The sequence below is a fragment of the Elgaria multicarinata genome, chromosome 2, assembly GCF_023053635.1.
Source record: "Elgaria multicarinata webbii isolate HBS135686 ecotype San Diego chromosome 2, rElgMul1.1.pri, whole genome shotgun sequence".
NCBI lineage: Eukaryota > Metazoa > Chordata > Lepidosauria > Squamata > Anguidae > Elgaria > Elgaria multicarinata.
In genome coordinates, this window is record NC_086172.1 from 92050841 (window position 1) to 92122929 (window position 72089).

Below are 72089 nucleotides of genomic sequence, written 5' to 3' on the forward strand. Positions count from 1 at the left end.
TTCAGTTTGAGTTTGGGGAAAACATGATACCGAAGTCTGCATCCTGTGTGTGGCAGCTGATGCACCTAGTTGGGAGGAAGCCATAAGGCCTTTGCTTCCCAATGGAAGCTGCTTGTGTTCCCAGCAACCCCTAATGATCTCCGTCCTCAGTGACCAGCGAAATTAGCTTTTAATCAGGTGCCAGGGAAACATATATCCCGACTGACAGTACAAGAAAGTTACTGTCAGTCGGGATATATGTTTCCCTGGCACCTGATTAAAAGCTAATTTCACACCCTTGCTCTTGGTCCATTCAGATTAAAGATAGAGCAAACTTTACACAGCAAAGTTTCACAGAGCTACTTGAAAAGACCAAAAGCCATCATATCACTGTGAGCTACTTTACAAATGAAATGAAAGCCTTGGAAGGTACCTTCAAGGTCATCTAGTCCACCCCTACTCAATTCAGGATATGAAATGTAGGATACAACTACAGCATCCCTGAGAGATGGTTGTCCAACCAATGCTTAAAGGAGAGCTCACCACCTCCTAATGCAGTCTGTTCCACTGTTTCTGCTGATGTTTAGGCAAAATCTGCTTCCCTTTGAAGCAACAGAGACAAGTCTGCTCCATCTCCTGCATGACAGCCCTTCAGCTGTTTGAAGATCACTACCATGTGTCCTCTTAATTTTCTCTTCTCCAGGCTAGACATACTCAGGCCTTTTACCCATTCCTCATAAGACATGGATGCTGAACTTCCCCTGCCTCTAGTTTTAGCAGTATTATAGCACAACCAATCAGCAGCAACAACAAAATCTACCAAACATGTTTGCCTTTTGATCAGTGATTTTTTTTATTATTTTGTATCTCTATATGCATATACAGTGTTTTACATTAAAAAGAACAAATACATACAACAGAACATTCTCTAAACTGGAAAAAGAAAGAAAACAAACTGAATGTGAAAGATTACAATGTTTGCATTGTATTTGCTTCTGAGTTCATACTAATTTAGGTTTCACTGCAGTTATTTGAGATCTATGGTCCACATATCCATCTTATTTTTTAGCGTATCCGGTTGAGGGCAGATACAAAGGCCTTGTTTCTTGTTTCTACAGTACTAAAACATTGTTGGTTAGTGAAAAAATAATAATTTGCAACTCACAGGATGAGATTTCATAGCCCAGCTTGATTGCTATCTGGAAGTATAAATTATCTGCAGCCAAAATTCTATTTGGAGAGAAGCTCTGGGTGAAATGATACAAATGAATTACCTGCAACCTCTATTACACCATCAAATGCAAAAGGAAAAGAATGGGATCCAAAATTTCTTTCTCTAAAATCTCTGATTATTCACAGTGTTCTCTCTCAATCACCTGCAATTTCATGTTCTAAGACTGCTTTTCATTCAGACCGCTGAATACTTTACATATTTCAAGGCCATTGAAACAGATCTAAAGCCATCACCAAAAATCCTGTAGGATGTCATAAGGTACTGTTTCTCAAGCATTTGAACTCAGGACTTCTTCAGAGCATAATCTGCTATCAGTCTGGCTACGCGTAGCTGCTGTGAGGTGCTCCACAATGATTCTAATTGGTTCAAGTGACCCAAGTGATTAGGTAAGGATGGGGTCATTTCCATTGGCTGGGAGGCAATAGGAGTCTGAAAACCGCCCTCTGAAAAGCCTTTCCCCATGCATCTGAATGGAGAAACCAAAATTAGCGAACCACTATGCATCTTAATTCAGGAAAGGTTCTGCACATGGATGATTTAGAAAATGCTGATGATGATAACAGGATCTCCTATTCCACAATTATGTGCCAAAACCAAAAGCAGATACAGCAGATTAACAGCCTTATACAGAAAAGCTCTAAAGTGCTGTATCCAATTTTAGTTTCATTACAGAACTAAGCTCTACACAAAGAGCTTTTCCTTTCCTGGTTTTCTGCTACATAAACACTAGGTGGTGCTGTGCTGTAGTGGAATATCACAATTACACAAGTAAGGAAGTACCATTCTTTCATTCTCAGAAATAATACTCCATTTCCCCCGCTCTAAAAAATACCTGGGGAAAAACACAAGCAAAACTAGGGAGTCACGACATTGTCTAAACCCGTAAACCGTGAGTAAGGAATGATAATAAATGTACAATAAATGCCTCGTTTAGGAAAGCTCCAATTCCAAGATGGCAGAAACAAGTTTATTTAACTTTTGTTTGCTCAAAAACAAAAATGTTAGCAATCAACTTGTTGCACTTGTATATCATTTCTCCATGAATCCCAGACCCAAGACTGTCCATTACTAGTCAGGGTGTGTGTGTGTGTGTAGGGCGGGGGGCAGGGTGCAATGCAAATTTAGCTAACAAAATTAAGCCAGGAAAATGTGCCTCTGGATGTTTACTTCACATTTATTTCAGTCCTGCAACAGGTGAACAAGGGAAAGTGGCAGGCTGTTCAGAAATAGATGCCCACCTGTTGTCAAACTGAAGCATGGGCTTAATAAATATATTTAAAATAGCGAAAACAAGCAAATTAACTTACGTCACGAAACTATGCAAAATAACATCTTTAGAGATGCAGGATATTAAATCAGCTTCAAAGGAGGGTGGGAAATATGGAGGAGATTATGAAAATTGAATCATGTGTAAAAACAAATCCTTTACTTAAGATTATTTTCTTCCAAAAGGGGGAAAATATTTAAATGGTTCTCTAAACATTGACCCAAAAGCAAATAGCAGGCATATTAATGAAGATTGCAAACATTTTGAGAGAGCCAGGATTCTGCGACCACTGTTGCCAAAACAAAATTAAGCTGCATCAATCTGAAAATACATTAGGGCCATTTCTTCCCCAGTCTGGTGCCCTCCAATGTTTTGATTTCAACTCCCAGCAGCCTCAGCCAGCATGGTCAATGGTCAGAAATGCTGGGAGTTGTAGTCCAAAAACATCTGGACTCACCAGGTCAGGAACGGCCTGCCTTAAGGCAATGCTTTCCATTGTATGGTTCCTTCCCTAATGGACAGGATGCAAATAAAGAGCTATCTTGTTCAGTTACTCAGTAGTAACCTCCCCCCATGGTGCAAACAAAACAACAAGACAAGCATGACATCATCAAGAAAATGTGCTTTAAAAAGTAAGTGCCATTTTACAATAAATTATTCTAGGATTGTATAGTCCACACGTTTGAATTTACCAGCTACTAGTAGCAAATTGCTTTTCTGAGCCTTATTTAGAGCAAAGGACTATCTTACAAATAATATTTAAATAAGACTTTTTAGTCATTTTCATATTTTGTTTCTTTAGGTCCTTGCTACCCCCCCCCCCCCACTCCACCCAGAAAAAAATACCAAATGTGAATATTTCTTCCAAACTAGTTTTTGCAGGGTTGGAAGCTGTTTGAAAAACCTGAAGACAGGGACTATAGGGGCCACCCTGCCATGGCAGAGGTCACCCAAATTATGCAACAGCATTAAAGCCAAGAGATTGTGCACTGCCCCCCCCCCGTGTTTTTTTTTTAAACAGGCCTTTCATTCCAGTCCATTGCCAGAGTTTCTGCTTTCATTAAGGATTGCACCTCCCCACCCCTATTTTCTCCCTTATCTGGGTTCCTGGTGCCTTTTAACAACAAATACAACAGTTAGAAATTCGAAAGGTAGTAAAGCCACAGAATCCATAACAGAAAATAAAAGGCAATAACCACTATTGCTTTTTTCCTCAAACCAATGTTGTCATTTCTCTAATTAAAGTTTTTTAAAAATGAAATACTTAAGATTTAGGGCTTTAATTTATTTTTAAAAAAGAATTACATAGAAATGCCTGATTAGATTTATCACAGATTATTTCTAGGGCAGCTGCTTTTTAAAATTAAGCACTTTACTTTTCTGCATGTATCATTTTACGTCCTGTGTTAAGGTAGGCTACTACATCCATGACAAAATACAAAAAAGGATTCCTACTTTTACTATTATTTTTCTCTACATCTCAGTTTTTGACCAATATTTGAAACAGTGGTAGCCCCTGTTGTTGTTAAAAAAAAATCCCATCGTGAATGCAATAAATAAATAAATTTTAGAAAATTTCGGGTGAGGGTGTTTAAAGCAGCAGAACAATTCTAGGAGATATTTAAGCCAGCATTTCCAATAATAATAATAATAATAATAATAATAATAATAGTGCAAGGTTGCTTTTCAAAAAACAAGTTATTGGGAGTAGTGCTGCCAGATTAAACTATGCAATACAGACAGGGTGGTACAACTATCCTACATACAGTTTCAGAGGCTCTGGAACTGTGGTGCCCTGAAATGGAAAAAAGAGGTCACTGGTTCTATTATCTGGAACTGGTATTCTCTAGAACAAAAGACCCATTAAAGTAAAATTCAGTTAAGAGAGGAAATGTCTCCTTGCCAAAGACTGCAAGGGAAGTGATGGGTATGAAATCCGCTTAGCATCTGGATAAAGCAGCTAGTGGTGCTAGCCAGCAGACAACCAAGGAACAGCTAACAAGTGGCATTGTGGCATTTATGGCTGAGGCAGGCAGGCTGGAAAGTTCTCAACTAAATAGACTGGAGTGAACTTAGAATGAGAACTTTTCAGCTGCCCCCTTGTATAAAAGAGCCCCATCATTGAACCCTTACCAAGCAGAACGTTCTTTCTTTACTCTGTGATATCAGTGCCATTGCAGAACGAAAGGTTGATTTGAGTAGTATCAACTGGATACTATCACTGACATATAAAGTGGAACATCACCAGAGGAGAGCAAAAAAGATGGCAAGAGACCTGGAGATCAAGTCCTATGAAGAAAGGTTGAAGGAGATGGGTAAATTTAGCCTGGAAAAAATACAATTAACAGTGCAATCCTATGCATGTTTGGACAGAAAAACCTCCTACAACTCTCAGCATTCCCTAGCCAGCTGGGGAATGCTGGGAGTTGTAGGACTTTTTTCTGTCTAAACATACACAGGATTGTACCCAAAGAGGCAATACAAGAGACATCTTCAAATACTGGAAGGGCTGGTACACAGATGACAGAGCAAATGTTATTTTCTGTTGCTCCAGAAGGTGGGACCATATTGATGGGTTCAAGTTATAAGAAAAGGGATTTCAACTAAAAATTAGAAAGAATTTCCTGATGGTGTGAGGTGTTCAACAATGGAAATTAAGAAAACATTCCCTAGCTAGACTTTGAATATTAACCGGAAAACAATGCAAACTACCTGGAATATGTTGAATACTTCTTTAGAGATGTCCCTGCTTAAGAATTGCCTTTCCAGAAAAACTCAGGCTCTTTTCGTCAGGTTCTCTTTTTCTAAGTTTTTATAAAAGGGCCGCAGAGCTAAGTTTCACAAGTAAGAACAAGGTTCTAAAGAAACAATGCAGGAGAGAGAATCTAACAGTGTGTTGTATTTTCTAACTGTTCAGGCCAAAAGGACATAAACATTCAAATGGCACAGGGTGCAATCCTACACATATTTAGACAGCATTCCCCAGTGAGCATAACTGGCTGAGGAATGCCGGGAGTTGTAGGACTTTTTTCCTGTCTAAACGTGCATAGGATTGATCCCTTAAACACTGTAATGATTGTGAAGAGAAGTAAACTACGAAAAAAAACACATTGTGGTTAATAAGTAAGATGTCTTTCCCCACAAAGTTTCACAAACAACCAGGAGGACATGGATCCAGCGTCTTCACCCTGACAACTGCAATGTGGGTCAACTGAGCCCTGTTTTGCAACCTGACACATCATCATCATCATCATCATCATCATAGGAAAACTGCTGACATGAAACTTTTCCAAACTGCACTTCCCTCCCAGTCTGATCCATAGTAATTCAGTGCTGCCCAATGAACATGAATGAATATCTTAGGAGGGTGGGATACTGATTGGTCTCTTAGCACTTAGGTAATAGGCATGACCCGCGTTGCAGCTGTAGGGATGAAGGCACCTGCAGACTCCACAGCTCTGGCTGGAGGTGGTGGGAAAATAACTCGATAGTCATGTGCACACGAGACAGGTACACACAGACACATGCGCAAATACATGGAAGCCGCTAGGCTTCAATGTAAATAAATACTGTTCCCTGATAATCCACCAAGTTCATAGCAGAAATGCTGACTTGCTAATGTTTGTTAGGGATCCATGGCGTGGCCCTTGTTCACAGTGAGCAGAGCACCTATAATGTAGTGTGCATCACTGCCAATGCTTCCTCTTTCAATACATTGATTTCATTTGGGATTTTGGAGAGGGTGGTGGGAAGATAAAAAGATGGCTCCAAGTTCTTCCCACATCATCCTGACACAGCAACGACAGCAGGGCTGACAAGCAGATCGTTTTCTTGGCCAGTGAATTCAGCCAACAAAGCAGCTGGTGACTTCAACTTCGAGAACATTTGGATGTTTTTCCGTTCCATGTTTTGGTGCTTTAGCCGGAGATTATGCAAGCTGGAAATGGTCTGCTAGAAAAGTGGATTAACCATAGATCATTATCTGCTTTTTGTTTTAAAATCAACATTTTCATTTCCAGATCCCCCCTCCTCCTCTGCAAGCCTGAGAAGATTGTTGCATTCTGTTGTTGCTTTTAAGTCTGCAGAACAACGGGCGCTCTGCAGGATTCACATTCAGAAGAAAGGCTTTGAATGGCCTCCAATACATGGTTGTGTGAATCTGGCATTCAGACGGGTTTCTCCCAGGGATAGCGCAAGCTTTACTAACCATTCAAACTCCCATAAGTGCTCCTGCATCCTGTTGTATTATTTGGGCCCTGGGGATTCCTTGTGGAGACACACAATTATTTCACAGTTGTACTGCAAAGCACACAAAGATGGGGTTTCGACAGACATCGCCAAGGGTTGTTTTCACATGACTTGACACATTCAGAGTTAAAGGCTCTTAAAACCCAATATACTTTCCAGCCAACAACTTACCCCAAAAAACAAAACAAAAATACACCATTGTTTTTAAATGAGACTTCTCCATCCGGAATGTTCAGCACCAGCTTCAGTATTATACCAATAAAGTATTAGAGATGCCTCCCAAAACTTCCAAGGTGGAAAATGTCAGACAGCAGGTTCTGTAAGAACACTCTAAACTTCCAGCGTGGCTTCCGCACTCCAACAAACTGAACTTGAGGAGAGCCAGCTAAATACTAACAAAAAATGCTTTGAAGAAGCAAGATCTGCAATTGTTAATTCGCCTTAATAGTCAGAGATGCCCTTGGGAATGAATGCTGGTACAGCACCCACTGCAAAGTTTGAGAGTCAGCTGGCATCATCGCCGTCTACTTCCCCTTTCTGAAGACCTCTTCATCTCTACTCTCCACAGCAGAAAGGGCAATGAGCATCTGAGCTGCATAGTAAGTGGCCATGATGATGACCCGTGAGTAGGGCACAGGAAAGCAGAATTTGTTGACAGCGATGGCCATGTCTGATACTATGAAGAGCACTGAGCCAATGCAAGCTGAGAGTTTGGTCCAAGTCCAAAGGTCGTTGCACAGCTGCATGCCGGCCATGGCCCGCCAGCCCATGAAGCCAATCAAGACAACATAGACAGCTACCAGGTAGGTAAATGGGCCCGAGAGGTAGGAATACAGGAAGCTGTAGCAGAAAATGCCCGTCAGGACCATCACAAGGCCAGCTTTCAGGTCTAAAGGCTTCATCCCAAATGCCAAGGAATATAGGATGTGTGTGATGGCAAACATCAGCAAACCTGGGAAAGGAGGAATCAACAAAATATGAACAAAGTGGCTAGCATTATATATTGCAAAAGTAATTTTACAACAACACAAAGCAAAAGGTCTAATTGAAAATCATATATTCTACCTCCAAGCCAATTATCTGGGTGCTGGTGCTAATAAAGACAATACGGTCCCACCCAAATACAAAAGGAAGGTATTGAATCGGGAGTATCCCCAAGGTTTGCAAAGTTACAAAAATGTTTTAGTAAACTGTGGCTCAATAGTAGAACATATGATTTTCATGCAGAAAGTCCCAGGATCAATCTGTGGCATCTCGAGGTAGGACTGGAAAAAATCCTGCCTGAAACCCTGGAAAGGGATTGCTGCCAGTCAGTGTTGTTGACAACCCTGGGCTAGATGGACTAGTGGTCTGTTTCAGTATAAGGCAGCCTCCTACGTTCCTATGTAAAGAAAACCTTAGGGGGACCCCAAAACAGCTGAATGAGGATTGAGCATTCTCACTGCCCAGGGAATTCAGACTGAGTGTTGAAAGAGAGGAAAATATAAACCAAGTAAGAGGGGGGAATGTAAATAATAATAATAATAATAATAATAATAATAATAATAATAATAATAATAATAATAATAATTTTATTTATTTCTTACCTGCCTCTCCCTTTGGATTGAGGCAGAGAACAACATTAGAACAGGAATCAATACATCTTAAAAATTCTCGATTTTACATTGATCTGGATAGACCTGCTGGAAAAGGCTAGTCTTTAAAGCTGCCTTAAAATCACACAGAGAGTTATTTTTACAAATCCCCTCCGGCAGGCCATTCCACAATCTGGGGGCGACAGAAGAAAAGGTCCTCTGGGAAACTGATGTCAGCCTAGTTTTAGCTGACTGAAGTAAGTTCACCTCAGAGGACCTGAATGTGCGGGGTGGACTGTATGAGAGAAGGCGATCCTGCAGGTAACCTGGACCCAAACCATTTAGGACTTTAAAGCAATGACCAACACTTTGTACTTTGCCTGGAAACTAATTGGCAGCCAGTGGAGTGATTTTAATGTTGGGGTAATATGTTCACCCCTAGATGTACTGGTGACCAACCTGGCTGCCATATTTTGAACTACTTGAAGTTTCCAAACTAGGTACAATGGTAGCCCTGTGTAGAGCGCATTGCAGAAGTCAAGTCTTGAGGTTACCAGCACATGCACTACTGTCTTTAGGTCTTCTGACTCTAAGAAGGGGCGCAGCTGGCGTATCAGCCAAAGCTGATAGTAGCACTCCTGGCCATTGCATCTATCTGGGCTGTCATTTGGAGTGACGGATCCAGGAGCACCCCCAAACTGCGAACACAGTCTTTCAGGGGGAGTGTAGCCCCATCCAGAACTGGTTGACACACCTCCAAACCTAGGTCAGAGCCCTTGACAGCAAGCACCTCTGTTTTGTCTGGATTCAGCTTCAGTTTGTTTTTCCTCATCCAGCCCATTACCGCCTCCAAGCATTCATTCAGAGGAGACACACTATCCTTAGCTGATGCTGTTATTGAAGGCATAGAGAAATATATTTGGAATGGAGTGACTGGAAAAGGAGGATGGTGCAAGAGACTCCTAGACTGAAAAAAGGGTAGAGAGAACCATTTGATTGTCTGGATTTCTTGGTTTATACTATTTTTAAATGTCCCCAGAAATGGACATGAGAGCTGTCTGTAAACATCAATATAGAAATTCAAGATTTTAATGCAGCTGCAATTGGGCACTACTGTGTCCTCCTCAAAGAACTCCAAATAGACCAATGAGGAGTGAGTATGCTCAGTGGTCATGGAATGTTGATTGATGCTTGGCGTGGGGGGACAGGAAACCGGGGGGGGGGGCAGAGATGGAATGGAGTAGCTGGATGAGAAACTGTCCAATCTGCAACACTTTATTGCAGGGCCCCACTTGCACTATTATATTAAAAGGTCTAAGTGGAGAAGCAATGTCTCCCTTTTAAATATTAGGGAGAAAATTCAGATGTACTGATGGCTACTCTTCCTTGGTTTATTGAATTCAATAACAGCTTTACATGTGGCACACACCTATGGTAAATTGTATGTAATAATAGCATCTTAACTGTACCAAACTGTTTGTGGTGAAATAAACCTATAGTAAGTAGCCTTATGATCTGGGTGTATTTCTGATCCAAGGCTACTAGAGCAGCACCATCACGAAGAAGCAAGTTTTTAAGTGCTCCTGGTAGAGCAGTTAGTGTATTTCTGGAGAGTACTTGAGTGTATTGAAGAAAAGAAAGGTTTAATTTCTAAATCAGAGCATCTGGATACTAAAGGTAAGGATGTCTAAGGCTTCAGCATTTGTTTCAAAATTCCAAGGGTACAATGTTTAGGTCAAATGAGAGGATACCAATTCACCTCAAGGCCCTTTTAAGATACAATTTACGTATGGGAAGAACAGCTAAAAAGTTGTTGTTGTTGTTATTGGTATCACAAGCACCCTTTAACTGACACCGGAGCATTTACATATGAGTTGTTTTCGCCTTCCTATTAAAACAAATTCAGGTGCATAAACTAGGGGCTTCTCCAAACATGGTTTTACCAGGGCTTCTGCTTCTGGATTCTTCATGAGATTAAGATTGGCCTTTTGTCTGTGAGTTCTATATGTTTCATTATACAGCCACTGGATGGCAATATTGTTATAGTGCCACTTCCTCTTTACATGGGCAAATTTAAATTGATTCAAAATTCTTTTTATTACCTCATTATTTCTATTTCAAATTAAGCTGAGGAAATGGTCGGAGAGCACATAAGAGGTGCTGGAGGTTGACAGTGTCATATAAAGCACCTGCAAGCTTCTGTGAGTGACCAATCTCAATCGCAGGATACAAGCCCCATGTGGAGAAGCCCTAGGAGTCTTGCCTGTGTCTTCCCCCCCACTCCATTTCATTGTGAACGCATTGTTGTACAAATGGTTGTTTTGCCCATGAGAGCAACGTCTCTTACCATCTTTCCAGCTTTGAGTGAAAATGAGTATGCCACAGGACCTGGCTACGTTGCATATTTTGGAAACTGCAATTCACATTAATTATGCTACATAAATAAATGCATCATTATTATTATCATCATCATCCTATCTGGAAAAGCAGCTTTGGGAACCTGATTTGGAATGGAGACATGGCAGCAAAAAGAGGCTGCTCCACCCTCCCCACCATAGGGTTCTAAACACATGCCACTTTTTTCAGTCATGGAAGCAGCCCGTTCATGGAAGAATTGTAATGCATGGGCCAAGAGTTCAGGATCTTAGCTATGCCGATTGCCACAATCTCACAAGCAGCTATATATGCAGCACATACACACTTCCAGACTGTAATGCTCTTTGCAATTAAAGCCTCAGCGAAAATAAAAGAGGACCTTTCTTGTTGATTTGGAACCAGGTTGACAGAAGCTGCTTCCTTGTAGAGGCCCAATTTAGGGAAGAAAGTGGGGCAGTCCCACCGCATTTGTCACTATATTTCATGCTGTATGCGATTGTGTCTAAAGACTGCTTTTATCTCCAGTCAGCAAAGTGGCTCACCACAATGACATTATTGTTATAAATAAGCGGATGGGTCTACATACTATCTAGGCATGCCAAAGGTATAAACCCCTTTGCTTAAAAAATAGCAGGGACTATCTGATCTGTGTTGTTAACAAGTTTTGGTAATTAATGATTTCTAAAAAGTAACGCCAACAAATGCTCTTGAAAATGAAATATGATGCATTTTTGGTGTTTATTTTGAGTACAGACAAGACTGGGCCTTTGAAGCTACTTGCAAATTGTGGCCCCCACTGAAATCTCTCAGCCCCCCTCTCCTACTGAGCTTTAAAAGGGTGCCTCTGATTCATGGCCTTATTTCATCTGACAAACACAAGGACAATGGGTTGATGGACTTTCTACAACAGGCATGAGGGACCTTTTTTTTTTCTGTTGAGGATCACATTCACCCAATGGGTTATCTGTTGGGGGACACATCCCAGAGGATGGGACTGAAGCCAGCGGTGAGTGGGGCCAGTGCCCAAAGTGGACATGGCCTCTCCCTCTCTCTCTCTTGCTGACACCTTGTCGTCTTTCTTCCTCTCTGCCCAATAGACTCCCGAGGGAGGGCCAGGTCGCTCTTGCCAGCAGTCTGACCTGATCACTTGCATGTGGCCCTGGGGCTGTAGGTGGCCTAGAGCTTTTCTATGAGCATGTGGGTGAGGAGAGGACTGTCCACACTGAGGGTGGAAGAGCTCTACATTTCAGCACTTCTGACATAAGAAGGCAACCTTATCTCACCACATATACTAATATGAGCTGCTGGTGCAGCTGGCTCAGAAAGCATTTTAAGCTGATCAAAGCAGCGGAAATTGGTTGCAGAAACATTATGGGGTGAGGGTGGAAATCAATGGCCAAGGTTTGGACACAATGCCCTGAAGCTGATGGGATCCATAAAGTGATTGTGGTGAGTTTTAAGAAGTCTAATTTCAAAGAAGACATCTTATATCCGCAAAAGAACAGCAGCAGCCTTCTTGGGATCTGGCCCTCAGTCTTGGCACAACTTGCCACACCGGATCCTGACTTCTCAAGGCAGTCAACGCATGCTGCTTCAGCAGTATCCCTACAACAGCCCCTGTGGTCCCGATCTCGCCATCAACTCACTCTTCTGCCCACATGGCGAAGCAATGCATATCTGTCAGAGAGCACAGAAAGGATTTCCTTCCTCTCTTCTCTGAGTCATGCTGTGCCTTGGGCTACATGTCACACTCCATCTCCTTTCAGAAGAGGGTTGCTTACTCAAGGGGGAAAGTGTCAGGCTCCAACCAGAGAGAAGGCAGCAAGATGGAAGGTAGTTCACTGATTCTCTACAGGCACACAGGCAATGAGGCATCCCTGACCCCATTCTTTGGCAAAGGACGCCCCCATCCAGTATATCCAAGCTGCCACCCTTGCAGGAACGCTGCCCTGTTAATGTTTGCATTTGTTTGTTTGTTGTTTTCCAAAATGTTGAAAGTGCTAATTTCAGAAGCATGCTGGTCGATACACTCAGGCTGGAGGCAAGGAATAGCCTTGAGAGAAGGTTGTATGATTGAACCATAATTGTGTGCGGGGTGCAACCTCATCCTGCTAACTGGCCAGAACCAGTTACTACAATAAAACAAAGGCCTGTTCCCAAAATGGCATATCTGTATGCCTCTCTTCCTATCTCCCACATAACCTCTGGCAAAACCCAGGGCATGATATCATCAGGCTGATATTTTCATTTCAGTCTATTTTCAGGGGCCATCCTGTATCTTCTGTAGTATCTAGTTTGGCTTTTCGTTCACAGGGTTTCCAGGTTTTTGTAATGGTCCAAAGCCCTGCAAAATCTTCCTACCAAAAGAAATGAATGTGTGAATGCCACATGTAATGCTAGCTTTATCGCACTACCTTCAACTCTTCATAAAAATGTGGTCTGTCTACAGCCTAAAATATAGGCTGAGTATTTCCAGAAGAGGCTTTTATTATGCAATTGCACTGTCTCCTTCATAGAATGTCACAGGGGGTCTAGATCTCATTGCATAATGTCTTTTGACTGGTAGCACTAGGAACAGGCCCACATGCTAGGTGAGAGAGAAGACGTGCCAGGGACACCCCTTCCTCCACCCCATGCCACCTTACCTTTACCTTTGCTGCCTGATGCGGGCACCTCACCCTGCTTCATGGGTGGGCTGGACCTGACTAGGAACCATCTGTCTGGAAGTACCCAAAGTCAGGGAGCCTGGGCAGATGGCAGAGTCCTCCTGGCAAACATTAGTGTCGCTTCCACACTTAATCATTTATAGTACATTTACAGTACATGACATGAACCCCAAAGGCTGGCCCCTTCCAGATTGATATAGCCACTGACCGTGAACAAAGTAGCCTTGCTCTTGCCAGATGAGGAACGCATCTCCTACAGCTGAGAATATCAAACCAGCAAAAATTCTAGATGGGCTGCGATGGGCCATCAGAAAATTGATCCCATGTGCCAGCAAGAAGACCCATAAGCAGAAGATAGGCAGACACTTGATGAGGGCGCTGAACCAGGAAGGGCTGGATGTCGGCAGCCAAAGGACGAAATAGACACAGGTGGCTTTGAAAAAGGGCACAAGCTTAGGACCTTCACTCTTCACCTGGAAGAAACAAGAAGGCGGGTTGTAAGTAGGGTATTCTTTTCCTCCCCTCAAATGAACCAGAAGAGGCCACAGAGAGGCTGTAAACAACATGGCTGGCTTCTTCCCCTCAGCTCTAAAAGCCTGCTTCCCTTTTTGTCCAGCAATCTCGCTGACCATCAGCAATTACAAGAACAAAGTTTTCTTGAACTTTAGCATACTTCTTTTCTCTCTCTCAGTGTCGTCAGCCGTACAGTCTCAGAATCTTCCTGCCAAAAAATAAGGGCTTAAGGGATTTGAGTTTATTCCCTGCAAAGTACAAAAGCCCTGGAAACCAATCTGATTCATTATGCTGACTTTAAAGAGTGATACCGTTTAGAGCTGGTTCACACATGTTCCTCCCCACACCCCCATTCCATAAGAGTGTGTGTTTGGGGGTGGGGGGGGGCACATCCTTCCTTTCTATATATTTTATTATTAATTATTAAAATGTATATGCTGCCCCATTTTCTAAGTAACTGCCCACCTCTGATGGTAGTTAAATGGGCAAGTACACAAGAGAGGGCCCTTTCCACAGTGGCCCCATACCTCTGGGATGGGTTGCTACTGGGAATCCATTAGGCCCCATCATTGCAGGCTTTTAGGAAGGCCCTGAAGACTTGAGTTTTCTCAGGCTTTCTCCTGAGTATTTTTCAGTATACTGTTCCAGGCTTTTAGCTGTAAATGTGTTTTAGATTCTATTACCAGCTGGGCTAGATGTCTTACTGCTGGTGTTAGTTGATTTTAATTATTTTTGGCTGTTTTATCATTGTTAAATAGGATTTTCCTGTAAGCTCTTTGGGAGGATTTTTGCCCATAAAAGCAGTCTGGGAATAGTTGATGGGAATACTTGACAACCTGCAAAACGCAGAACAAATCTAATAAAATCTGTACATCCCTATGTGCACACGTACTTTTATTGAGGATAAAAAAACCTAGGCTTATTTTATTTTCATATAAGGAAGCCTCCTGGATGCTTTAAAATAAATAAATCTTAGCAGGTTTTAGTTTTTAGCCTCAGACTCAATTTTAATCAATACTCAGGTTTAAACCTTAATCGACATCAAAGAATTCACACAAGCAAGAAGCCATAAAAGTGCTCATAGTTTGCTGGTTTTAAATTTTGTACATCTATTTTTTAAATTTTCATTGTTTTTAACTGTTGTAATCCGCCCAGAGAGTTTCGGCTATGGGGCGGTATATAAATGTAATAAATAAATAAATAAATAAGTCTGCATACAATGAAATGACCCAACACATTCAAATGAACTTTAGCCTTAGAGGCAGCACCCTTAGAAATGGTTTGCTAGACCAGTTCTGGGATGAGTCTGTGCAAGGCCAAACGTATTGCATGGAGCGCGCAGAGCATGGGTGCTTGGCAAACTGTGTTGTAAACTAACACTGAACATGCTGGTTTGTACCACATTCATATCATCCTGACGACAAGCCGTGGGTAATTAAGGAAACTGAGCGGCATATACCCAGCACACACCGGGTATCTTGCAAACTGGATCACTGTAACAGCTTATGTTTTATTTGTTAGCTATCATCCTCACTACAACAAACTTCAACAAACACTCAAAAGCTGCAACTCCATGCATATTGAGCAAGATTTATTTCTGAGCAGACCTGCCCAGGGTCACGCTTAATATGTTTACACTGTAGTAAACCCACGGAATGGTTTTACATCATCTGCACACTGTGAGCCAATTAAATGTTCAGAAAAAGCATGCAGGGCAGCTTCCTGGTTTGAAAACAATTGCTTTCCAGGAAAATCTGTAATAAATACAATCACATGAGGAAAGAGCTGGAATTGGTCATGGCTCTGAGCAAAGCAAGAGAATCCAAGGAATTTCCCCAACACCCCAAGCCATTGCTTAATGGAATCAAGTAGTACAGTGTATAAATTTGTGTTGACTTATCAAAAGCAACATGTTTCTACTTGGTACTGAAAATCCACTGAAAATTCCTTCCTGACCTCCCCAGCCGCTGTTGTTTAACAGTGGCATATTGGCAAAAGGCTTAATCAACCTCCTTTTTTAGTGTGGTGGGCTTCCTTAATTTTTAGAACCCATTCCTTGGTCTCCCAAAAGTAACGCAGCAATTGGAATGAGGTATAGGGTGCTTCCTGGTGAAGCATTCCTCATGCAATCACCCGGCCTCATTCACAGAATTTGGGGGGTGGGGGGCAGAGAATGACATTGTCTTCCACTTGTAAACTTCTCATGTTTTCCCACAATTCTTCGGCCTCTTTTCTCTCCACAAAAAATCTGCTATGGAGGAAAAGTCATAATAGCTGCACTTGTCTGGAAAAACACACACACACACACACACACACACACACACACACACGGAGTGCTCTGGCTCAAATATGTTCCAGTTCAGGGAATGTAAAGCCAAGTTTCTATTAACAGACTGGGGGAAATTCAATTCATTCAGTTCCAACCATGCACCAATAAACTAGACCAGTGGTCTTTAAGTGGTGGGTTGTAGCCAAAAGTGGGTCACAAGATCAGTCCAGATGGGTTGTGACAAAGCTATGGTCACCATGTCGGGCAATTGTGAAAGTGGACCCCAAGTTGGGAGTCTGAGGTGAGTCAAGGGTCTGGACGTGTTGAAGACCATTGAACTAGGCTGTTGGTTTAAAAGAGTAGCACTGACATGGGACCATATAAAACATATGTAAATAGCTCAACAGAGACTCCGGTGTACATACGCCTCCTATACCTCTCCTGGGAGGCTTGTATTTTCTGTGAAGTCACATCAAGATATCCCAGAGGTCTAAACGTTTCTTTCTAGATAACAAGAGGTGGGCCTGTGGTGGTGAAGGATTTGCTCTTGATAACATTCACATGGAGAAAGTATTCAGAAAATAGACATACACAGGTGGGACCTAATGTTTGCCTTCCTTCTAAAAACAGTGCTCCTATTCCTAGGCCTAATCTACACCAAGTAGGATATTGCACTATGAAAGCGGAATATAAAAGGCAGGAGCCACACTACTGCTTTATAGCGGTATTGAAGTGCACTGACAACTGTTGAGGCCCATCGACACATACCATATACTGCTTTCATACCGCTATATCCTGCTTGGTGTGGCTCCTGCCTTTTATATACCGCTTTCATACCGCTTTCATAGTGCAATATCCTGCTTGGTGTAGATGAGGCCCTAATCCTAGCCAGCCATTCCTTCCAAGCAAAGCATTCTGCTTCTCCTCTCCTCCCCCATTTCCTTTTTCTTTTCCAACTGTCACTCAACGTTCTGTGGCGAACTAAACCTGCTCAGTCTTCAGTGGTGAGGGGTTGCCCCCCCCCCTTAGTTGTCTTTTTTAAAGAGTGTTTGTAATTCTGCAAACCCATGCAAGCTGATACATCTCTCTTGTTTCTCAGTGGTTCTGTTTTGGCTGCAATCCTGGTGGCACTCGCCACCTCAGTGCGCTATTAACAGGAGCGATACTCCTCTTTAAAGACGAACCGGTCCTGTACTCCCTTCCTCCTCGCTTTAATTCGTCTGTCAGTAAGGAGTCTACAATCAGTAATGAGATAAAAGCCTATGAAGGCTGTGAGAGGATTTGATAAACTAAAGTATTTTTCCCCACATCAACATTGCCTGGGAGAGTTCATTCACCCCACCGGACTATGTGCAAATTTCTATAAAGTTTTCCAGCTGGTTAGGTCACAAGGCAAACCTCCCTATGTCTGAGATTTGTACGTGATCTCATCCCACAACTGGGTCTGTGGCATTATTGCTCCCTGGCTCAGCACAAATAAAAGCCTTTTGCAATCTTCCAAAGCCTCCCTCCTCAGCTGACTGAAGTAATAGAGTTGGCAGCCAGCAGCGTTTGACTTTTTAAAGAGCAAAATCTGAGTGTTTGCCAGAAGAATATAATTAAATCCTTGGCAGTGCATTGCTGCTTTACTTTATTTGGCATCCAAAACAAAACAAACAAACAAAAAAACACCACCTGGCACGACTGGAGAGGTGCAAAGCGAATGAAAGGGCCATAGAGAATTAATCAAACTGGCATTTTAAAAAGAGCCTGCCTATCAGAGGAGGCCTGAATTCCTTCGTAGCTGTGCACTGGGATAAATCCTTCTATTCGGGGAATTATGAAGTAAGATATTATTTAAATAGTTGTATAGAAAATATTAGAGGGTTCTGGGCTTTTTAAAAAAGGGTATTTGTTGCTATTACTAAAAGCTTGAAGGTTTTATTGTTCTTAAATCTCTTATTCCTAATCTTGCAGCAGGTTTCGGTCCCACGATGCAGCTGAGCAGCTCTGGGTCTACTCAGTGCCTATCCAGCCTGAATTCCATCATCGAAGAAAGGTGGGATATAAATGTAATAAATAAGCATGATTTGACAAAACAGCTTAAACCATCCTGCAGGCAGGCAAGAGGAGTTGGGCAAGACAGGAGAGGGGCATTCATTTCTACCCTATTTTAAGGGAAGTTTGCAATCAAATCTCCATTCCGAACTGTCCCAAAGCTAATACATCCATGCTAACCAGTGACCTCAGTAGCCAAGGGGTGGGAAGCATACATTAGAGAGGAGTCTTCCTCAACCTAAGAAGTCCCCTTGTTACCTTTGCCTATTTTCTCAGTCAACCACAGGGAACTGTTACAACTGATGTTACTGTATATTGTGGCCCTTGAAAAATGTGTGCTCTGGACACTATTCAACAGTGCAATCCTATACATGTCTATGCAGAACTGAGTTCAATGGGACTTACTTACAGGAATATTGATATGTATGGCAGGAGTAGACAATATTTGTGGTCCCAAGAATGCATGCAGCACCTGGTCAGGGATTACACACACACAGCAGTGGAGGCTGGTGGTTCCGAAGAAAGCGGGGCAGATTCACCACCTCACTGTCATTGGAGCCACCAGACTCCACTGAAAAGTGCACACACATTCACACACACACACACACACCTCTCCAGGACTCAGCAGCCACATGAGGAACAGCACTGTGGGTTGCCTGCTCACCCACCCCAATGTAGGGAATGGTAGCCTGAATCAATGTGAGCTGTGGAAGATAGTACAACAGTGGTTTTTCAAGAACACCAGCATTTTCCTACACAGTCATTCTCTAACAAAAGTAGGGGAAAAAACTATTAAAATGCTGCACCATGGCACCAGCTATAACTTATCCCTTAGCAAATTCTGCTATCATTGAATCAAAAAACAAAACAAAAAAGCAACAGAGTAAGAAATAAAGTGCTTGCTTCTTCTTCTTTTTTAAAAAAGGAACGTATTGTATAATGAAGGACTCAAAGCTATGCACGTTTAGACAGAAAAAGAAGTCCTACAACTCCCAGCATGGTCCAGGCTACTATACTGCCTGGGCATGTTGATAGCTGAAATACTTTTTCTGTTTAAACATGCATATGATTGCACCCAAGGTGATAATTGTGTAGGTGGGTGGGTGTGAGAGAGAGAATGATATGCTTCAGACAATTTTTTGTAAAGGTTTTGATTGTACGATGTAGTCATAAATGCCTATCTATGAGCTCCATCACACCTACTTTTTCCCCCTACTTTGAGTCCGCGGTTTCCCCCTCCGTTTCCTCAGCGAGTCTAGCGCTGGGTACTTTCACATCTGTGCGTTGTTGCACTATTTCAGCTCATGTATCTTTTCACCTGTATCATTACTGTGCCAGCAAAATCTCCTGCCCCACCCCCTATGTTTTCCTTCCCCCTGTAGTTATTTTTTTATATATATTTATATACAATGGTGCGGCAGCCTAAAACTGCACAGTTAGGGTAAAACAACACACTATGCTTTCCCCTAAGATCATATTAAACAATATAAGTGAAGAGAAAGTATTACAATTAGTTTTTGGACAAGTTTGTGGTCAATGTTGGCATGGCAACGGGAAGCCGACATTGTTCTTGTCAGGAAACCTAGACACGCCTACTCAGGAGTAAGAACCATAAAGTTGAATGAGACTGAGTCTCGGGCACAGGTGGCGGTGGTCTCGCTTGCCTTCTCCACTGGGTGTTTGGGCGCCCTCTCTCCCTTCCCCCTTCTCAGTTGGGCAGCTGAGCGGAGAACCAGCCTGCCCTCCACTTTTGTCATCGAGACCGCCCTTCGACACACACTCCCCCAACAAAAAAATGGGATGGTCTGATATAGCGCAAAGACAGCAATACACAGGATGGAGGAGCGGCTTTATTGCGCACAGAGGGGGGGAAACAGACTTTCCCCGCTCCAAAATAAGGTGGAAAAGGGGGAAGAAGCAAGATGAGCGCAGGACAGGGATGACGTCATGTGAGTACTGCGCTGCAAAAACACATACCAGGCATGGTGAGAGGGCGATAAATTGCTATTGTGATGGAGCTCTATATTGCAAAAATGCCGTAAATGTACCATACATTGTATGGTAACTGCTTACAAGCACATGGGGGAACCTTATGCAATGATATAGGCTGATTTCAGTCTAATCATGATGTTTAGATATAATATGAAAGGATTTAATAACCCTGCTAATTTTTTTTTCATGTCCTGTCAGTGGTTTAGGATGCAATCCTCTACAGATGTTTACTTGGGAGTCAGTCCTTATGAGTAGACATGCATAGGATTGCACTTACAGTCACATTGTTAGAGATGGAGCTAAGAATAACTTGAAATACTGCCTTGCATGAATCACCTTTAAACCTTAATTTTCTGGCTGCTGCTGATGATTTTAATGCTTCATTGTAAGAAACAAAAACTCACATTGCTCTGTTTCTAAGATCTCATTTCCCTGCAGCAGGTGTGACCATGTTCTAGTTATTAAGGGCTCGATCTTATGCACGTATAGAAAGAAAAAAAGTCCTAAACTCCCATCATGCTGCAGCAGCATGGCTGGCTGGGGCATGCTGGGAGTTATAGGACGTTTTTCTGTCTAAACATGCATAGGATCAAACTCTAAATTAATGTACTGTTGTGCCTTGTACAGGAAGTTTAATGCTCATTTGAAATATGAGTAGAATGAATGATAAAGGCCCTGGCTCTAGACCCTTAGCTTTCCTTTGAACATTTATTTATTTTATTACTCTTTTTTTTAACCATGTTTGGATTTTTTGCCTCAGACTCCAAAAAAAGTCATGGGCTGCCTCCGATAGTCTTAGCCTGGCAAACCAACCTGGCAGGGGAAAAAATTCTCCAGCTAAAGAAAGACTCTGGGCTGATCTTAATGAAGATTTTCAAGCTTCAAAGCACAAATTCTCCAGAGACACTTAATTATTTATATCACAATCGTCTGTGAAAGGAACACAGATTGTACATTACCAAAGGAAAAGGAAAAGGCACTGTTTTCTCAGGTTTCATGGCATTCTAATTTTTGCCTCACAGGGACTAGCAGGCTGAAGGAATGGGTAATGAGATACAGAGATTCTAGGTCACAGCTTCAATTAGTCTGATATTGAACTTTGCAGGTGTGTGTGTAATGAAATGAAGGAGAGAAGATGATCCATGCATCCTTGAAGAGTACAGGGTCATGTCCATTCTATCATATAACCAAGGCCATATATATTTGGACTTGCTTGCACCAAAGTTGAATATGATACACGATAAAAATGGAATGCTAAGAATCTCAAAGTTGCAAAATTCAAGGCAAAATTGGCGAGAGGGGGGGTGTTGTTCAGGCGACACAGCAGAGTGGGATGAGGGTTCTGCAAAAAGTTCTAACCTGGCCTAGGCCAACCTCCAAAGTATCTCACTCCTGAAATATATGTAAATAAAAAGTATATTTACTATGCATACTTTTTATTATAATCAATACCCATGTGGAGGGTTAATTTATATACTCCATTCTGAACTGAATAATGCATAGTAGGGATTTCCTTGGCATGGAAGTGCAACTATTTTTTTGGCACAGTGTATTATTTAGATACTTGGATAGCTGGATACAACTATGCTTCGAGTATATTCTCCCTCAGAACTGCAGCCAAATAACTCCGGAACATTTTGTATCGGATGACTGGAAAAATGAGTTGCAAAACTAGCTCTGATTCTTTTCCGAGAATATATTGTCTGCAAGGAGATGCCTAGGACTGTGTACCGGAGGTTATTGAACTGAAACGGGAGCAACTTCTATACCACAACTGCAGCCTTATTTGTAATCCAACACTGATAGTTTGATAATTTTAGAAACATAACAGGTGGGGATCCCTTAGTAGGAACGTATATTCGGGAGAGGGAGATAAATGCCAATCTGCACCTTTTCGTAATAATTGTAACTATTTCCTGATGTCCTATTCAATGAAATTATGAAATGAGATAAAACCACATTGCAGCTTCTCATCTAGTTAATTTCACTCCTAGGGAAAAGTCAAAACAGATATGGCTTCTTGAATAGTGGGATGTCGCTGAGGGTCAGAGATGGCTTTCCCCTTTCCCCTATTGTTTTAAAGGGCCACTACATGATCCCATGTGTGGACAGGCAGCCATGCTTTCATTTATTAAGGGCGCAATCCTATGCATGTTTAGATAGGGGGGGAAACTACAGCTGGATGTGGAACGTTGGGAGTTGTAGGGCCTTTTTCTGTCTAAACATGCATAGGATTGCACCGTAATTTTGTTTTGTGGGTTTGACGGATTTCTAGCCACAAGCCCTCAACAGCCACCAAGAACATAAGAAAACCCATCCTGGATTAGACCAAAGGCCTATCTAGTCTAGTATTCCTGTTCCCACAGAGCAAACTAGACATTACAATGTGTAGCTGAGGATGGTCTTTTTCTTTTCTACTATGTGTGGCCTAAATTCACATGCACTCCAAGAGGAAGAGGGTACAACCTTACCTCCTTTTTTCCAGAAGTTCTCCCCATCAAGGTGGGAAGGTGTTAAAAAAGAAGTAGTCTCCATTGCTTCCAATGGAGATTCTCTCTTTTTTTCTTCACCCCCACCCCCACTGGGTAGTTTTCTGGGGGAAATGGTGTAGCAGTGCAGTGGTCCTGATCTGAATAGGGGCCACACATGCTTTCACTGTGGAGTGGGGGTAAGACAAATCTCAGCTATACGTTAAGTGATTAGCCTGCCAGAACTTGATCCTACACAAAGTAGGACATGAGAAAAAATATAATTGTTTAGACATGTGTTTTTAGGCTACTTATTGGTGTCTGGCTCTCTGTACCTTTGATTTTGGCTTTAGAGTATTGTGTGATGACATGAGCTTCAAGCCATTTTACATTAGGTTTGGCTGTATTGTTTTTATCCCTTCTGGAAGGAAGGGCAGATCATCAATTATGAAGATAAGGAAATGTGCAAGGAAGTGGCTAAAAAATGGCTGCTGGTACCAGTCTTTGAAATATGTCCATGGTCAGATGAGCATATCTTAGATTTATTCGGCTACATTTAAGGAAGGTTCCCCACATGTCCTACACTTGTATCTGACTATTCATACATTTCAAAATTGTGCCTCTCTGCCATTTCCAGCAGCTTCCCCACATATCCTTCACAACACATTATCGAGAAAGTAAAAATCAATAATAAAGAGAAAATGTTGGCTATTCTCTGTAAAATGACTTTCCTTGGGCAAAAACACAAGTTTCTTATCTCTATGACTAATTTTTATTCACTAACAGAATAATCCAGGTGTGGGCACATTTGGGAATTTGAGAAACTGTTGTGCAGGCAACCACAAAATGGTTCTCATGGTGGATGTGGCTAGTCACATAACAGCTGCTGTGGGGCCTGGCTAGTCCAAAGCGAGGTAAAGGGTGGTAATGGGGGAGAGAAAGAGAGAGGCTAGAGACTGGGAAGCAGAGGCAAATAGCAAGGCAAAGGGGTAGAGGGGAGAGAAAGAGAGAGGCTACAGGCTAGGAAAAGAAGAAAACAAGATTGACCTGACATTTTCCAAGTTCTTTTTAAAACATTTTTTGAAGGGGGAAGGGAGGGGGAGCTTTGTAGGCACCATTAGATGGCACTGCAGGCACTTGGCATATTTTTCTGCCTCTGTGAACTTTGACTCTCAAAACAACACCTTTAAGAAGTTGTTGGCAGAAGTGCCCTAACATGGTGTCCACATCATATGGTGTGGTCCCTAGAAGAGTTATGAAGAAGAGATCACCCTCAACAGCCCCTTCATGTTTATTTACTTATAATTTAATTTATATCTCACCTTTCTGCCAAACTAGCGCTCCAGGTGGCTTATTGACATCTCTCTCAATAAGCCCTCACTTTATAGAACTTAATTCCAAGAGGCCTGGAATTAATTCACTAGGCCTGCTCTCAATGTCAGTGGTAGGAAAATCAGATATATATCGGCCTGGATCAATACAGCTAACAACAACAAAAAAGGCTTGTCAGCTGCTCCTGCCATCTCTTTATGAGGTCAGCCACCAGATCCATCAAAGCTAGTACAGGCTGATGAAGATAGGAAAACAGAGTCCAGCAACGAATTACCCACTTCACTAATCAGGCCCTAGAGTTTCCCAGATTCATTCTGACACATTATGTTCCCACTGAAATTTCAGTAATACTTAACAGCTCAGGCATGGGCTGCATTGGGTTGCACTTGAATGTTCATTCTCTCATCCCCAGAGTCAACACCTTTATTATTATTATTATTATTATTATTATTATTATTATTATTATTATTATTATTATTTAATTTATTTATACAGCACCATCAATGTACATGGTTCTTTACCATCATCATCATCATCTAAAGAGCAGCAGGTTCACATGTAAAACATTCTTGCTTTGCTTTGCATACCACTAATGAAGATAGCATGGCGGGCTGCTGATTTTCACACTGAGGTGGAGAGTCCCCTGAGTGGCTTCTAATCAGGCACATGGATGTTGCAGCAGAAAGGGGGCCTAGAAAGGCACTGATGGGCACACAGCCCTTTCAATTCTGGCTTTTAGTTATTTATTACTGTAGCTCCAGCAGCATGAACAGCATTTTAGAGAATAACACTAGGGAAAGGCAGGTCCTTGCCCACAAAGCCCTGACCATCTAAATGTAGACATGGGAGAGAAACAACAGGGAGGGAGGAGGTGCAGTGACAATGAAGGATAACCAAAACCAGTTTCCTGTATGTAGGCCAGCTTCTCCCAATGCCCTCCAGATATGCTGGATGACAGATGTAGGGCAGTGGTGTAGTCCAACACATCTGGGGTGCCTCAGGTTTCGGGAAGGCTGATGTAGGCTTTGTTTCAGCTGAGCTTAAGGGGTGAATACACATAAACAGCTTACTCCATGGACAACATGGGAAAGGTTCACCACTTGGTAACGATGCCAACAATCACCATGCATGAGAATGACTGGCAGGGAACATTTATACCACATCAGTAGTGATACACAGTAGGGCTGTGCACGGACCCCCCGATCCGCTTTGTGGCCCGATCCTCTTCAGGCCGATCAGCCCGTCCCCCGCTCCGCTCCGCTCTGTCGAGCGAGATCCGGCTCTGCCACCGTCTCCACATGGACGGCGTCGGCAGCACTAGGCAAGCCAACCCCCCCCCCTTACCTGTGTCTGTCATCGCGGGCCTTGGCCTTCATTTCCGGCTTCAACCGGGGCTTCAATTGAAGCCCGCGACGGATGCAGGTAAGCCTCCCTGCTCCCTTACCTGGCTTCGCTGCCACCATCACTGCATGGACGGCGCCAGGTAGGCCAACCCCCCGCCCCCTTACCTGCGTCCATTGCGGGCTTCAATTGAGGCCCTGGCTTGAAGCTGGAAGAGGCCTCGGCCTTCACTTCCAGCTTAAACCGGGGCCTCAATTGAAGCCCGCGACAGACTGCAATGGACACAGGTAAGCCTCTCTCCTCCCTGCCCCCTTACCTGGTTCCATTACTGTTGCCGCAGGGACTGCGGCAGCGGCGGCAGTGCCAGATGAGTCCCCCTCCCCCCCACTTACCTACCTCCAGAGCTCCAGACTGAGGCGATCCGCAGGGGGGCCCCAACTCTCTTCGCCTCCGCCTTTTCCGGAGGCAAATCAGGCCACCTCGCTATTGCTTCTCCGACCTTAAGAGAAGCTGATCACAGCCCTAATACACAGATGACCAAGCAGCCACATGAAAGAAAACCTTAACACAGGATACCTATATTCATCAGGATCAACGGGGTGGGGGTGGGGGTTCCTAAGTGGTAAAACAGTCATCCTTCTCATTGATTTTTTTCCAGTTTCTGATAGCTTATGCATGAATACTGCATAAGTCTGTAAAAACTAAAAGGAGCAGCTGTACTCTATTGCTAACAGGAAATTATGGTTCTGTTTAAGAGTCCAGCAAGCCTCTTTTTCCTTGGAGAAGACAAGAGTCTCTTATCTTTGTGGAATTGTCTACAATTCTGCAGAAGGATCTATTTTAGAACTGCTCTGGAATGAACTCTCACACCATGCATACACTTGGCAACTTAAGAAGTGATGCAAATCGTACAGTTGCATAATGTAACCATTTAAGAAGGACATTTCCTATAAAATAGGGACCCTAATAGCGTTATCTGAATCTGGGAATCTGCAAGAAAAGATGCAATCAAGTGGGGTGAACCCAGCTTTCTTCCAGCTTTTCAGTTTGCAACATTATCAGGGTCAGATATCAGTCTTGCTCTTCTCCCAGTGCTGAAGGCAGGTTACCCAAATTCAGTTTTTGAATTGTTTAGGGTGTGATCCTATACACGTTCAGGCAGAAAAAAGTCCTACAACTCCCAGAATGCTGGCAGAGGAATGATGGGAGTTAGACAATATTTTAAACATGCATAGGATTGTACTCTAAATCTTATTATGTCAACAAGCTTTGCAGGATAATTGAGAAGAAAGAGATAAACAAATGTTTATACTTAAGGACAGGGTAGGTGATTAATTTAATTTAATTAAGTAGCTGTTTAATTGCATCAGTGGCTGCACCAGATTTGGCTCTCGCCCACTGAGTTTTAAACCCATGGATGAAAACTAATAAGGAGGAGGAAGCAAAGAAGAAATAACAAGAACAAGGCACCTCGGACACTAGCCACTGCATAATAATACGTTTAAAAGGATCAACCCTGCCCACTTGTTAACAACCTTGCAAAAAGGGGATGGGGACATTTGAACCCATTTATCTAAAGAGAACATTTGAAGATTTTGCATTCCCAAAATCAGTCACCTAGTAAATCATCACAATTATAAATGCCATCAATATGCTGATGACATGCAGTTCTATCTCTCTGTGACAACCGAATTAGGTGAGGCTGTGCAGGTCCTGCACCAATGCCTAGACTCAGTAATGGGCTAAATGAGGGGCAATAAACTGAAACTGAATCTTGGCAAGACGGACGCCCTGTGGGTGAGTGGATCCTGAATCCAGGAGATAGGCTCATTGCCTGTTCTGGATGGGGTTGCACTCCCTCTGAAAGATCAGGTTCATAGTTTGCGGGTACTCTTAGATCCATCTCTTTTGCTGTAGGCTCAAATACCCACGGCAGCTCGGAGTGCTTTTTACCAGCTTCACCTGGTTTGCCAGCTACAGCCTCTCCTGGACAGGAATAGCTTGGCCATGGTCACACAGGCATTAGTAAACTCAAGATTTGATTACTGCAATGCACTGTATGTGGGGCTGCCCTTAAAGCTGCTCTGGAAGCTGGAGCTAGCGCAGAATGCTGCAGCTCGGCTATTGTCTGGAGCAGCCCCTTTCCAGCATGTAACCCCTCTGCTGAGGGAACTGCACTGGCTACTCATTTGCTACCAGGCAAGGTTTAAGATTCTTGTACTTGTGTACAAAGCCCTAAACAACTTGGGACCAGGATACCTGAAAGAGCGCCTTCTCCCCTACCAACCTGCCTGGTCACTGAGGTCATCTGAGGGCACGGTCCTGGTGGTTCCACATAGACCCATCGTCTGACTGGAGTCCACCAGGGGAAGAGCCTTCAGTGTGGTTGCTCCCATCCTATTGAATTTCTTGCCTCTGGACTTTAGGCAGGCACCAACTTTGTATTCCTTCCGGCACTTCCTGAAAACATTGTCGTTCCAGGAAGCCTTCCCGTAACGACTAGCTGCAGTTTCATTGCACTTTGTTTCTTTTAAAAATCTTCTTGTAATGTGTTTTTATTCTGTTTTATTCTTTTATTCAATTTGTCCACCGCTCTGAAATTCCTGAATGGGGAGTGGTATACAAATTTTGTAAATAAATAAAAAAATTATGAGGGAGGGACCATATTGACCTAAACTGTTTCTAGAATGCTCTTAGATCTGGATGGAGTTGATCTGTACATCGATAAACCATCAGTCTATTGATGTGCAACTTCTATTCTTGCTAAGAAAAGCTCTGTTCTCTTTTAATCTTACCATCCAAAGTCATGGCATCTGGATATTTGCTCATGAGAGATGCTTATTCAGTTTGGGCAGGCACAGATGGAATATGGCTGGAGAAGAAACCAAATCAAATAAAAACCCAGCCAGTCAGCTATGTAATTTTAAATCAATTGTTAGTGATAAGTTTTATTCTAAAGTTAGTTTAAGTCACTGCCCTTCAGCTGATGGCATGCCATGGTCCAATTACAGAGCTGCCTTGGATGGGGCTGCATGATCACCACCACTACTACTACTACTACTATTACTACCACCACCATAACAAAAACATTTAAGAGCATCTTTATTATTACCATAGAAAATCTGTTAAGGAAGAAAAGCTGGAAGAGCTGCACAGTAGCCTTTGATTGGTAGCACTAGGAGCAGTTCATCTGAAAGCACCCTGGGAGTAATTCCAATTGAACTCAGTTAGTCAGAGTTAATTCTGAGTAAACATGAATGTCCCATTGCAAATTGTGAGGTTAAGTTTGTTACAACAAGGGATGGGGAAACCAGGAATGCTTTCCCAAACTTTTCTTCAAAGTTCGGTTTAGCTTGCTCCCGTTCTCGTTTATGACCTTTTTCGGTTTGTTCAAACAAGACAAGTATGCATTTTCCCAAAGTGTGCACCCCACCCCCCCCCCCATTGACTAAAGTGTGAAAATGATATTTTTTTAAAAAAAAATATCTCTAGGGCTCCCATATCTACTTTAGGTAAATGTGGGTTGTTGTTGTTGTTGTCTTTTAAAAAATGCACAACTTTAAATTGTGATTTTTTAAAAGTTGTATGTTTCTAAAACTGCACATTTTCTCCCATTTATTTAGCATAAATAATGATTTATTATTATTATCTCCCAGGCAGGTTCATAACAAGATTGGCAGTCCCCTTGAGAGTCAAGTCCTAAGCTGTTTGGGCTTTAAAGGTTAAAACTAACACCTTCAATTGAGCCAAGAAAGCAATTTTCAACCAGTGCAGGTCTTTCGAGTCAAGTGTAATATTATCTGGATATGGTCCAGATACTATGCAAAAGTTAGCAGCAAGGGGACTATGAGTAAGTGTGCTGAGCATCACACTATTAAAGTGTGATAGACATTTTTGGTGATATCTACATTTGCACAATACTCCCTTAGGAAATAAAACACAGGAAAAGAGGGTCTCTTTTTTAAAACCAGTTCTACTTACTTAAAAAAGAAATCTGCAAGCAAACTAAGCTCCTAATTGTTAAATGTGTCAGGGCACCAGTACTTTAGGGCAGGGGAAGTCAACCTCCAGATGTTTTGGACTCAACTCCCATTAGCCCCAGAGAGGAATTATGTAAATTGTAGTCCAAAACACCTGGAGAACACTGGGCTGTCTACCCTGGTTTATGTTATTTCCTGTACAAGTTGTAGTAATGGCGAGCCAGTAGCTTTGATGGCTTTGAAAGGGAGTCAGACAAATCTTAATTCTGTTTCTTTTCTTCCCCTTAGAAAGTAACACTTTCCCATAATCTAAGGGAAAGGTCAGAGGAACAAGAGGTAATTTAAGGCTCAAGTGATAATAATCAAACACCATTTCCTACAAGTTTTTACCCATCACACAGTACCAACAATCATGGAATTAAGAGTTTTAAAAGAAGATGTCGCTACTGCCAAAAATAACAGTCTTACGTTGCATTTGCCTTCTGCCTCCATCTCAAGTACAAGTTATCCTGAGTCTTAGTACTGTTACTATAGCTCACCACTAGATTTCACTTCTCTTTTCTCACTTCTGCTGTCAGGAAAAACAGCAGCAGTGAATGTAGCAGCAGAAAGGTGGGGGGAAACGTCAGAACAAAAGTGACATTTCTCAAATATTTTGAATATTTTAAATAATGTGTGTTGCTATATGTGAGCAATTCTGTATTTTGTAATGGTCTTTGTGCTACAAACAAATAAACTATTCATTCATATCCAAGTTACATTTCTTACTGTTTTTCATTCTTAGAACTGCCTTTCTTTTTCACATCAGCATAATTAGAAATGACAGCTCAGAAATAAACATAAATCATAAACAAACCTAAAACATAACATAAATTAAGCTTCTGCTCCGGTATCACTCTTCTTCTGGGGTCAGGGGGAGGTTTTCCTACTTTATCCTCAAATCCCTTTTATCTAGGGTGACCATATTTGGGAAACCAAAAAAGAGGACACCTAGTGTGTGTGTGGGGAAGCAGCTTTCTGAGTCCTGCAGAAAGTACGTTATTCCCCCGCCACCTTAACGAACCCGATTGGAGTGGAGGAGGGGAAAGGATTTCATTCTGCACCACCACCATCCACTCCAATTGGGGCCTTTTCTATAATGTCCACAAATGACCCACTTTCCCCTTTAAGACCTCAATTGGAGCTCGGGGTGGGGGAATGATGTGCCTCAAGAAAGCATGTCATTCCCTCCTGCCATGCTAATGGCAGCCTTAAGGAGGAAGGTGTATCATTCCAGGACATTATTGAAAATTATAGAAAATCCCCCCTGACACCATGGAAAGAACAAAAACCAGGACAAATCCGGGGAAATCCTGACAGTTGGTCACCCTACTTTTATCTCACTATTTGGGGGCAGACAACTTCATTTTAAGAAGTTGCTATTAAGAGACTAGTTGCTACTGCTGCAGCTAGTCTGATATTGTGGACTTGGGAGTTTCTCACATTCTGCCCAGAAGCGCTTTTTTAGCCCTTGGACAAGGACTAGACCAGGGATGGGAAACTTCTGGCCCAGAGGCCAATTCCGTCTGTAGAGGTTCCCTCCTAGGCCCTCTCTGAGCCCCCCTCCCCCCCCCCCCCGGCCTCATTTCCAAGCAAAAAGAAAGGCAGCCTTTCTCTAGTGCTGAAAGGGTCTGTAGTTTCTCCATGAAAGAGAATCAGGAATAATTACCACATGTTTTCTCTGCCTGGAAAAAGGGTCCCCTATGACATCAGGGGTTTTTGGGAAGGGACTTTGAGAGGGAATCTGGCAATCCACACCTAATGTCTAGTACAACCCACACCTGTACTCAACATTATGAAGCAGGGTGGGGAACTTTTCAATGGCAACCTTATATTTCTTTCTAACATTCAGTTGCACTGATACTGGTGAAGAAAAAGTTAGACATGCTCAGAGATGTGTGTAATATGCCTCGGAGCATGTGTAAGAGGAAGAGATGCCACTTTATCATTCCTTTTATGTGTCAAGGTTGGGCCCTGGCATCAGGCCATGTCCTTGCCTATTTCTGCTCCTTTGCCAGGCGCCATGTTCTGAGTAGTCAGCACAAGGGATGGACTATGTCCTTCCAGGCATATGCCCTTGATATTCTCCTCCATATTCCAGATGGAAAATGAGACTACAGGGACTTGGTAAAGGTTGTCCAAGGAAGACAACCTCTACCAAGGATGATCAGAGGTCTAGAAACAAAGCCCTATGAAGAGAGACTGAAAGAACTGGGCATGTTTAGCCTGGAGAAGAGAAGATTGAGGGGAGACATGATAGCACTCTTCAAATACTTAAAAGGTTGTCACACAGAGGAGGGCCAGGATCTCTTCTCGATTCTCCCAGAGTGCAGGACACGGAATAACGGGCTCAAGTTAAAGGAAGCCAGATTCCGGCTGGACATCAGGAAAAACTTCCTGACTGTTAGAGCAGTGCGACAGTGGAATCAGCTACCTAGGGAGGTTGTGGGCTCTCCCACACTAGAGGCATTCAAGAGGCAGCTGGACAACCATCTGTCAGGGATGCTTTAGGGTGGATTCCTGCATTGAGCAGGGGGTTGGACTCGATGGCCTTGTAGGCCCCTTCCAACTCTGCTATTCTATGATTCTATGATTCTATGAAGACTGAGTAAGGAACAGCTTTCTTGTGCAACCGTTAGCAGGTAAATTGCAGCTGAGAAGGAAACCGAGCACACAGTTTTCTTGAGACATTACCCAGGTGCAATGCTCCCTCTGCCTTTTACGTTCATAAAGGAGTACGGAACATAAGAGAAGCTGAATGAAAAGACCACAGAGGGCAACATCTGATGGTGTTTGTCAATCGAGGACAGAGGATGCCGTTCACCCTTCCCCTGCCTTGTGCTCTATGATTCTTGTTATTTTATTTTTCTTTTCCATCCTGCGTGATCACAAAAGCTTAACAAAAACAAACACAATGTTTCAGCTGGAAGGCTACATCTCCCGCTACAACAGAGCAATGACGTTCCCATTAAAGTTTTACAAGGCCCATCCAAGGATCCTTCCTTGATTCCTTAACCGCTCTGAGGAAGGGAAGCCTGAGAATAAAGAGAGGGAGACTGAACAGCTCTTGATACTAATCCAAGTTGCTTTACAAACTCTCTCTCTCTCTCTCTCTTTTATCGCTTTTCCTTTTTTTGGGCTGAGAAAACTTTTGTTGATGATGGGGAGGAAAAGGAAAAGAAAAGAAAAAAAGATGCCCACAAAATGTTACCAATGTAACATTTCAAGACATAAGCAATGAGGAAAACAAAAGAAATATCCTGTCTCTCTATTTCAATGCTGGGTAAGTTTGTATGCAGCATATGATAAGTGTGTGTTCTTCAAAGGCAGTAAGCCTGTGTGCACCATTTGCTGGGGAGCATGGGTGGGAGGGTGCTGTTGCACCATGTCCTGCTTGTTCATCCCTGGCTGATGGCGGCTTGGCCACTGTGTGAACAGAGTGCTGGACTAGATGGACCTTTGGTCTGATCCAGCATGGCCCTTCTTATGTTCTTATGACCCAGCCATGCAGTACCATCAATTTGAAAAGAGGCCTGGAACACGAGAGGCAAGCAAAGACACTGGGCCGGTTCGCACAATCACAGAGGGGTAAAAAGCCACGGTGGAACCTCATGCACGAAGCAAACAATGTAATCCTTTCCTGCATCATCACCCTCAATAGGACCTGAGTTGCTTCCCTACTGGCTGTTTTCCATGGAAGAGACTCAATTTTGTTTTGTTTTCATGGCGATTCCAGATGACATTATTGCTAATCTGTTGCATTCCAGTGTTTTCTGTGTTGTCCTCCCTTTTTTTCAGACCTGATTTGTAGCTTTTCTATTTAAAAACAAAACAAAACTAGCCTTTCCAATATATACTGGCAAAGTATTATTGAAGGCTCATTCTGAAACAGGCCCTTTAATTAGTGGCATACTCTTTGTCCCATCTTTAAAGTGGGTTCTGCCTGTCATTTATCCCTGTTCCTGGTGAGGACTTTAATTACTGATTTCCTCTTTGCAGAGGGCTACAGAAGAAGAGGGAATCCATTCTGCAAGTGGATACTGTTCCAGTGTTGGATGGACGCAACTGGATTCCTCCCAGAGCATTTGCTCATGCATTTATTTTTATTTTTTAAGACTGATATACCATTATTTGGAACGTGCTATACCTTAAATTTTAAACATTCTTACTATGATTCCTACTTAATGACCTAGAGACCAAAATTAGAGCCATGGTGTGCTTTTGTTTATTTATTAGAAAAGCAGGTTTAGGAGGGGGAAATTTAGAGTGGAAAACAACAGGAGTGGGCAGCTTAACCCCCATGGATTTCAAAACATGTATTTGTGCTCAAACTGATTCTAACCTCCAAATTCCCACCTCTTCAAGTTATTTTCTTTGCAGAAATAAAAACAACAACAACACTGCATTGTTGTGGCTCTAAAACACACACTTGCAAATATTGTGCTGTTAAGATTGTGAAACGTTAATATCTCCAGAGACTCTTAAAATGCCAACTAGGGTTGAATTGGGTTTCAAAGAGCAATACGCCTATCAATTAGCATAACATTATTTCTACTTGGGTCAAATCAAGTGATGGGGGGATAATTCTATGGTTCTTACAAGTACAATGATGGAACATTTGTGCAGGTACTAGTTAAAGGGCCAAATTAGACAGAAAACAGAAGATTCACAATCAGGTTTGGCATGTTATTGTGCATGCGCTCATGTGGTTTTTACTAGCTAGCAATCCCATGTGGTTGCTTTGAAGACCAGGAAATTGGCACACACTGAGAGCATCATCAGACAAGAGTTTTATTGCACACTTGCTACTGCCCACTTATGGATGTTCACACATCTTTTAGATGACGACATCTGCCTCCCATGCACCTCCCACTCCTTCTTGCCTGTTTTCCATCACAAAATGGACCCCTTTTAATCTGACTTTTTTTAAAAAAAAATGGAATGTGCCACCAATTCCTGCTGTGTGCAGGAAAAGCGGTGTGATAAAAACAGCCCCTGAATGGGCCACATGGTCCTTGTTTACTTCCTCTTTCTTCTCCAGATAGAAAGGAGAAGTAACATGGGACAGTACCAGGGGCGGAGAAGTGACAGCAGAGATCTGTGATTTCCTCTTGTCTGATGACACTGAGAGAGGGAGCTCAATTTTTCCTTCCATACCCTTTACACAATCTTGTAGCTCCATCCAGTGAGCATTTTACTGCATGGTCATTATTGGGCACTTGCAAATTACTCACATGATGTCATCTGCCTCTCGCCCATCTCCCACCCCTTCTGGCCATTATTGTGCCGCAAAAAAAAACCCTCATTAAGCCCGGTTGCTGCTCTCTCCTACCGGACTGAATGGGGCTAATTGCTTCTTGTTTTCAGGAAGCGACGTGGGAGCGGTGACAGAAGAAGCGATGGGAGCTGCGCATTTGACTAGGTGTGATGAAGTTTTAAGTCACTCCCTGAAACTACCATTAATTCTGCACAGGCAAAGAAAGAAAGAAAGAAAGAAAGAAAGAAAGAAAGAAAGAAAGAAACTGTTCCTGTCTTCCCCTGCTCCTATAGAGCTCATAATAGCTTGGGGGCCGAAAGGATTAAACACCCTATTTCAGTGCAGCACTTCATCATTCTTCAAAGCAGCCAGGCAAGGCCGCTAGTTAGTACAAAATTTGTCATCAAGGGTCTCATGTATTGCATGTAAATTGTCCTTAAATGGCTCTTGCAGCCAGCAAAATAGCATAGCACACACTTTGCACCTACCAGGTCACCCGGAGAATATCCATTTGAGGCATCTCATGAGAAGACCTCTGCCAGAAACCTTAGAGAGCTGCAGCTAGTCGAAGTAAATACACTACTGGCGTAAATGAACAGATGTTCTTACTCAACTTTCTGGAGTGAGGGATGTATGTCAGGGGCGCTGAGCCTCTCTCAGCCCGATGGCTCCTGGGGGCTGCATTCCAGTTCTGCGAGGGGCTGAAAGCAAAAGGGGGGGTCTGGCCAAAGGCAAAGGAGCAGACCCCAAATATACCAGCATATTTTAGCTTAAAGCTCTTACTGCCAGGTACACAGCCTTAGCAGAGGCAGGTCTACCTTTTAGAATGCAGGGGGGTGGGGGGGAGGGAACTGCAGAAAACCCAGGAAACCACCAAATGATTTGCACCCAGGCCTGAGTTTCTGCACCAGTGATGTATGCATTCACTTCCCACACTCTCCGGTGTAATTTTTTTAAAAAAAATAAAATAAAAACCATGGGAGAGTATCATGAATCGACTAGAGTCAGAACATGTCTGTTAGGCACCCTCTCCAGATCTCCTCTCTCAAGCCAACACCCTCGCCAAGCCTTCGCTATCCTGGTCCCCTCCAAACGTTCTGGACCAACTCCCATCAACTCCAGCCAGCATGGCCAGTGGTCATGAACGTGGGGAGTCATAGTTCAAAACATCAGGACAGCACCAGATTAGGAAAAGCTGCCCTGGCCAATATTGTATGCCGGCTGTTCCGCCAGCTGCCTTTTAAGCCATGGAATAAATGGTGGGAACACCTGTTCTTTTCTCTCGAAATAGGGCACGATAAGCATAGACTAGCAGTTCAAAGTCAATATTCTCTATGCATTTATGTGTGTTGACAAAGAGGTCATTCCGATAAGTTCCCAGAATCAGCAGCAAGACAGCATAAATGATTTTCAGCAGTAGTTCTCCTCCAAGTGGTTAGGTAGGCAGGGTAATCCCTTTGCAGTGCCATTCTTCCGGCTGTAGTGACGAAACCTCAAGACAGTGGCTACGAAGCAAGGATAGAACTAAACATCAAATATTTACTAAAGAGATACTCTCTAGGTCTGTGTGTACGGGTGCATTGTTTTCTTTTTCCTAGCAGTGCAGCCTTCAGGCTATTCTACTCCCAGTCAGTCTTCTAAACAATTTTTAAAGCCCTCTCAAAGGAAATCTACTTTCCTTCCATTTTTGTTATTAAAAGGATAATCATCTAAATAGCAAATAGCATACGCCACAGAAAGCAGAAATGGATTTAGTGACAGCACCAATAAAGGCTTGTTGACTGCTCTGAAAACTCTGTGCAATAATCAATGCTTGATATTTGCAGGGTGTTTGGACACCCGCACTCTTGCCACATTTCATTTTTACGTTTGTCATTCAGTGTCCTGGAACTAATCTATGTACATTTCCTGTGTGTAAGCTGGAAGCTGTCTTGTGGAAGGTTTCTTTCTAGTAGAGGAGAAAAATGGCATTTGGAAAAATGGAGGATTGCTCCCCTGACAGCCATGAGTAAGTGGAGGATTGTTATGCCCAGGTAAATTCATACCTTTAAAACAGAAGCAGTAGCCAGTTTATATTGGAAACTGCAGTCTATATAGTTAGAAAGGAACTATCATTCCCTTTGCCATTAAAGACTCTGGTGAAACCTTAAGAGTTGCATTATTTTGTTCCCTAAGAGCACATCTCTTAATCTTTCTCTCCATGATCCTGCAAAGCTTGCTACAGTCCCGTTATTTTTTACCATTTCAAGACCTTCCTCCACGTAACCTCACAGGAAAGAGATACTCTGCCTTGGTGCAGGAAGGTGAAATTAAAGGTACTTTTAAAACACACACATGCACACATGAAAAGAACTGTACTGGCTGACAGTTCATTTTGGAGCCAAATTCAATGTGTTGGTATTGACCTTTAAAGGTTCTTAATAGCGTTGATCCCAGGTAGCTAAAGAATACCTATCTTCATACCAACCTGCCTGGATCTTAAGGCCATCTTCCAATGGCTACTAGTCCTGCTGCCTCTATGCTACCTCCAGTATCATATGCCTATGTACACCAGTTGCTGGGGAACGTGGGCAGGAGGGTGCTGTTGCACTCATGTCCTGCTTGCAGTTTCCTGTCAACAGCTAGTCAGCCACTAAGAGGAGCCCTGCTGGATTAGACCAATTGTCCATCTAGTCCAGCATTCTGTTCGACCAACCAGCTGTTGACCAGGAATCCCCAAGCAGGACACTGTGTGAGCAGAATGCTGAACTAGGTGGATCCTTTTTCTGATCCAGCAGGGCTCTTCTGATGCTTTTACCCTTCTCCAGGGCAGCCATCCACACCCCAAAGTAGAGGTGAGGGGTGACTAGGAAGAGTGTTTTTGTCTGTGGGATTCCACTTATGGAACTCCCTCTCCAGGGAAGCCCACCTGGCACCTACTCTATCAACCTTTAGGCATCAGGGGGAAACCTTTGTATTCTCCCAGGTAGGATTTTAGATTTCAGTCCACTGTTTTGATTGGCATTTTCTTCTGTTTTAGAACGGGGTTGTCAGGAAAATGGTTGTTCAGGAAAGGATAGATCACTTCTCTCCCCTCCTGCTATGAAGCAGCTTTTTACAAAAAGTGGCTGTTGGAGCTTGCTAGAGCACAGGGGAGAGATGCCCAATGCCAGGCTCTACTCAGCTCCAAATTGCTCCACCGACACAGCATGTAATGTTTCTAAAATTTATTGTCTAGAATTGCCTGTCTTTGTTTTGGATCTCTCATTCACAGAAACCAATATATCAACAATTCTCTGTTCTTGATTTCATGCACTTTGAGGGAAAATACATATTCACACTACAATAAGTATCTTTCATTAGCACCAGGGAGCAGTGACCAACTATGACAAATTCCTATATTCTGAACAGAGGAAAAGTACCTCCCCTGCGCTGCCACAGCGACTGTGATTCGGCACATCTGTGAGAACATGCATGAAGGGCAGATATTTGGGGTTTTATTATCAAATACATCCTCTCAGGTTACAGTAACCCATCTGATACTAACTGGCTACTTCTTTTGTAGTGTAATTTCAGAACCATTAGCTAGAACCAGCTTCTAAGGGCACAATCCTATGCATGTTTAGAGAGAGAAAAGTCCTACAACTTCCAGCATGCTGGGAGCTGTAGGACTTTACTCTCTCTAAACGTGCATAGGATTGTGCCCTAAGTTAAATTGTGATTATCTGCCTAGACCACTTACATTAGAAATGGAACCTCTCACAATTGGTCCACATAGCAATGCCTCTGCAATAACAGCTTTTACCGGTTTCACATTCCCATACATAGTTTATAGCATAACTGCAGTATTTAATTTTCCTGGAACCATCCAAATCACAAGTCCAAAAAAAGCTCTCATACTGTCTCAATCCATCTTTCCTTCAAGGAACTCTGAAAGTGCTTTGGGACACAAAATTCTATTCAAGCCAGTAAGTTGGACTTTTTTCAGTTTTTATTTGCAAATCTGGGTGTGACTTTTACCTTTCTTTTGTCTTCTTTTCTTTTCCCTGTAAACTTGATATAATTAGACATGGCTTCATTGACTGGATTCAGACAACACAATAATCCACAATGGGTTAAATAATCCACGGTGGGTTATTTAACCTACCAGGGGTTATTGTGTGGTGTGGTGGGATATTTTTTAACCCTCAGTGGGTTATTTTGCCTAAATAACCAATGCTGTGCCGGGTGGGTTATTTAAACCACCATTGGTTATCATGTCATGTGGAGGGCACTATTGGTTATTTTCATCAGCTAGAGTCGCTAGGCAAGAGGTGTCAAAGTGGGGGCTGCTGCTCTACTCAAGCCGGCAGGACTCTATTTTCAGCTGCAAGGATGATGGGATACAAGCAGGAGGACTGAGAGGAGGGAGGCTGTGGAACGAGTTAGTCAACACACCGAGGATTAATAATCCACTCACAGTTTCTTAGAACCAACTCAAGGGTGCTTATTTGTCTGATCATGTGGTGAGTACCCATAAAATAGCCAACTGTGAGTTGACTATGGTGGTGTCCAAACACTGCCATTGGTTCACAAAGGAATTTCTCTGGAATTTCTTACTAAAACCTTCCCCCCTTACTAAAACCTTCCCCTAGGATTCCCTGGCTTCTCTTTATCCCTTGTATTTTAAGGACCCTATAAGATTGGGTGTCCTCTGAGCTTTGGGAAAGTGAGTCAAATGCTCCTTACTGTTTAATATGCCCAGAGCTGGGCTTAAAGAAGATATTCCTTATCAGTTGGGGTGAAGAAGCATCCCCAATAGCGAAACAACCTATTGGCTTTCAGGCTAAGATGAGTCCATGGTGATAGCCAATCGTAATTCTTTTCAGGGAATCCTTACCAAAAGGGAATCCAGCAGTGGGGAAAGTTTGTCTTTCTACCACCCAGAACAGTCACACAAGCATGATCCTTTATCAAAGTATACCACAGAACTAATTGAACTCCATACAAACAAGTCCTTCCTAATTTTAGTCCTATTTATAATGGCCACTGCCAGTAAATATACACTTAAAACCTCTCCCACCGAAATTAATGGGATTTTAAACTGCTTAACTTTCCTGGGATGGTGCAGCTGGAATAAACAAAGCAAAGGTCACGTGTGTGTAATAAATAATTTGTCAGAACATGGTTCTACTAATAGCAGAATTTGGAATTTGCAGAAATTCTGCATTCATAACCACAATCTAAGCAGTACAACTTACAATAACTATAGGCTTTGGTATACATAAAATCATTTTAAAAGATTCATGTCAAATGTATACATAAAAAGCATAGTGATCTCTATATTTGTGGCTTGAAACACAGCAGCACTGAATGAATAAGAGCATCCCTCTTATCTTTTCTGGCTTCTTAGGTAAGGAGGCACTTTGAGCCATAAGAGTCATTCAAAAGTTTGACTGCGGCATTTAAGGTACACTCTGGGATCCTCACTATTGCCTGCCAGTGAACTCAGATAAGATGGATAACTGAAAACTCAAAACAGAGGAAAAAATAGAAGTAAACAGGAAAATCTACAGACAAAATGTCACAAAACATCCCAAAGTCTCCACGCTGGCTTCTGAAAACAGCATCTTGGAGCCAAACTAGATGTGTTGGAATGCTAAACACAAATATATGAAGTGATATTGTTGGGGTTTTTGATTGGTGAGGGTGGGTGAGAGATTTTTGCAGGGACCACAGCACAGAATCCTGTATTCTCCTGCAGTGGTCCCAGCAAAAAATCACCCACTTCCTACATTCCAGGGCTAATAGCTGCCACCTGTAGGACTATGACAGGAGAGGAAAGCTTTAATCCCTTCTTCCTACAGGCCTGACAAAACTCACCTCCCTTGCAGTGTTGATTAAGAATAAAAAAGGTAACTACAGCACTTCAAATGATGCATTTAGTGTCATACGTCTAGCTTGGTTTTTGGACAATAGAAAGACTCAAAGAGATCCTGAAAAGATTATGGTAGAAACTAGACATGAGGCTTTAGGTATAGGAAAATAAAGGTAATGTTTTTTACAGGACGTTGGTGTTTTCTGTTTCCTCGGGCATCTTCAAGGGAACTGAGATCAGCTAAATGCTTTCTGGCATTCCTGCAGTAGATCTAAGGTTTCAATTAAGTGTGCTGCAGGGATGAGGTGGGGGAGACCATTTTGGTACAGACCATTTTCTATTTAGAGTACTCATCTCTTACTTTTCTCTTACATTTTTCTGATAGTCTTATGTTGCTTCCACACTACCTCTTTTCCTCAGAATAAACACCATCACTCTGTTCTGTATGGGGACTCCAGATGACATTGCTCACAGTTGCATTCTAGTGTTTTCCATGTTGTCCTCCTGTGTTTTTTTCAGACTTTTTGTAGAAATGTATGTGTGTTAAAACACAATTGCACTTTTCAGTGTGGGCTGGCAAAGAGAGCACTAGTAAAGCTTTTCAGGGTTACTGTCCCTTTAATTAGGAGCCTCTTCCTTGCCCCTTTCTTGTAAAGCAGCTTCTGCTCCTGTAATTAATTTTTTCCTGTGTGGCACTGGTAGTCCGGAATTGCCCCTTAATTAGTCAGGGAAGGGCTCAAATTGTTCATTAACAAACAATCAATCAAAAGTTTATTGAATAAGTCTTCAGACCATTTCACACGAGTTAAAAACAAACAATAAAAGTGTTCATGCAGATAGAGAAATTGCTCATTCATTATATATTTTTATTATCACAATTGTGAAACTGTAAACAGACACAATTAATTCCAGGAGTAGATGATAGAAAGGGGCATAGGAGAAGCTATAAATTAAAGGACAGTGATAGGGAAAAGAAGGACCCTTCCTATAAGGGAACTTACTTCTGAGTAAATATATAGTAAATTCTTGACTATGGGGGTGAGTATTGACAGAATTTTATGGTGAATAAAACTGTCTATTAAGGGCCACATGGAACCATCTTTTAATTCCACCTCTAATTGATTGCAGAAAAGCTGTGGCTCAGCACAATACTAAAGGACCCTACTGTGGAAGCAACTTTGGACCATGATATGGTAATAAGATCTACATTTTTAAAAAAGTGCCCTCCAATGCACAAATGATATTATTATTATTATTATTATTATTATTATTATTATTATTATTATTAATTTTCCCAACATGATCCAGCACTAGTTAGACATTAAAGTTCCATTACAACTTAAAATTATGCTGGTTTGACTTGATTATCTGCTGTGTTGTTGTTGTTGTTGTTTTAATGCTGTTTTAACTATTTACTGTCCCCGGGAATAATTGGGGTATGGAACAAAGTTTTCAGACACCTAATAATAAAAAATGATTAAATTAGCCTTCTGGGATTTATGTAGGGTGACCATATGAAAAGGAGGGCAGGGCTCCTGTATCTTTAACAGTTGTATTGAAAAGGGAATTTCAGCAGGTGTCATTTGTATATATGGAGAACCTGGTGAAATTACCCCCTCATCACAACAGTTAAAGCTGCAGGTGCCCTGCCCTCTTTTAAATCTGGTCACTCTGGTATAGCTCCTGCAGCTTTAACTGTTGTGATGAAGAGGGAATTTCACCAGGTTCTCCATATATGCAAATGACATCTGCTGAAATTCCCTTTTCTGTGCAACTGTTAAAGATACAGGAACCCTGTCCTCCTTTTCATATGATCACCCTAGATTTATGGACAATAAGATTGCCAAAATTATTTTAATAAATTATATGCAGTGTAATACTATGTTTAGTCATAAATAAATTGCATTGTGTTCAAGGAGGCTTACTCCCAATTACATTTAGAATCGTAGAATCATAGAATAGTAGAGTTGGAAGGGGCCTATAAGGCCATTGAGTCCAACCCCCTGCTCAATGCAGGAATCCACCCTAAAGCATACCTGACAGATGGTTGTCCACCTGCCTCTTGAATGCAACTTAAATATTAGTTAGAATCATCCTGTCACACTTAGGAAAAAGTTATAAAGCAAGAGAGCAAATAGCAGAGAAAGAACACACACACACACACCTCAACCACCTTGCAGTGATTAGGTAAGCTCAATAACATCACAAAAACAAATTATAAAACAATCGAGGCACAACAATGGAGGTCTCTTCACAGGGGAAGACAACTTTCAGAAAATTGGAAGACAGAAGTAGGCACAGCACTAGCTCCACCTCTTCCCTGGAGCTAAACGCAACACGCCACCCTCTCACACCTGCATTGTGGTGAATGCAAAATGGAGGCCTGTCTGCCAATAAATTGATACTTGGAATGGTAGCACACACACACACACACACACACACACACAAACCCTACAAAAGAAGAAGTTATGCTACAAACCCTGCCAATGGGATTGAGCCCTACCTGTGAGAAACTGTTAGGAATTTCTCCTCTCCCTGGAGAAATTTGGTGACATTGTTCTCTCCCCACTCAGGCCAGTCATTTCTCTGCCCACAAAGAGGGTACATAATTTCAAGAGGACATTTGTGCAGTAGTTCTAATAGTAGATACCCAAGTGCAAAGTAGACAACCATAAATACTTTCCCTTTACCAAGAGGTAATAAAGAGGCAAAAGCCACAAGACAGTATGTTCTTCGTACGGTCTTATGCATATTATCCTAGTAAATCGGTAATATGTAGGTACTTTCAACAAAGATTTCGTGTAGCCCAAATTTTGCCCTGAGGTTTTATCAGTAAAATAGGCTACATTCTACTTTATTGCCACTCTTCAAATACTTGAAAGGTTGTCACATAGAGGAGGACCAGGATTTCTGCTCAATCATCCCAGAATGCAGAACATAGAATAATAGGCTCAAGTTGCAGGAAGCCAGATTCTGGCTGGAGGAAAAACTTCCTGTTAGAGCAGTATGGCAATGGAACAAATTACTCAGGGAGGTAGTGGGCTCTCCTACAATAGAGGCATTCAAGAGGCAGCTGGACAACTATCTGTCAGGTATGCTTTAATGTGGATTCCTGCATTCAGCAGGGGGTTGGACTTGATGGCGTTATAGACGCTACTATTCTGATTCTATGTTAAAAAGCATTGCCTTGCATATCAAATAAGGGGGGGGTGAAGGCTGGGACAAGTTTTTTTGTAACTTGGAGAATACTGAAATTAGCTATTCTACTGGGGGACCCTACACTGGAAGGATTTTACACCACCTGAACTTGGGACTTGATTTTCTGAGTTCAGGGTTCATGTCCTCCAACTACTAGGTAAAGCCACCCAATTTGGCTTCAATTGGTTTTTTTAACCTAGTACTGCATCTAAAATGATTTCCAGCTTAGTTAATATTTTCTTTCTATGAACCACTGATAATAGGGGCCTGTGTACTTCACCCAGGATGGAAATATGTCTGAGTAACAGTGGAATTTAATGTTGCCAAAATGGAGGAATCCAACATTTTTCCCTTTCCTGCTCCCAGCAACCCTAGGGGCAGCTTCAGGTCCAACCTGTAACCATCAGGTTGGACCAAATTTGAATGTCTGTGGACCCCTCCTCCTCCATTCCACCTTGGGAGTTTGAGTACGCAGACACTATGGCTTCACCATCAAGTGAGGGGTGAAGTTTGTAAACAAGGCTTTGACTGATGATGACGATTTACATTTCTATCCTGCCTTTTTTCCTCCAAGGAACCCAAGGCGGTATACATAATCATAATCCTCCCCATTTTATCCTCACAACAACAATCCTGTGAGGTAACTTGGGCTGAGAATATGTGACTGGCCCAGTGGGTTTCCATGGCCGAGTGGGGACTAGAACCTGGATCTCCAACATCTTAGCCACTACACCACACTAGTTCCCCTTTGGGCAATAAACTATGGGGGACCTATTAAGATGGCCTGCCCCTGGAGGCTAATGGATCAGGATGGTTTCCAGAGGGCTTGCTTGATGGGGGGGGGGGTGTTGGCTGATACGGCTGGCTCTTCTGTCAAAGCCCTAGTTCATTTGTGGAATATAGAAATGTCTCAGATGATTGACTGAATTGCTCCTGAGCCCCCTATCCTGTTTAGTAGAGCTCATATAGCTCCATGAAACAGGCAGGGAGACAGGTTGCGCATAGATGATGGAGAACTCCCAACAGATCCAATCAAACTCTGGTGTGTGCCCATGTTGGAGCTTATTCAGGGAAGGTGGAGATGGCAAAGGAACATTTTATCTCTGACTCCAATGCACCTTCTGTGTGTCACCCATTTTTTAATTGTACATGTTTTAATCTTGTAAACCGCCTTGAGTCCCAGTATTGGGGGAAAGGCAGGATATAAATAAATATAATAATAAAATATCATCATCATCCAGTGCAGTTTTTCATGGTTGTTCGGACTTCGAATTCATTGATATAGCAGATGAAGTATCTAAAGCACAGTCTTGTCTAATTTTGTTAGATGAGTTTCAGTTGGTACAGTTCGAGGACACTAACAAGGTTCTTGGAGTCCTTTGACAGGTTCATGTGACTGCTTCTTTGCCCTTTGTTGCCTATTAATTCTGGCAGGGAGGAAACGACCAGCTGAGCATGGTCCCTGGCCACTTGAAAGAGGCAGCAGGACAACTCCTGAAGAAATCCCCTCTGGGCCTGGAAGATCTTAATAACTTTAGGTCTGTGGCAAATGCTTCTTTCCTGGGTAAGCTCCTTGAGTGGGTGGTTGCTGACCAGCTCCAGATGCTCTTGGATGAGACCAGTTATCTGGATCCATTTCAGTCAGTTTTGGCACAAAAACCAGGCTTGGTCGCCCTTTATGATTACCAATTAGGAGAATGATGGGAGTATGACCGTTTTGGTTCACCTTGATCTCCTGATGGTTTTTAATACCACCAACCATGATATCCTTTTGTGGAGACTGTCTAAACTGAGAGTGAGGGATACTTCATGATACTGGGGTGGCGGGATATGGCTCAGCCCATGGATTCTCCAGTCTGAGGTTCTAATACCAACATGAAACTGTTGAGTGGGGTCTTTCAGACTTTTGGAATGTGTTGCCATTGAGTACGCTGATGACACATAGATCTATTTCTCCTTTTAATCCTGATCAGGTTGTGGATGTTTTAGATTGGTGACTCGCTGAGACAATGAACTGGATTAGGACTAATAAACAAACTCAATCCAAACAAGAATGAGATGCTGTTAGTGGGTAGTTCTTCTGACTGGATAGAGAGTGTTCATCCTGTTCTGGATGGGGTTGCACTCCCCTTACAGAGCAAATTTATAGCTTGGGGATTCTCCTGGAATCAGCTTTGTCACTGGAGGTTCAAGTGGCCTCAGTAGCATGGAGTGCCTTCTATCAGCTTTGGCTGGTGGTGCAGCTATGCCCCTAATCTGGACAGGGATAACTTGACTTCAGTAATCTATCCTTTGGTAAACTCTAAGGCAGATTACTGCAATGCGCTCTTGAGTGGGGCCACCCTTGAAGATGGTTTTGAAGCTGTAGCTTGTGTAAAATGCAGCAACCAGATTCATAGCATGATGAGAAGGTCTGGTCATATCACACCGATTCTGACCCAATTGCACTGGCTGCCTGTATTTCCCAACTCCAATTCAAGGTGCCGCTCTTGACCTATAAAGCCTTACTTACATAGCTTGTGACCACAATACCTGATAGAGCACCTCTTCCAGTATGAACCTACCCATGCCCTACAATACCTGAGGGAGTTTTGGAAGATGGCAACAAGGGAGTCCGCCTTCTCAGTGGTGGCTTCCCAACTGCGGAATGCTCTTGCCTATGAGGTTGCTGTGACACCAATATTGTAATCTTTTTGGTGCCAGGTTAAGACTTTCCTTTGTTCTCCATGATGGGGCATTTTAGTTTAGTTTTATCAGATGCTAGTACTTTTATTGTTACTTGGTTTTAAACTATTTTAAATTGTTGAATGTTAAAGGTTTTATCTTATGTTTTATCATGCTGTGATCTGCCCAGAGAGCTTTGACTTTTGGTGGTATAGAAATGTAATAAATGAATGGGTGGATGTGAATGAACTTTGAATAAGGTATGAATCAAAATTGGCCAGTTTCTAAACTTGTACAGTTTCAGTTTGATGTGGAACTCCCACCCCGCCCCGTGCTAAGGACGAACAAACTGTGGGTTAAAAAGACTTGTTGATGGAGCGGGCACATTTTTATTGCTCCCTTCCTCCAAGGAATTTGGAGCAGTATACAAGAGGTCAATACATTTTATCCTCACACCAATTCTGTGAAGCAAAATCCAATCAGCTTCATGCTGACCAGGGATTTGAATCCAAGCCCCTGCCTTGACAGTGGCACTTTGGTGCCATGAGGCACCTGGCTCCCGCACTTGTGTTACTTCCCGGCATCTGCACGGGAAGGAACGCAAGTGCAAACTTTCCCGGTGGAGCTCAGCACCGGGAGGGATGGGGCAGGAACGAGGCAACCAGAGGAGGATGAGGAGAGGGACGCCGAGCACCTGAACCACCTCTCCTCCTTCTGACCTTCCTCTGGTTGCTTGTTCCTTCCCCCCATTTTAATTTTTTTTATTATCTGTAACTGTGCAACTGCAGAGATACAGATAATAAAAAATTAAAAGGGAGGAGGAACAGGCCTCATTCCTCTCCTCTCCCCCTTTTTTATTTTTACAGAGGCGTGGGGGCATTCCTTCCCCCCCCCACCGTTGTTTTTTTAATTATTATTTACTACAGGACTCTCCTGAGCTCCTGGAGGTCCAGCCCCAATCTCTGTCCTGCCTATGGTGACCAATCAGGGGGCACCATGGGCTGTGGCAAGCCTCCGTCGGGTTACCTGCCCAACTTTTTAAAAGCGGAGTTTCTGGGGTTTGCCCCTGGATGGCTTCGCAATGGCGGCTGCCGCTACTGTGAATCCACCCTGAGACAAACCCTTCATGTAGACATGCCCCAGGTCTCTTCCATCTTTCTAGTAGTCTGTCCATTATATCACACATGGGCTGACACGTATTTCCCCTCAGCATATTTATTTATCTACTATAGCTGGATACATTCTAGATTGAAATTCTGCTTCTGCTTCTTATTATTATTTAAAATTAAGCCTCTCAGATAGCTACACAGGGAAATTACTGCATCTGAATCAGTCTTCCTTAAATCATCTGCACTGTAATTTTTGTCAGTTTAAAAGACGATTAAGCTGTGGAGACTGGGCGAGCGAGGAGAGCCAAAGGAGGTAAAAATAAAGCTTGCTGGTTTCTCTGCATTGTCGTGACTCCATCTCAGCAAGAGGGCACCCACCCGAGAGTCAGGAATCTATAATGTAAATAGCACATGCTTTACACACATATGAGCTACAAATCACACATTGGCAATATCGCCAAAACATGCGAGTACGTAGGGCGAGGGGAGGGAGGCGACGCTAGAGAAAAGGGAGAGAACGATGGATCAGATCTCTTGCTGCCGCCGCCCCCGTCCATCTATCAGTGCCGGAGAACCCCAAGGAAAGGAATCAACAAAGTCACGCTTCCTAGTCACATGTCCAATGTTTTCATCCTATTGACTTTCCGCAGGGTTGGTGGCTTTTTTTTTTTAAAGACATGTAAAGCAACAAACCCGATCGCGATCTCTCCCCCGCTACCTTTCTAATGCTTATCCCACGCCTCCGCCATCACCGCCACATTTCCAGCAAAGGGGGAAAAGAAAACGACAAAATAAAACAGGGTCTACCGATGGGAGAAAATTCGAGTCTAGTTACCAGCCCCTGAGATGGAGACAGGATTATTAGCGTACATAGGATGCTCTTATTGTCTGCCAAAATAAGAATACTGCGGCGATCACAAAGTCGTCTTTCGTTTTGCAGGTATCCATTCCTTGCCATTTTTCCACCTGCCTTTCTTTTCTTTTTCTTTTTGCAATTATTAATTTTAAAAAACACACACAACTCACTGAACTCACCACTGTTACCGGCGACACCATGTTTACTTAACAGCTTTCTCTCTGCAGTCCTTCGCCTTTGTTTATATAGCTGGATCTGACTCCGGGGTGCCCAGAGCCTTCCCCTTTAAATAGGATCAGAGTGTATCTATTTTTCTCAATGCCGATTGTTTTCTCGGTTCTTTTTTAGAACGCCGTGACGCCACAATAACCGGAGCGAATGTGCGGAGAGAAGAGAATTGGGGGCGGCGCTTGAGCCGCTGCGTTCCCACCCCTCTTGCCCTCATCTGTAGAAGCTAATTTGCTTGTGAGTAGACCCTGTGCGTAAGGGGAGGGGTCAGTCCTAGTGTAAAAACCGCCTTCCCCTACAATCAGAAGCTGTCCGCAACCAGTACATGTACGGATCCAGTCCAACCAGATTGTTTTTTCTTTTTCCTTGCTCCGAATTTCTGCCATCATCCCTTCAGGACAGTGTTTGCTTACTATGGCAAGTACCAGGATCACACAGCATCATAAACAAACAATGTCGATGCAGAGTTTGGAAAATGCAAGGATCACTAGCAGTCTACACATGTCTACTCAGAATGAAATCCTATTGTTTTCAATTTCCAGCAGGTAGCCTTGTTAACTTATTGCAGCAAAAACAAGGAAGAGGGGCACCTTAAAGACTAACACATTTGTATATAGAAATGCTGCCTCGGTTTCCAAAGTCACACTTAGGACAGAGCTGTGTCCATCTGTGTTCTTATTCAGTATCACAGGAAATCCTAGTATAAATTTGTTGGAGGGAGGGGTGGGAGAATAATTCTATCATGTGTACTCAGTCTTACTTCCAGGAAAAAAATCATGGAGTTATTTACATGGCATTACAATTCCACAGTTGCATATCCCCCCTTGCAAATTTCCATAAAGATAATCTATAAAATGTTTGCTTATTATGCTTTCACTTTGTCCAACATTGGAAACACATTTAAATGCCGCAATATGTCACAAGGTTAAGCATGTATTAAGACTGCAATCCTAAGAGTGTTTTCTGGAGAGTAACTTCTTTAGAAATAGAAATACTTCTGGGTGATCATGCATACATTTCACAGAAAGTGTGTGTGTGTACGTCATGCTGTTGCCCATAAAAGTGATAGCTCTTTGGATTAATTATAGTAGCTTGTATTAATTATATGATAATTATAGCAGATCGTATTAATTATAGGATAATTATAGCAGCATGTATTAATTATACCACCATGTAGATAAAGGTATGTTAGCTTTTCTTGGGGAGTGCTCCTGTGTTCAGTAGTACTTTTGGTTGAAATGGGGATTTATATTATGTAAGTGGATATAGCCAAATGATTTGAAATTGTTAGTGCTTTATTTGCATTAATGCCCTAATTGGAATTTCTATCTGGATGTTTTGTGGCATCTTAAAAGGTCTAGCAGATTTATTGTGGCTTAAGGTGTCATGGTCTTTCCTACAATGAAATCCTATGCCACGATAAATCTGTTATGCATGTCTACTTAGAAGTAAACCCTACTGAATTCAACAGGACTTACTCCAAGTATAGGATTGGAGACAGGCAGAGCGATCCAATGGTAGTGGTTGTGAGAATTTGTGCTAGTGGGCCAATCCCTGCCTAAGTCCTATTGGCTTGCACTGGCTGGCTAGAAGGTTGGGGTTGGGAGGTTTTTCCTTTGTTTTCTCCTGCTTTTCTGGGTTACTTTAAAAAAAAACTTCCTCCCATTGACAACAATGGAAAGAATAATCAATACACCAGTTCCAGGGCCTCTGTATTTTTCCTCCCTTGTTTGGGGCATGTTCAGGGAACGAAGAGGCCTTGGATTGTGAATCCAAGGCCTCCCCCAATCTGCCCTAAAAATGCTCCTTGAACACTCCCTTTTCCCCCTTACTGCTAGCAAAACACCAATATTTATTTATTCATTTATTTCATATATATATTGCCCATAGCCGAAGCGCTCTGGGTGGTTTACAAAAGTTAAAAACAGTGAACATTAAAAACAAATATACAAAAATTTAAAGCGTAAAAACAGCAATATCATTTAAAACAACTATTCTGGGGTCAGTTAAAAGACTCCGCATATGTTAACTGGCTGGGAGAAGAGAAAAGTCTTAACCTGGCGCTGAAAAGATAACAATGTTGGTGCCAGGCGAGCCTCATTAGGGAGATCATTCCATAATTGTGGGGGCACCACTGAAAAGGCCCTCTTCCCTTGTTACCATCCTCCGAGCTTCCCTTCAAAACACTCAGAGCTCCTCTGAGGTTTCAAGTGTCGCTCTGGGGATTCAAGTGGCATTTCCACAACATCCAACAGCCTGTAGGAGGCCAGCTGACAGGCTGTAGGATTGCAGCTTTAGTCTTTGAATTTCTACCTCTCTAGAATTCATCTGGATGATTGACATTGACATTTCATGTTGCATTTTGTTTTAACTTCACTGGTAAATCCAGGTGCAAGATTTAACTGTTTCTTAGCTGATAGGCATAGTAATCATCTACCCAATTTTTTATTTATTATTTATTTATTTATTTATTACATTTCTATACCGCCCAATAGCCGGAGCTCTCTGGGCGGTTCACAAAAATTAACAACATTCAAAGTCTAAAACAACAGTATAAAACCATAATATAAAATACAATATAAAAGCTCAACCAGATAAAAACAGCAGCAATGCAAAATTACAAATTTAAAACACCAAGTTAAAATTTATTTATAGACAGTTAAAATACTGGGAGAATAAAAAGGTCTTCACCTGGCGTCTAAAAGCATATAATGTAGGTGCCAAGCGAACCTCCTTAGGGAGCTCATTCCACAGCCGGGGTGCCACAGCAGAGAAGGCCCTCCTCCTGGTAGCCACCTGCCTCACTTCCTTTGGCAGGGGCTTGCGGAGAAGGACCCATGAGGATGACCTTAGTGAAAGGACAGGTACATATGGGAGGAGGCATTCCTTCAGATAACCTGGCCCCAAGCCGTTTAGGGCTTTAAATGTTAATACCAGCACTTTAAATCGGGCCCAGACCTGGACTGGCAGCCAGTGAAGCTGGAAAAGGACTGGCGTAATGTGGTCTTGTCGGCCAGTCCCTGTTAGTAAACGTGCTGCCCTGTTTTGTACCAGTTGAAGTTTCCGGACCGTTTTCAAAGGCAGCCCCATGTATAAACGCATTGCAGTAATCCAAACGAGAGGTTATCAGAGCATGGATAACTGTAGCTAGGCTATCTCTGTCCAGATAAGGGCGCAGCTGGTATATCAGCCTAAGCTGATAAAAGGTGCTCTTTGCCACTGAGTTCACCTGTGCCTCAAGTGACAGTTCTGGATCCAAGAGCACCCCCAAACTATGGACCCGATCCTTCAGGGGGAGTGCAACCCTGTCCAGGACAGGGCAAACATCACCTCGCCGGACAGATGAACCACCCGCTAACAGTGCCTCCTTCTTGTCTGGATTGAGTTTCAGTTTATTAGCCCTCATCCAGTCCATTACCGTGCCCAGGCACTGGTTCAGAACAGCCACTGCCTCACCTGGGTTTGATGAAAAGGAAAGGTAGAGCTGGGTATCATCCGCATATTGATGACACCTCAGTCCACATCTCCAGATAACCTCCCCCAGCGGCTTCATGTATATGTTAAACAGCATAGGAGATAGGATAGAGCCCTGTGGAACCCCATGGCTTAGGAGCCACGGCACAGAGCAATAATCCCCCAGCACCACCTTATGGAATCGGCCATCCAAGTAGGAGTGGAACCACTGCAACACAGTACCTCCAACTCCCAGCTCAGACAACCTATCCAGAAGGATACTAGTGTCGATGGTATCGAAAGCTGCTGAAAGGTCCAGGAGAACCAGCAGGGTCGCAATCCCCCTGTCTCTCTTCCGACAGAGGTCATCCCACAGGGCGACCAAGGCAGTTTCCGTTCCAAAACCAGACCTGAAACCCGATTGAAATGGATCTAGATAATCCGTTTCATTCAAGAATGCCTGGAGTTGTCCTGCAACCACCTGCTCAAGCACCTTGCCTAGGAAGGGGATATTAGCCACCAGCCTGTAGTTGTTAACATCCTCTGAGTCCAGGTTAGGCTTCTTCAGGGGTGGTCTAATTACCGCCTCTTTTAAAGAGGCCGGCACCACTCCCTCTCTCAAGGAGGCATTCACAACCTCCTGGACCCAGCCGGCGATCCCCTCCTTATTTGATGTAATGAGCCATGAGGGGCAAGGAGCAAGCACACAGGTGGTCGACCGGACTTGGCCAAGCACCTTGTCCACATCCTCAGGCCTCAATAACTGAAACTCATCCAATAAAACTGAACCGGACGGCGCTCTGAACGCCTCTACTAGTGGAGCTGCATTAAATGTGGTGTCCAATTCATGACGAATCTGAGCAACTTTATCTTCAAAGTGCTGTGCAAACTCGTCACAGCGTGCTACCGAGAGTTCAACTATCTCACGCCCTGGCCCAGAGTGTAACAGGCCGCGAACCACCTGGAAAAGCTCCACCGGCGACACTTAGAAGATGCAATGCTGGTGGAAAAGAACTGCCTCTTTGCCACCCTCACCGCCACAGAGTAGGCTCGATAGTGAGCTCTAACCCGTGTTCGATCAGACCCAGCACGAGTTTTCCTCCACCTGCGTTCTAGCCGTCTACCCTCTTGCTTCATTGCCCTCAGCTCAGGTGTATACCAAGGAGCTGACCGGGCTCTGCTCAGAGGGAGAGGGCGCTTGGGCGCGATCATGTCAACCACCCAAGTCATCTCTGCATTCCACAGAGCGACCTGGGCTTTATTTATTTTATTTATATACCGCTCCCCCATTCAAAATTTCTGAGTGGTGTACAAGATAAAATTCAATAAAAACAGAATAAAACACCTTAAAATAGATTTTTAAAAGCAAAATGAAAGGTGAACTGTGAACCGTGGCTGATCATTAAGGAAAGGCTTCCTTGAACAAAGGCGCCGCTTCTGATCTCCTCCTCCCATGCCATGCCAAATTATGGATTTAATTGTTCACTTATGTTCAGCCAAAGCTGGTAGCTTCTTGTGATGCAATTTGCCATCATCAACATAAACGTATGTAGTGGGATGAAAACTGAAACTGCAGTGATAGGTCACACATCATTGGCATTGTTTAGCTGTGATTAATATGTCCACACCTAGTGGATATACATATTTTTAAGGCCTCTGTAGACCTTCCAAGTGACTTTTCAGAGTAAAAACAAAATGCAACAATCACAATATTCAGCTATCAACTGTGAAAACCAATCTCCTTGTCATTTCCCAGCCCTTTGGTACCTCTGATAGGGACCTCATGCTGGGAGAACTTGCTTGAGAAGCCCCATAGCTCTCAAATGCCCCTGAAAGGGAGTCCAAGGAAGAGCTGACCACAGGCCTGTCTCAGGAGGACTGCAGGTCACCAGCTTTCAAACCCAGGAGTGGCCGTTTGGATTGCTGTTATGAGGAGTCTAAAGTCCCCGTCACAATTGTCCCCCAGTCAGTCAAGGCTGTCTGTTAGTGTTCACCTAGAGAAGACTTCAACTTGACACCCTCCAAAAGTGTTGGAATACAGCATCCCCAGCCAGCATGACCCTTGGGCCTGCTAGCCATGGATAATGGGAGCTGTGATCCAACACATCTGGAGGGCATCAGGTTGATCTTAGGGGTGGTTGAATGTCTGTTTTGCTTTCTCCCACATTCAAAAGTTTAAATCTCAGGTTTCCTCTGCTCCAAATATGAAGAACTTTCCAAATGTTGTTGTCGTTGATGATGATAATTTATTTCTTACCTGCCTCTCCACTTGGATCGAGGCGGGGAACAGCAGCAAATATAAAACACATAAAAACTGATTAAAAACATAGTATACATGATTAAAACATCCTTAAAACATTCTAAAATTCCACTGGATAGGCCTGCCGGAATAAATTAGACTTTATTGCTTTTTTAAATGTTAAAAGACTTGTCAAGTTGATGAATCTCCTCCAGCAGGCCATTCCGCAGTCTGGGAGCAGCAGAAGAGAAGGTCCTCTGAGTAATACCTGTCAGCCTAGTTTTGGCTGACTGAAGCAGATTCTTCCCAGAGGACCTGAGTGTGCGGGGCCGATTGTACAGGAGGCGATCCTGCAGGTAGCCTGGACCCAAACCATGTAGGGCTTTAAAGGTGATAACCAACACTTTATACTTCGCCCAGAAACTAATTGGCAGCCAGTGAAGAGATTTCAAAACTGGTGTAATTTGGTCACCCCTAGGTGTACTGATGACCAGCCTGGCTGCCACATTTTGGACTAATTGAAGTTTCCGGACTAGGCACAAAGGTAGCCCTATGTAGAGCGCATTGCAGAAGTCGATCCTCAAAGTTATCAGCCTGTGCACTACCGTCTTTAGGTCTTCCGACTCTAGGAAGGGGCGCAGCTGGCGTATAAGCCGAAACTGATAGTAGGCACTCTTGGCCGTTGCATCTATCGGTGCTGTCATCTGGAGTGACGGTTCCAGAAGCACCCCCAAGCTGCGAACACTGTCTTTCAAGGGGACAAAACACCTTAAACTGTTTACACTTCCCTGTGCCTGTTTGCATTCTCTTTCCCTCCTTATTGTTTACTACAACTTTATTAGATTGTAAGCCTATGCGGCAGGGTCTTGCTATTTACTGTGTAATCTCTACAGCACCATGTACATTGATGGTGCTATATAAATAAATAATAATAATAATAATAATAAAAGCCTTAGCCAGCAGGGTTTAAGGTGTCTTCTGAATAGGCCCATTATAATGTCTGGGACTGTTTGGCTTAGAAAAAAGCAAAGTAAGAAGAGACATGATAGAAATGTACCAAATTAAGCATAGTGTGGAGAAAGCGGATAGGGGGACATTTCTCTCTCTCAAAATTCTAGAACCTGAGATCATCCCATGAAGCTGATTGGTTTGACCTTAGAATCAGACAGGTTTCCAAATCACCAAATCGGGGTTTGAACTGAATCATGTGATCAGTGCACACCCCTAGCTGCCACAAATCCTCCACAATGTCCAGTTAGAGCCTCATGTGAACCTCCACAGGTTCTTTATCTCTAAACAACCATTTTAATTCTTCATTCTACTACCTTCTATTTTTCAATCCCCTACTTATCCCACTGTGATCACCTAACTGGTCTACTGTGAGCTGTACAATATCACCTCCAAATCTCTGAAAAGCTTTGTCTGTTCATAGCCTTGCTCTGGAATTTACCATCTCATAAACCTGAGCATCTTCTGAAAGCAATAAAAGACCTGAAATTTGAGCTGGCATTTGCAGGGGACATTAGTGGGCATCTTATCGTGTAGCCTTCCCCAGCCTAGTCCCCCCAGATGTTTTGGACGACAACTCCCAGGATTCCTGATCATTGGGCACGCTGGTTGGGGCTGATGGGAGCTGAAGTCCCAAACACTTGGAGTGCACCAGTTTGGGGAAAGCTGTTATAGTGTATATATTCCAGTGATTTTTAATTGGCAGTTTACATATGTTTTAATTTATGTGTGCCTTATGGTACTCTTGGGAATCAAGACAGGCTAAAAATCTATGATTACTATTTAATACATAAAGCCATTCAGCCTTTCTTTGCAACGAGGGCTCTGGTGCACGCACCATGACTTTCTTGATAACAACACTTGAGGATATATGTGCAGCTGTATTTTTACAAAGGGCAAGGTCCTGGTATAACATTATCTCAAATTAGTGCATTCCTTGAACACAGATAACATTTAGATATACAAGCAATATAAATCTGCACTGTTTAACAATTAAAGAATTTTCTGGCTTTGTTCATCTCCCACATTCCTTGGCACACCTTCACCTCATATCTAATTCTTTGGTGACTCTTGACCCACTGTGCATCAAGTTTGTTCCCTTTTTCAGACTTGTTCTCTCACATGCTCTATACCTCATAAGGGCCAAACTAGACACGACATTAAATGCATCTCTGCAGTTAACTTGCTGATTTTTAAAAATGCAAATACCGTCAACTGTGTGTGTGTGTGGGGGGGGGCGATAATGATACAGATCACAGCAAGCATGGAGGGTGAATTTTGCCCTTTCTTCCCCTGTTGCAGTTCTGAGGAAAATCCCTCTGAAACTAGTATTTTCTTTCAGGGGCGGAGGTGATTTCCCATTGATGGTGGTGGGTGGGTGGAAAAATAATGTATTTGTGAAAATAACAATCAAAACAATGGATTATGGGATGCTAGTGTTTAATTTCTGCAAATCTACACAGAACAATGCAAACACATTTTTATCTAGCCACCCACCCAGCCTGTGCCTATGTTTTCATTGTAGTCAATATGCCAGGTTCCCTTGGCTATAATTATATCTTCATGTAAATATTTTACCACAGTGAACTAAAAGTTTGTGGGGGAATCTGAAAATTCAATAGTTGTTTCAGCCATGGCATGGTGGCTATTAACATTAGCAGTAAGGGTCCTGACTCCCTCGGACAAACAACAGTGTCCTTCTGGTGATCTCTACTGCTGCACAGCATCTTGGCCCTTCCTCTCACAGTAACATTCAAATGCCATACACTTGCATGGCCTTCCTGGGATGGGAACAGAGGGAGAGCAGGGGCCCTGCCAGCCTCCTTCTGTGCATCCTATGTAAGGTGGCCCAGTGTTCTCTTTGATTGATGACAGCCCTCTATTTGGAGGGCTGCCAGAGGACCATCCTCTATCTGAAGGGCAATCTTGTCAAATTGCAGTTTAAGTAGAAGAACAATAAGAACTGTTGCCCACCTGCAGTTAGCACCTGAGCCGCAGACCGAACAGGCAGGAACACAGGTCCCCTGGTCACAGTCTTCCACTCTACAGTGAGATGCACTGTGTTTAAATTATAACCAATGTGTTGTAGTGGTTAAAGTGTTGGACTGGGACTCAGAAGATTTGGGTTGTAGTCCTCACTCGGCCATGAAGCTCACTGGATGACTTTGGGCCATTCACAGACTGATTTTTAAACCATCCTAACCTTCCCCACAGGGTTGTTGTGAGGTTAAAATGGAGAGGAGGACCACCATGCAAGGGGAAAAAGGCAGGATGTAAGTATAATGTAATACTTGATAACAATGATTTCTAGATTTCCATAGATACATATAAATTAGCATATTCTTCTTGTTGTTGTTGTTGCTGCAAATGACTGTCCTCTTTCATGCATTTCCTCTTTTGGGGCAATTCTTTAGTGACCACCTTAACCCTATGGCTTTTCAGGTCTGTCTAAGTCAGCCTTCCTCAACCTGGGGCGCTCCAGATGTGATGGACTTCATCTCCCAGAATGCCCCAGCCAGCAGAGCTGGCTGGGGCATTCTGGGAGTTGTAGTCTAACACATCTGGAGCGCCCCAGGTTGAGGAAGGCTGGTCTAAGTCATGGAGAGTGGTTTAACCCTGCCTCATTCATTGGGCTGCAGACCATGAAAAGCTGGGCACAGACAGCCCAGCTGTAATTTTGAAAGGGAAAAGAGGTTGTTTTAGAAAAAGAGTGGTGATAGGATAAGCGTCAGGCTTCTTGCCAGACAATCCTTCCAGCTGTATAGGGATAGAGGTGGCTTTGAGCTGGAGCCTGGAAGAAATAGAGTCATTTTCAAAAAGGACACTTTACTGTTACACAAGCAAGAAGCAAAGGCTCTTTTGGTTACTTTAGTCTTGGCTGAATTTGAATTGGTCTTTCCAGGTCTACTCAAAACACATGTATATGCATACAGACCTCCATTAAAAAAACACCTAGGCTTAAGAACGCGGCTTCAATTCATCATCATAATTATTAATTTCCATTTCTTTGAACTAAAATCTAATCCAGCCCAGCCTTTTGTGCCTGTGCCTTGGCACTCACCAGGGACACATTCAAAAAATAACAGTCTGAGCTACCAACTTTCCCTTGGACTTCTTTGAATGTATTCTGTTCCAGGAACATCCCAACAACCTGCGTAAACCTGCTACAACTGAAATGTCTTGCCAGCTCAGATAACTCATGCAGGAACAAACTGCACCATGGCCTGTTTGCATTATGGTGAATTAGGCTTATTAGTAGTCATACTATCCATATTAGTATAGTTTCAGCATGCAAGGGCTTTCCCAGCTGATTTAAAAGCTTTAGTGACACATTTTTCTTCACTGTCATCAAAGAATACTGCCAATTGTTCAGCTGTGGGTAACTGACAAAGAGAGCCTAGACTTTTATATATATATGCCTTTCTAGTCTTTTCTTATGGTTAAATCCATGAGGCTTTCAACGATCTCCATGGGAACATTACATAAAAAAAAAGGAAAACTGATGCTCTGGGTCTCGATTTAAAATTTTATTTTCTATTCATGCCATCTCACAGATTAGTTTCCATAGTAACAGAGAACTGTGGCACCATTCTAGAGCCGTAATAAAAGTCTGGCTCCAACCACATGATACATTAATTTAGCAGACTGGGCCAGCTCTGATACCTAGGTTGTGTCACTACTTGGAAAGAAATTCTTCTCTAGGCTTTTGCAACACCAGAGCAAATGAAGACATGAGTTGCTGGTTCGATAGCAGCAAGTAAAAACATTTCTGTTACCAAATCAAATGAGAACTTAGATTGGATTTTTTTCTCTGCACTGGGACAAAACAGATGTTCTTCCTGTTTCAAAGATGTTGCCTACTAAATCATAATTTGCTTTGCCAGATCTCAGTCTCTCCAACAATACAAAAATTTCAATCATTGAGCTCCATCAGATGGGCGGAAATCACGGTTCCCCACCATTGATTCTCCATCCCCACTCATGTCCCACAATACTTCCTCTTTCTTCCCATAAAAGAAGTAAGCAAAGACCACCAGGCCCATTCAGGGGCCTTTTTTATTGCACCACTTTCCCTGCACACAGCAGGAAATTATTATTATTATTATTATTATTATTATTATTATTTATTTATTTATTTATTTATCTTGCACCATCAATGTACATGATGCTGTACAGAGTAAAACAATAAAATAGCAAAACCCTGCCGCATAGGCTTACATTTAATCCCCCCCACAAAAAAGTCAGACTTTTGCCACAGGAAGAAGTCAAGAACGAGGCGGGGGGCATGCAGGAGGCAGATGGCATCATTTAAAGGATGCATGAAAAACCATGAGTGAGGTAGTAGTGTGCGTGCAATAAAATGCTCGTCTGATGAACTCCATTTTTGTAACCAAATAATAATAATAATAATAATAATAATAATAATAATAATAATAATAATTTTATTTATTTCTTACCCGCCTCTCCCTTTGGATCGAGGCGGGGAACAACATTAGGACAGGAATCAATACATCTTAAAAATTCTCGATTTTACATTGATCTGGATAGGCCTGCCGGAAAAGGCTAGTCTTTAAAGCTGCCTTAAAATCACACAGAGAGTTAATTTTACGAATCTCCTCCGGCAGGCCATTCCACAATCTGGGGGCGACAGAAGAAAAGGTCCTCTGGGAAACTGATGTCAGCCTAGATTTAGCTGACTGAAGTAAGTTCACCCCAGAGGACCTGAGTGTGCGGGGCGGACTATATGGGAGAAGGCGATCCCGCAGGTAACCTGGACCCAAACCATTTAGGGCTTTAAAGGTAATGACCAACACTTTGTACTTTGCGCGGAAACTAATTGGCAGCCAGTGGAGTGATTTTAATGTTGGGGTAATATGCTCACCCCTAGATGTACTGGTGACCAACCTGGCTGCCATATTTTGAACTAGTTGAAGTTTCTGAACTAGGTACAATGGTAGCCCTATGTAGAGCACATTGCAGAAGTCAAGCCTTGAGGTTACCAGCACGTGCACTACTGTCTTTAGGTCTTCTGACTCTAAGAAGGGGCGCAGCTGGCATATCAGCCGAAGCTGATAGTAGGCACTCCTGGCTGTCGCATCTATCTGGGCTGTCATTTCCTCATCCAGCCCATTACCGCCTCCAAGCATTCATTCAGAGGAGACACACTATCCTTAGCTGATGCTGTTATTGAAGGCATAGAGAAATATATTTGGGTGTCATCAGCATACTGATAGCACCCCGCCCCATGCCTCCGGATGATCTCTCCCAGGGGTTTCATGTAGATGTTAAACAGCATTGGGGATAGGATGGCACCTTGTGGTACGCCATACAACAGCTCCTTTTTTGAGGAGCAACTATCCCCAAGCATCAACATCTGGAATCTACCTGAGAGGTAGGACCGGAACCACTGGAGCACAGTGCCCCCGATTCCCAAACCCCTCAGGCATTCCAGAAGGATACCATGGTCGATGGTATCGAAAGCCGCTGAAAGGTCCAAAAGTACCAGCAGGGACACACTCCCCCTGTCAATACTCATGCGGAGATCATCCACTACGGCGACCATAGCTGTCTCAACTCTGTATCCTGCCCTAAAGCCAATTTGAAATGGGTCTAGAAAATCTGTATCATCCAAGACTGCTTGGAGTTGGAAGGTAACTGCCCTCTCAATCACCTTGCCCAAAAATGGAAGATTTGATACCGGTCTGTAATTATTAAGGTCCAGGGGATCTAGGGAGGGCTTTTTTTAGAAGCGGCCGTACCACTGCTTCTTTTAAACATGGTGGAAAACTCCCCTCCCTGAGAGATGCATTAATAATATGTTGTAGTTGTAGTCTAACTGCATCTCCTCCCTGGGCGACCAGCCAAGAAGGACAGGGATCGAGAGGACAAGTTGTCTTCTTTACTCATCCAAGCAACTTGTCGACATCATCAGTACTCACCAACTGAAACTGATCCAGTGTAATCCTACTCATGGAGTTGCTGGACACTTCAGCTTCAGCTTCTGTTATAACGACAGCATCTAAATTGGCAGCCATGAAGCAAAAGGAGGGGAATAGACTTTTCTTAAAGTATATTTGACAATAGAGCTGGAGGTAGAACTGTTAGGATTCACAAGTTTCACAACAAGTGTGAAAGTAGTAAAGTCATAGAATCATAGAATAGTAAAGTTGGAAGGGACCTACAAGGCCATCGAGTCCAACCCCCTGCTCAATGCAGGAATCCACCCTAAAGCATCTCTGAAAGATGGTTGTCCAGCTGCCTCTTGAATTACTCTAGTGTGGGACACCGTAGGTAACTGATTCTATTGTCATACTGCTCTAACAGTCAGGAAATTTTTCCTGATGTCCAGCTAGAATCTGGCTTCCTTTAATTTGGCATTTATCCCTATTAAATTTCATTCTGTTGTTTTCAGCCCATCACTCCAGCCTATCAAGATCACTTTGAAGTTTGTTTCTCTCTTCCAGGGTATTAGCTATCCCATCCAATTTTGTGTCATCTGCAAATTTAATAAGCGTTCCCTGCACCTCCTCGTCCAAATCATTAATAAAAATATTGAAGAGCACTGGACCCAGGACTGAGCCCTGCGGTACCCCACTCATTGCCTCTCCCCAGTTTGAGAAGGTTCCATTGATAAGTATTCTTTGAGTCTGATTGTGTAGCGAACTGTGAATCCACCTAAAAGTTGTTCTATCTTTTAGCTAGTTTGTTAATCAGAATGTCATGTGGTACTTTGTCAAAAGCTTTGCTGAAGTCAAGATATATGACGTCCACAGCATTCCATATAATCTGCTCCAGAATTTTCCCAGGGGTGGATGTCAGACTGACTGGTCTGTTGTTCCCAGGTTCCTCCTTTTTGCCCTTTTTGAAGATAGGGACAACGTTAGCCCTCCTCCAGTCGTCCGCTACCTCACCCGTCTACCATGATTTTGCAAAGATAATAGACAAAGGTTCTGAGAGTTCTTCCGCTAGCTCCTTCATTACTCTAGGATGCAGTTCATCGGGCCCTGGAGATTTGAACTCATTCAAGGAAATTAGATGTTCTTTGACCATTTGTTTATCAATCTCAAACTGCAATCCTGCCCCCTCAACTTCTGCTTCACTTTTTCCAGGGGGGGGGTCATAGACCCGCTTTTGGGAGAAGACTGAGGCAAAGTAGGAATTGAACACTTCAGCCTTTTCTTTGTCATCTGTTATCAATTTGCCATCCTCATTAAGCAGTTGAACCACCATTTCTTTCCTCTGTCTTTTACTACTCACATATCTGAAGAAAGCCTTTTTATTGCTTTTAGCATCCCTCGCTAATCTCACCTCATTCTCAGCTTTAGCCTTCCTGACACCATTTTGGCACTTCTGTGCCACCTATCTGTACTCTTCTTTTGTAGCCTGGCCTTCCTTCCACTTCCTATATGTATCCTTTTTTGTTTTCAGGTCATCTCTAAGCTTTTTGTGGAGCCACATTGGTTTCCTCTGTTGACTTCTATCTTTTCTCCTTGTTGAATTGTTTGTAACTGTGCCCTTAAAATTTCCTTTTTTAATACTCCCACCCATCCTGCACTTCTTTTCTCATTAGGCTCACTTGCCATGGGACCTTACTTATCATAGTTCTGAGTTTATTAAAATCAGCTTTCCTAAAATCCAGAGTACGTGAATGGCTACACTCAACTTTTGTCTCCATTATAATCAAGAATTCATGTATGACGTGGTCACTTCCTCCCAGAGTTCCCGTAACTGCCACTTTATCCACTAATTCATCTCTATTGGTCAATATCAAGTCAAGAATTGCTGATCCTCTAGTTCCTTCCTCCACTTTCTGTAGGAGAAAGTTATCACCCACACATGTCAGGAATTTCTTGGAAGGGACGCTTTTGGCAGTATTGGTCTCCCAACAGATATCAGGGTAATTGAAGTCCCCCATCACTACTACATCACACTTCCTTGAAACACTGGCAATTTGTTTCTCAAAAGTTTCATCCTCGTCTTCTCCTTGATTGGGTGGTCGGTAGTAGACTCCGATTATCATGTTCTTTTTATTCCTTGCCCCATTTATTTTAATCCAGATGCTCTCGATGGGGCTCCCAGTCTGATCCAACTGTATTTCTGTGCAGGGATAGGTATTTTTAACATATAGTTCAACTCCTCCTCCCTTTCTATTTCTTCTGTTCTTTTTGAACAAGTTATATCCTTCCATTGCTATATTCCAGTCATAGGAGTCATCCCACCAAGTTTCAGTTATACTTATCAGGTCTTATTTGCCTTGATGTAATAAAAGTTCAAGTTCGTTCTGTTTGTTTCCCATACTCTGGGCATTAGTATATAGACATCGAAGACCATGTGTTTTATAGTCTGGCTTTGTTCCTACATTGTTGCGGACACTATTTTGGGGCACTATTGGAGCTGTTCTCTGTACTGTGGTGCATTGGCCTTCATCCATTGTTGCCTCGAAGTTTACGTCTCTCGCCCCCATAAGATTCAGTTTAAAGCCCTCCTGATCAAGTTCTTCATGCTGTGGCCGAACACATTCTTTCCAGCCCTTGTGAGGTGCGACCCATCCCTTGCCAGCAGTCCATGTTCCAAGTAGTGTAGCCCGTGGTCCCAGAATCCAAAACTCTCATGTCGGCACCACCTTTGTAGACAGTCATTCATCCGGAGTATTTTTCTTTCCTTCTTATCCTCTTCCAAGAACCAGGAGGATGGATGAGAAAACTACCTGGGCCCCAAAGTTCTTCAGTTTCCTTCCCAGAGCTTCAAAGTCTGAAATGATTTCTTCATAGCTCCGCTTAGCGACATCATTTGTTCCCACATGGATGAGAAGAAACGGGTATGTGTCCGTGGACTTTATGAGTTTCGGTAACCCTTCAGTCACATCTCTAATCTGTGCTCCAGGGAGACAGCACACCTGGCAAGTCCATGGGTCTTCACGACACACTTAGTTTCCAATCCCACCCAGCAGGGAGTCTCCTAAGCAAGTTAGATCACAAGCTGAATATGAGCCAACAGTGTGATGTAGCTACAAAAAAAAGCAAATGCTATTTTGGGCTGCATTAATAGAGGTATAGCTTCCAAATCACGTGAAGTACTGGTTCCCCTCTATTCAGCACTGGTTAGGCCTCATCTTGAGTATGGTGTCCAGTTCTGGGCTCCACACTTCAAGAAGGATGGCTCGGGTCCAGGTTATTTGAAAGAATGTATTCTCCCTTATAAGCCTGCCCGTGCTTTAAGATCTTCTGGAGAAGCCCTTCTTTCAGTCCCACCATCTTCACAGGTGCCCTTGGTGGGAACATGGGAGAGGGCCTTCTCGGTTGCTGCTCCGGTGCTCTGGAACTCTCTTCCCGGGGAAGCTAGGCTGGCTCCCTCCTTGATGGGCTTTCGGAAGCAGGTTAAAACTTTTTTGTTCCAGCAGGCCTTTGGAGAATAATCTGGCCCTCCATCTATGTTAATGTCTGATAATTTTGTTGTGTATTTTAAATGTTTATGGTTTTGTTTCCCTCCCCCACCCCCATGTATGTTTTAAACTTTGTAAGGCCGCCTTGAGGCCCAGCATTGGGCAAAAGGTGGGATACAAATAAATATAATAATATAATAATAATAATAATAATAATAATAATAATAATAATAATAATAATAATAATTCCTGTAATGAGCAGGAGGTTGGACTCAGTGACCTTGTAGGCCCCTTCCACCTCTGCTATTCTATGATCCTAAGTTGTGCTACTAAACTCAGATGGGAATTCTGATGTTGCTACAGAAGAGGAATGATTATCTGGGAGTGGCAAAGATATTATTTCTTTGATATTTTGATTGCAGAACAGGTTACAAGGGAAGCATCAACACTGACAAGCCAGGCACACCTTTGCTAACACAAGCAGTGTACAAATGTGTTGCAATGTTCAGTGTTGTGCCATTGGACAAAAAGTAGGGTACACAGCTGAAACTGTAAGCATGTGGGCAAATACTTACATGTTTAATGTCCTGGTTTGTCAAGTCTGCACATTTCAAGCTGTTGAGTAGATGCAGAGCAATAGAAGGTGATCTGAGTTCAGTGTGTGGCTCATCTGTAAATTTCATTCTATAGATACTAGGGCAGTTGGATTTTGTTTTGTTTTTAACTGCATAAAAAATGCAGGTTGCTTACCTGTAACTGTAGTTCTTCGAGTGGTCATCTATGCATTCACACAAATGGGCTTTGCGCCTGCGCAGAGACCAGACCGGAACCTTCTATAGCTGAGTGGAACGTTTTTGGCGGGAACCCCTCCCCCACGCTACCGCGCACGTCCATGGGGTTCCCGCCCTTACCTCAGTTTACAGGAGTCCGACATTGTGCCCCCATAAACATGAGTATAAATAATAAAGTACATTCCACAATATAACTGTGTCATTTGTAAGTCTCACACCACCAAGAGGGGATGGTGGGTGGGTTGTGTGAATGCATAGATGACCACTCGAAGAACTACAGTTACAGGTAAGCAACCTGCATTTCTTCTTCGTGGTCTCTATGCATCACACATATGGGCGAGTAGCAAGCTGACATATCTTTGGAGGTGGGTTGGTGCATCATCTGAAGATCTCCGAGAGCACTGTCCTTCCAAACGAGCAGTCGTGCCTAGCACGGGTGTCCAAACTGTAGTGCCTGACAAACGTGGACGGAGTGGACCACGTTGCAGCTCTACAGACTTCTGTCAAGGGAACACCTCTGCTGAAGGCAACAGATGTTGCGACAGCTCTGGTAGAATGAGCTGTCACAGGTTTCACAAGTTCTAGTTTAGAGATAGAGTAAGCAAGTTCAATTGTCTCTACAATCCAGCGTGACAGTTGCTGGCATGAAACAGGGAGTCCCTTATAAGGCTCACCATAACAAATAAACAATTGCTTTGTTTTCCTAAAACTCTCTGTCCTAGCCTTGTAAAAGGCAAGAGCTCTCCTTACATCAAGTGTATGTAAAGAAAACTCAACAGGTGTTGTTGGATTCGGAAAGAAAACTGGTAGAGTGATATATTGGGACAGATGAAAGGTTGACACTACCTTAGGCAAGAAGGCAGGGTCTGTGCGTAACACAACCTTATCTTTGTGAAAGATAGTGTAAGGAGCATCTATCCTGAGAGCTCTAAGCTCACTTGCACGTCTAGCAGAAGTGATGGCTACTAAAAAGACAGTCTTGAAGGTTAGAAGCCTAAGGTCAGATAAGGCCATGGGCTCGAAGGGCTTCTTTGTCAATGCCTGTAACACCACTGATAGGCTCCATGGTGGAACAATACTCTTTACTGTCGGTATCATATTTTTAAGCCCCTTTAAAAATTTCCTTGATGTTGGATGTACAAAAGGTGTAAAACCATCCATGCCTCGATGAAAAGACGTAATAGCCGCTAAGTGAACTCTGATGGAAGTGAGTTCGAGTCCCTGCTGATAAAGTGCCAATAGGTATTTGAGAATCAATGACAAAGGGCAAGATTCAGGTGCTTGATCGTTTTCCAAGGCAAAAGTTTGAAATCTCTGCCACTTTGCCGCGTAAGATTTTCTCGTTGAAGGCTTTAGTGATGCCAACAATATATGGTCTACAGTTAAATCCTTGGTACGAGAGGAGGAATGGATGATATTCTCCATGCCGTCATCTTGAGGGTTGACAGGTTTGTGTGTCGAACCCTGTCCTGGTGTCGAGACAACAGTGTCGGTATCGGCGGAAGTCTGATGTAATTCCCGTCCGACAGTCGAAGGGCGTGGGAGAACCACGTCTGTCGAGGCCACCACGGTGTGATAAGGATGCAGTCCGACCTGTCTGACTAGATTTTGGCCAGCACCTTCATCAACAGTAGAAACAGAGGAAAGATGTAAAGAAGATTTCCTTTCCAGGTTCTGGTGAAAGCATCTCCTAGCGAGTGCTTTCCTCTTCCTGCTCTGCTGCAGAACCTGGAACAAGCTGCATTTTCTTCGGTAGCGAAGACATCGACAGCAGGGAGGCTCCAGTACCGAAAGAGAACGTCTCTTACTTCGGTATCGAGCTCCCATTCGTGGTTGACGTGGAAAGACCTGCTGAGGGCGTCCGCGATGATGTTTTCCTTGCCCGCTACATGGATCGCCGTCAGGTGAGTATTTCTCTTTATGCACCAGTTCCAAATCCTGAGTGCCGATCGATTCAGAGGATGAGACCTTGTTCCACCTTGTCTGTTGATGTACGCCACTACCGTGGTGTTGTCCGTCGCGATCAGGACGTTTCGGCCCTCGATCATTTGTCAAAAAGTTTTTATTGCATTCTCCACCGCTAGCAGTTCTAGGTGGTTGATATGATGTTCCCTCTGGGAAGGAGGCCAACGGCCCTGAGCCGTGAGGGAGTCGCAGTGTGCTCCCCATCCGATCAACGATGCATCCGTCGTGATCGTTACCGAAGGAGTTTCTTGCTGGAAGGGAACTCCTTCTAGGAGCGTCGACATCGAAAACCACCATTTCAGAGATGCCCTTACTTGCGTCGGGATCGACAGGTAAGTTCGCCGGGCATCGTGTCGAAGATCGAAAGTTCTTAAAAACCAGGCCTGCAATATTCTCATTCTGAGTCTTGCAAACCTGATGACTGCAGTTGTAGCTGCCATCAAGCCTAATAGCCTCTGAATTGTCCATGCCGAGACCTTTCGGCGGCTCTCGGTAGCGATGGCTAACTCTTGAAGGGTGCTTGCTCTGGTCGAGGGCAGGTATGCTGTCCCGTCCCGAGACGATAGGGTTACCCCTATGAAGTCCAGCTTCTGCTGTGGGGTCAAGATGGATTTTTCCTCGTTGACCCACAGACCCAACGAGACCAACAGGTTGAGGGTGGTTGAAATGTCCGCTACCAGATCTTTTTTCGGGACCGTGAAGTATCGGGAGAAAAACCCCTGGTTGAGTTCCTCTGCAGGTACTGGAGAGATGGCTCCTTTCGCTAGGAGGGTCTGTACCTCGAGAAGCAGAGGAGGGGATGGCGCCGTTACTTTCACCCCCGAAGAAGGAGGAAGGACATCGAGCTCGATGGCATACCCCGAGTTGATGATAGTGAGCACCCAGGAGTCCAATGTTATTGACTCCCATTGATGGTAATGTGATGCTAGGCGGTTCGCAAAGGGAGGTGGATCTGAGATAAAGAAGTCAAACCTGCTGCTTCTTAGAGAAGTCGGGCTGACATTTGCTTTGGAGCTGTTGTTGCTGCTGCCTCTGCTGACCTTTCGCTGTCGACAATTGTTGCCTGGATATGGCTGAAGCTTCACTCTGGAAAACTCGTGCCAGCTCTTTTTTGTCCTCTGGGAGATGTTCACATAGTGATCCTATTTTCTCCCAGAGGAAGAGCTGGTATCGTGCCATGGTAGCCTCGTAGGCTGATGCCCTGATGCCCAAAGAGGCAGAGGAGTAAATCCTCCTGCCCGTATGGTCCAACTTTCTGCCTTCTCTGTCCACGGGTGCAGAATGTGCCTTCTGTGAGTGGCCTTGAGCCGACTCCACTACGATCGAATTAGGTTTGGGATGTTGGACCAGAAACTGTACATCTTCCTCTTGGACTCGATAGAGGGTCTCTAGCCTTTTCGATGTGGCTTGAGTCATAGCCGGTGTTTTCCAAGATAATTGAGCCGTTTGCTTTAAAGCATGTGGAATAGGGATGGCAAGTCGTTGGTTGGTTGTGGACTGGAAAACGTCGTAGATTGGATCGACGACCGATTCATCCATTTGCTGGATCTCCAGTCCTAATGCCTGAGCCATTCTAAGCATATGGTCAAAAAATCTGACCATATCGTCGGAAGGGGAAGAAGGGTCCTTGTCATGAACCTCATCTTCTGGTGAAGGCATCGATGGAGTAGCCGACAACCCCGACTCGGAATCTGATGGGTAATTATCCTCAGGCAAGAATACTGTAACCACCTGGAGGTCTACATGCTCCGTCGGTACCGTGGTAACCGTGGCAGTCGATGCCGATGGCTGCGTACGGTGTCGAGGCGTCGACACTGTGGACGTTTGGTGGGCGGGCGGTGGAGGCAGCGGTAGATGACACATCCTCGTAGGCGGAGGGTGTGCATAATATTCTTCTTGAGGGTACTGGTGGTCACCCTGGAAGTATCGTTGTGGGCGATATCGATCCCATACATAGTCGCCACATACTGATTGGGGATAAGAGTATTGAAAAGCTCCTTCCCATTGACGCCTTAGAGTGTGCCTTGGCGAAGGCGGTAGAGGGATTAGTCCCTGAACTTCTTGCAGCCTGGCAGGCTCTCGGAAAGAGGCCGCTGAAGCCGAATCCCGCAACTTGCCCTCCGATAGACTGGGAGGATGTGTCGGTACCATAGCCATCGGTACCGACTGGGATCTCGATACCGAGGGAGGCCTCGGTATCGAAGCGGTCGGTATGGCAGGAGGAGTAGAGTGACTCCTAGCCGGTTCCGCCGTGCGGGAGGACCCTAATGAGGGTTTTTCCACGTCTTTCTTCTTCTTCTTCTTCTTCTTCTTCTTCTTCTTCTTCTTCTTTTTCTCCATTTCAGAAGAAGATTTGGGAGTCCGGGCCTTTTTGGAGATTTTCCTGGCCGCGGAACTCGCCAGTGACCGTCCAGGCGTTAGGGGTATCTGAGCCCTATTAGCCGCTCTGGAATGTTCAGGCACCTCAGTGCAACGGTCATCAACGGACTTACTGGCTGCCGTTTTGTCAATTCTCTAAGATTTGGGAGTCCGGGCCTTTTTGGAGATTTTCCTGGCCGTGGAACTCGCCAGTGACCGTCCAGGCATTAGGGGTATCTGAGCCCTATTAGCCGCTCTGGAATGTTCAGGCACCTCAGTGCAACGGTCATCAACGGACTTATTGGCTGCCGTTTTGTCCATCCTCGAAGATTTGGGAGTCCAGGCCTTCTTGGAGATTTTCCTGGCCGCGGAACTCGCCAGTGACCGTCCAGGCGTTAGGGGTATCTGAGCCCTATTAGCCGCTCTGGAATGTTCAGGCACCTCAGTGCAACGGTCATCAACGGACTTACTGGCTGCCGTTTTGTGAATCCTCGAAGATTCAGCCAAGACTCAACTTTATGGCCTTCACCTAGGCACAGGACGCACAGGGAGTGCCCGTCAGTTGAAGGGAGCTTAGCTCCACATTTCACACACTTGCGAAATGGGGCCTTAACTGCCATACGGCTAAGCGCCGCGATCAAAATCGCTGAGGAAAATCTAACTACTAAAAAAAAAAAATTTTTTTTTTTTTTTAGATAGAATAGAAGAAAAGATGTTAAGAAGTGAGAAATAAGCGAAAAGAGGAAAGATTTGAAGTAAAAAAGGATTTTAAAGAGAAAACGCTAAGAGGTTTGGTTCTATGGTCTAAGCACAATGGCGGACGACGAAGAACTGAGGTAAGGGCGGGAACCCCATGGACGTGCGCGGTAGCGTGGGGGAGGGGTTCCCGCCAAAAACGTTCCACTCAGCTATAGAAGGTTCCGGTCTGGTCTCTGCGCAGGCGCAAAGCCCATATGTGTGATGCATAGAGACCACGAAGAAGAACTTAAAAATAGTAAATTAATGTTTTTCTGTCTAGGTGATTGCTTTTTGCCCCAACACTGGCATTTCCTCTTAGCTGTTATACACCTTGCTCCAAAGCATACAACACGGAGGTCCTAAGCATTAGATGAGTAGTCTAGTAGCTGCTCTTTACCCTGGATGATGACTTGTTCAGGCTCCCCAGCCTCTCAGGAAGGCACCTCCTTGGGCCACGTTCCAGTCAGACTCCTCTGTCAGACTCACCACAGCTCCTTATATTTGTTCTAGTCAGAAACTTCAGGGTAACCAACATTCTGTGAGCCAATGGCAAACTTCGGACCAATGGCATCTTTAGAATTTTCTGTTATTCCCCAATCAGATGGTACCAATTTCAGTCCTACCTTTCCATTTAAATAGAGAGAACCTGGATATGCCTGGCTGCAACAATGGATTGGATGAGGGCTAATAAACTGAAACTCAATCCAGACAAGACTGAGATGCTGCTAGTGGGTGGTTCTGCTGACAGGATGGGGGGTGTTCAACCTGTTCTGGACAGAGTTGCACTTCCCCTGAAGGAGCAGGCTCATAGCTTGGGGTTTCTCCTAGAATCATCTGTCACTTGAGGCTCAGGTGGCCTCAGTGGCACGGAGTGCCTTCTACCAACTCCAGTTGGTGGCCCAGCTACGCCCCTATCTGGACAGGGATAACCTAGCTTCAGCTGTCCATGCTCAGGTAACCTCCAAATTAGATTACTGCAATGCCCTCTATGTGGGGCAGCCTTTGAAGATGGTTCAGAAGCTGCAACTTGTGCAAAATGCAGCAGCGAGATTGATAACTGGAACCAGAAGGTTTGAACATATAACACCGATTCTGGCCCGCTTGCATTGGCTGCCTATACATTTCCGAGCCCGATTCAAGGTGCTGGTTTTAACCTATAAAGCCTTACATGGCTTGGGACCACAATACCTGATGAATGCCTCTCCCGACATGAACTTACCCATACACTGTGCTCACCATCTAAGGTCCTCCTCCGAGTGCCTACTCCAAGGGAAGCTCAGAGAATGGCAACAAGGGACAAGGCTTTTTCAGTGGTGGCCCCGACGAGGCTTGCCTGGCATCAACATTGTTATATTTCTAGCTCCAGGTCAAGATTTTTCTCTTCTCCCAGGCATTTAACAGCATTTAACACCATATGCGGAGTTGTTTTTTTAATGGATCCCAGAACGGTTGTTTTTATGCTTTTAAATTTTGTATACTTTTGATGTTCACTGTTTTTAACTTTTGTAAACCACTCAGAGAGCTTCAGCTATAGGGTGGTATATAAATGTAATAAATAAATAAATAAACCTGGCTTCATGTTCATCTCCTAGTGGTAACAGCAACTGCCAATTTGCCAGCACACCATATGAAAATGTCACTTCCCTCAGGCACAAACCTCCAGTAAAATGCATACATTTTTCTTCTGTTATT

The 72089-nt window shown here is 43.4% G+C and overlaps 1 protein-coding gene across 1 annotated transcript; it reads right to left on the reverse strand.

The window, feature by feature from the left end:
* Positions 1-4894: 4894 nt before the first annotated feature.
* On the reverse strand, positions 4895-48593 carry TMEM86A (transmembrane protein 86A). The gene is made up of 3 exons (XM_063117180.1): positions 48415-48593; positions 13553-13817; positions 4895-7680 (listed from the first exon to the last, which is right to left on the reverse strand). The coding sequence occupies exons 1-3, from the start codon at positions 48433-48435 to the stop codon at positions 7253-7255; spliced, it is 714 nt and encodes a 237-aa protein (XP_062973250.1). The 5' UTR covers positions 48436-48593; the 3' UTR covers positions 4895-7252.
* Between the last annotated feature and the right edge of the window lie 23496 nt (positions 48594-72089).

Bases quoted from the DNA above. Each gene is read 5' to 3' on its own strand.
- TMEM86A (XM_063117180.1), bottom strand. From the start codon at position 48,435: ATGGTGTCGCCGGTAACAGTG. The intron at 13,818-48,414 runs GTGAGTTCAGTG...TGTTTCTTCCAG, and splicing joins TGGTGTCGCCGGTAACAGTG to GTGAAGAGTGAAGGTCCTAA. The intron at 7,681-13,552 runs GTCAGTGGCTAT...CTCCTTTCCCAG, and splicing joins GCAAGGCTACTTTGTTCACG to GTTTGCTGATGTTTGCCATC.